This window comes from Protopterus annectens, chromosome 9.part0 (genome assembly GCF_019279795.1).
Source record: "Protopterus annectens isolate FY-2018-M chromosome 9.part0, PAN1.0, whole genome shotgun sequence".
Classification (NCBI taxonomy): Eukaryota; Metazoa; Chordata; order Ceratodontiformes; family Protopteridae; genus Protopterus; species Protopterus annectens.
This window is the reverse complement of record NC_056743.1, coordinates 1,233,538,953-1,233,611,041: the sequence shown is the minus strand read 5'-3', so window position 1 is coordinate 1,233,611,041 and position 72,089 is coordinate 1,233,538,953.

Sequence of the window (72,089 nt, the reverse complement as noted above, 5' to 3'; positions counted from 1 at the left end):
GTGGGCCCCCCAGGCATAATCTGATGCGTCTGTTAAGGCTTGGCTGGCAGGGGGTGGAGTGAAGGGCTGTCCCATGTTTTGGTGACTTTGCCCACACTCCTGTTGCAGGCAGGGAAATGAGAGGAATCATTGTTTCCAGACTGTGTGAATGTTGACTCCATAAACTTTTTAGGTACCACTGAAGTTTCCTCGTATGCAATCTTGCATATGTAATTAGTAGGATGCAGGATGCCAAGAAGCCCAGAGCCTGCAGAATTTGTCTTGCAGAAGACTGGGTTTTTGTTGCCATCGGTTTGAAGTAGGTAGTCAGTTGCCTTTGTTTGTCTGGCGTAAGGTAAGCCATCTGGGCAGTTGTATTCAAGGTTGCACCCAGGAATGTTATCTTTTGAGAGGGTACCAGTTGTGATTTCTTTTCGTTTACTGTGTACCTTAGGCATGTTAGAAGCCTTTCCACAAACGCCAGGTTTCAAAGAAGAGTGTCTTGTTCTCTGGTTGAATGAGACAACCGTCCAAGTAAGGATATATTTGCATACTACTTTGCCTGCAAAATGCAATTACTGGTGCCAGGCACTTTGTAAAGACCCTGGGCACAGAAGATAAGCCAAACGGCAGTGAAGAGAATTGGTAATGCATTAAGCCAGCCTTGAATCTGAGGTATCTTCTGCACGATTGTCTTACTGGGACATGCAGTTATGCCTCTTTTAGGTCCAACGTCACCAGCCAAGCATTCTTGCCCAGCATGGTCAGAAGCTGCTGCAAAGTCAGCATTTTGAATTTTGGAATGTCCCAAGTGTTCGAAATTGATAAACCCAGTATTGGCCACCAGGCCTTGTTCTTTCTGGGTACCAAGAACAGTCTTGAGTAAAAACCTTGTCCTTTTTCCTGTTCTGGTACAGGATGAAATGGCCCCCATATCCATGAGAGACATAACCTGTTTCTGTGCCTCTGCCCATTGATTTTTGGGCAGATCTGGCCAACCATTTGCCATTGGCAGAGTGTGGAAATGGAATCTGTATCCCTGTGATACTATGTTTAGTACCCACTTGTCCTGGGTTATTAACTGCCAATTTTGAGCAAAACGTGCTAATTTCCCCCCTAAGGGTGCTGTCAAAAGATAAGTGCTTGGTGTAGGCAGAGAGAAGTCATTGGGACTGTTTTCTGTAGGTTTGCGCTTTATCTCCCCCTGATTTGGAGGTAGATGCGCCCCATTGCTTTGACCTGTATGAATCTTGCGCCTGGTATCTGGAACCCTTTGGGTGTCTGGATTTGCCCCTTTAAGCTCTGTCTGACACAGGAAAGGACCAATGTTCTGTAGGCCAGAGTGTACTGAATCTTGGTGGCTGCACTTTTAAGAAGTCTAACAGCTTGCATAGACTTAGCTTTGTCTTCCATTTTCTTTAAAACCTCTTCTGCCTTAATACCAAACAGAGAATCATGCTGTAAAGGTGCATCTAGCAATTTAGCTTTAACATCATCAGGCAAATTTTGTTCCTTTAACCAGGCATGCCTCCTAATCACAGATCCAGTAACTGTGGCCCTGCAGGAGGCCTGTAAGGAATCAAAACCACATTGCAAAGTATGCTTTCCAACTTGTTCAGCTGCATGCAATAATTCCTGCAATTCTTTATTTTCTGTACATTCTGAAATCATTTTCTGTTTCAGCAATCCCATAACATGTTGTTGGTACTTAAGCATATGGAATTGACAATATAAACGATAAAAATGAAGAAATATATGCTAGGGCAACACGTTCCAACAAAAGTAGATAAGATAAAAATCAGTCCCATAAACGGAACGTGAGGGCTTGTACAGGACTTCTAAACGTCAATTCTAAAGCATCAAAGTCTCTGTTATATCACTAGCAAAGTATAAGTCCATAGCAGAGCAAAATCCACCTCACATAAACGACACCATGTCAAACAAATGTAACAGGAACGTTCTTTATTTACATGTAGTAAATTCAGTAAGCGCTTTCACCAAACACGGCTTCCTCAGACTGGACAGTCTATACTATATGTAAATAAAGAACGTTCCTGTTACATTCGTTTGACATGGTGTCGTTTATGTGAGGTGGATTTTGCTCTGCTATGGACTTACACTTTGCTAGTGATACAACGGAGACTTTGATGCTTTAGAATTGACGTTTAGAAGTCCTGTACAAGCCCTCACGTTCCGTTTATGGGACTGATATGAAATTGACAGTTTAAGGCCCTGACTGCCAAGGTTGCAGATTTATAAACCTTTTTCCCCATCTGTCAAGTGCCCTTGAATCTCTGTCAGAGGAGGTAGGATTTTTTTGCTGTTGAGGCCTTGACTCCCTTTGAATCCTGTGAAATATAATTTCAGGATCAGCAGCAGGGTTTCTAAATAAAAATTTAGAAGTCAGGGACCCTGTAATATCGGTCAGGCTTGTTGGGAGCCAGAGGTAAGGAGTCAGGGGGTCAAGCTCGACTCCAAAACACATCATCCACAATGTCTAAAACAGGGGGTATGGCTAAAGGCCTTGCTGCGGGAGGAGGAAATCCCTGAGCCTCTTGATTCTGAGAAATCTTGACTCTCCCAGTGAAAAAGCTCCCTCAAAGTATGCAAGGTTTCTACAAATGAATAATCCTCAGGAGGTGATGCAGATGGGATAGACTCCTCTGCATCAGAATAGTCACAGGGAGGTATAGATAATTCCTGATCAGAAGAGGAATCAGAAGAAATAGAAACCTGATCTGAAGTTTCATAATCAGTGTCTTGCCTAGGCCTCTTATCAGGAGGGGGTTGGGAAGCCCTGATCAAGGTAATAAGGTCTTCAGCCATTTTTGATCATCTGTTTTTTTTAGGCATAGCGGCCTGTGCACGTGGCTCATGCGGTTATTTAGCTTTAGAAGTTGCTTTTGTCTTTGGTTTTGCAGCTGTCGTCTGTTTGATATAAAAATGTTGAGGCCTGAATACACCCTCAGAAGCCGGTGCCTGCTCAGCAGCTCCAAACCCATCCGAGGGAGATACATCCATGGGTCCAATACTTTGAGTATCTTGCGGTGTGCCGGACTCCACATGGGTCTCGGTATGGGCCTGCGACTCGAAAGTAGCAGGCATCATGGGCTGCGAAAGCGCCCAAGTACTGACAAACCGCGACTGGCTTAGGAAAAGCTTAGTCATCGGTTTTAGACCTCGACTGTGTCTCTGTCCTTTTCTTTGCATTTTTTGTGTACTCAGGTAGTCGGATTGCTATCAGATGACATTTCTTGGTAGTTAAATCTGTTTCGAAAATACCTGGATGCAAAAATATACCGACGCTTAACAGTGCGTTGGTTAAATCTAGCACAAAACCGACAGCCAGGCACACTGATCAGGGCCTAGGCAAGGGATACAGTATAAATGGAAATCCTTATGAGGTATTTGCTTCCCACAAGTAATACAATTATTAACTTTTTCTGACATCGGAATGGAGCAAGAAAAAAGTTTCCCCAACAGGGTACTTAGCTTTAGTGAAGACTTCGGTTCTGAAACTCGAATATTTCAGGAGTCAGCCAAATGGCACTTGCAAAATGCTTCTGCTTCGGGCACCGCGCGGCAAGAAAGACTAAAGAAAACAAAGCATAAAGAAATATCCCCTTGCAAGAAAAAGAAAGGGCATCCACTTACCAAACCAGAGGACTTGGGACTCTGGCACACAGTACAGGAAGTTGTCTGGTCAGAAGGTAGGCAAAAAAAAATCCATTTCAGGAACACTCCACTGGTGGACAATGTCCAGAAACATCCCTGTGAAGCATCCATTTGTGACAATGAGTTATGGAGCTACTCAGTCTGTCACAATGTTTTGACCTGAAGGAATGTATACTGCCTGAAGAGTAACTTGAAACTGGATAGCTAGTTCCCACACTAGGAGTGCCAATTAGCAAAGATAAGACCTTGCTTCCCCCGGTTTGATGACAAATATCACTGAGGTATTGTTTATACACACGTTTACAGATCCTGGGAAGAAGAGAGGACAAAGGCTTCAATAGCCAATAGAGGAGCTCTCATCTCCTTGACGTTGATATGGTCTTTTTGTTGAAGAGGTGACCAGACTCCCTGCACCTTTAGGGAGCTAAAAAGCTGTCCCCCCACCCCACTTCTACGGCATCTGTGAACTCCTGAGTGGGAAGAGGTGGCTGAAAAGGGAGCCCTGGACTAAGTCAACTGCTGAATCTACCACTTAAGTTCCTACTTGAGACATGGAAGAGGAGGAATTAAAAAAACTAGAGGTGATGAGAATGCTAAAGCCAAACTGACTTTAGAAACCACTGAAGTTTTCTCCTGTGGAGTTTGGCAAAAAGGACCATATGAATAGTGGAAGCCATAAACCCCAGAGTTCTCAAATTCCCTTGCTGTTACTGAGGTCAGAGGAAGAAGGAACTGAAAAAAGGAAATGGGAGTTAGGGCCTTAGGAGGAGGCAGGGATGCCAGAATAGGAACAGTCTGGATCCTGTACTCCAGAAAAAAACATGATCCTGAGGAGTCAGAAATGACTCCCTGAAATTTATAGTCAACTCCATGCTCTACAGAAAGGACACTGCAAAGTTAAGATTTTGCAACAAGATCTCTGGAGAGGATGCCTGAAACAGGAGGTCATCCAAGAAGGGAAAGACTTGGACCCCCCCCCCTCCCCAGCCTGCAAAAAGTAATCAAGTGCAAGGCATTTGGTGAACACCCCTGGGGCAGTAGAAAGGGCAAAGCAGAGAACTGAAAATGCCAGGAAGCAACAGAGAAACAAACCTTCTGAAAAGGGGATGAATTGGAATATGGAGATAAGCATTCTTGAGTTCCAGAGATACCACATAAGCCTGAGGAAGCAAAAGAGAGAACAGTTTGAAGGGACAACATTTGGAGGGAACCTTCAGAAATGTATTTAGATGATAGAGGTCTAAAATTGGTCTCAAAGTACCCTCTTTCCTGGATACTAAAAACATTCTGAAATAAAACCCATCCCACTTTGGGAAACTGGCACCACTTGAAAGGTACCCTGAGTCAAGAGATCCTGAAGCACCCCCTGGAAAGGACAGCTATTCCAACGGCAAAGAGAAAGAATGCGGCTGGGAAGACTAGGATAGTCAGAAAGCACCTGGTTAATCAGGAAAAGGAGACTTTTGGGGCATAGGAATAGTACAGTTTTGTACCTACCATAAATGTAAATGATAGAGTGTTCACACTGCTGCAGTCATTACACTTGGGTTATCCTGCTGTCAGGCGATCCCACAGACGGCCAGAGTTCCAAAATCTTGGCCCGGCGTCAGTTGCCGTCGCTTCTTCCCTGACGTTAGTGCGCCAGGGGTATATAAGATGCATCCAACGCCATTTTCTTCAGTTTTTCTTGCCCCAGATATCAGGTGCCCCCAAGCAGGTAGGCAATACATATTGCTAATAAAAATTATACATATAAAATAAAAGCAGTACCTTCGGTTACAAGCAAATACACCACAAAGGTTGTATAGGATAGAAAGGTATAGATAAGTCCAGCTAGTTCAGAGGGGACGGAAGGAGGGTAACCTGGACTGCAGCAGTGTGAACACTCGAACATCTACATTTATGGTAGGTACAAAACTGTACTATGTTCATCGTGTTACACTGCTGCAGTCATTACACTTGGGTAGAATCCCAAAGCTAAGGTTGGGTGGCTGGACTATAAAGAGTTAGGATTGGCTATGAGGCCCTGCAGAACTGCAGTGGCAAATCCTGCTCTGGATTTAGAGTAGAGGCAGGTGGTAATGCTTGGTAAAAGTGTGCACTGAATTCCAAGTTGCAGCCTCCAAAATTTCCTTGGTAGGTACTCCTCTGAGAAAGGCTGTTGAAGTGGCTGTTGCCCTGGTGGAATGTGACCTAATGTTATTTGGGACTGATTATCCATGTTGTGTGTAGCAGTAACAAATAAGTGTCCTATCCATTTGGATATAGTCTGCTTCGAGATAGCCTTGCCCTGTGATCCTGCAGCATATGCTACAAACAGTTTCTCCGTTCTCTTGAAAGCTTTTGTTTTGTCCAAGTAGAAGCGTAGCTGCCTGTGTATGTCCAAAGAATGAAGTTTCTCCCCTTTATTCTGGGGGTATGGATAAAAGGTTGGCAAAATGGATGGTTTGGTTAAGAGCCACACTAGATACCACCTTTGGCATAAAAGTAGGGTTTGTCCTTAAAGAAACCCTGTCCTGATGAAAAATTATAAAAGGTTCCACTGCCATTAATGCCTGTAGCTCTGAGACTCTTCGTGCTGAAGTTACTGCCAGGAGCAGAGCTGTTTTCCATGATAAAAATTTTACATCGGCTGTATTGGCTAGCTCAAACAGTGGCAGGGTTAGTTTTTCCAAAACGAAATTGAGGTCCCAAGTTGGTGTTGGCACTCTCTGGGGTGGTCTTATGTTTTCAGCCCCTCTGAGGTACTGCTTTAGCAAGGGATGAGAGAATAAAGGAGGATCCGTGTTGTAATGTGCTGAAATGGCAGAGGCGTGCATCTTAATTGATGAGGATAGGCCTCTGTCCAGCATCTCAGTTAAGTATTGTAAAATCTGAGGAATGTTTGGAACAAGAGGGTCAAGGTTTTGGGCCTGGTTCCAGGCGCAGAATCTCTTCCATTTTTCTGAGTAAGCTTTCCTGGTGCTAGGCCTCCTGGTCTCCAAAATGACATCCATAACAGCTTTAGAGAGAGGTGTTGCCTGTTTGACTAATGAATCTGCCATGCAGCCAGGTTTAGGGTTTTGAGCTGACCGTGCAGGATCGGATTGTTTTGTTGAGTCAGAAGGTGTGGAATTGGAGGTAAAATCCATGGTGGGCCTTGAGCTACGTTCCTTAAGACAGGGTACCAGTGCTGGCGTGGCCAGTCTGGAGCAATCAGGATCATCTGTGTTTTTTCTTGTCTGGCTTTTAGGAGTACCTTTGAAAGAAGCAGCAGTGGCGGGAAGGCATAAACTTGTAGGTTTTTCCAGCTGAACAAGAGAGCATCCACTTTCCATGCTTGTCTGTGATAAGTCATTGTGCAGAATTTTTGTAGTTGGCAATTCAGTGGGGAGGCAAAAAGATCCATGTCTGGGCATCCCCATTTTTGCGTTACCATGCTGAATATTTGTGGATTCAATTTCCATTCATGAGGGTCCATGATATTTCTGCTTAGTCTGCCAGAGTATTTTTCTTTCCTGGCAGGAATTGCGCTTGTAGGTGAACTTGATATGTTAGAGCTGTATTCCACAAGGTCATGGCTTGCCTGCATAGGGGATAAGAATGAGTGCCCCCTTGCTTGTTTATGTACCACATTACTGTGGTGTTGTCTAATAATTATTGTCCTGGATGCAGAAGGCCCTTGAAAGCTGTTAGGGCATTTTGAACAGCCAACATCTTTTTGATTGACGTGAAGATACATCTGGTCTGTGGTCCACTTGCCCTGAAAGCATTTTCCTGCCATGTGTGCTCCCCAGGTGTAATCCGAAGCATCTGTTAAGTCTGCCTGGCTGTGGGTAGGGTGAAAGGCTGACCCTTGTTTAGGTGACATGCCTGTGCCCACCATCGAAACTCCTGTTGTAGGCAGGGAATCATTGGTATTACTGCTTTTAAACTGTGAGGGTGTTGAGTCCATTTTAATTTCCTCATATGCAGTCTGGCATATGGTATTTTTAGTATGCAGGATGCCATGAATCCCAGGGCCTGCAGAATTTTTCTTGCAGGGAGATGGGACTTTTTTTGCCAGTAATTGAAAATATTGAGTTAGCTGAACTCATGTGTCTGGCGTGAGGTAAGCCATCTGGGCCATTGTATTTAAACTGGCACCCAGGAATATAATCTGTTGTGAGGGCACTAGTTTTGACTTCTTTTCGTTTACTGTGTACCCTAGAGAAATTAACCTTTTTACGAACGCCAGATGTTGAAGAATGTCCTTTGTCTCTGCTTGAATGAGGCAGTCGTCCAGGTATGGATATATTTTAATTCCTTTTTGTCTGCAAATTGCAATTACTGGTGCCAGGCACTTTGTGAAGACCCTGGGCGCAGTAGATAAGCCAAAGGGCAGTGCAGAGAATTGTTGGTGCATTGTACCAGCTTTGAATCTGAGGTATCTTCTGCAATTTTGTCTAAGGACATGCAGGTATGCCTCTGAGGTCCAGAGTAACAAGCCAAGCCTTCTTGCCCAGCATAGGTAGAAGCTGCTGTAATTGTCAACATTTTGAATTTCGGAATATCCAGTTAAGTATTTAGAATTGAAAGGTCCAGTATGGGCCTCCAGGCCTTGTCCTTTCTGGGGACCAGGAAGAGTCTTGAGTAAAATCCTTGTCCTTGTTCCTGCTGTGGTACTTTTTGAATAGCTCTCATGTCCATGAGGGCTGAAATTTGTTTTTGTGCCTCTGCCCATTGATTTTGTGGCAGGTCTGGCATTCCTTTTAGCCTTGCTAAAGTATGAAAGTGGAACCTGTAACCTTGACACATAATATTCAGAACCCATTTGTCTTGGGTGATTGTTTGCCAGTTTTGAGAAAAAAAGTGCTAGTTTTCCCCCTAAGGGGGCTTCCAAAAGGAAAGTGCTTGGCGTATGAAGGGGAAAGTCATTGTGACTGTTTCCTGTAGGGTTGAGACTTGTCCTCAACCCCCTTTTGGGGTTGAGGTGCCCCACTGTCGTCTGTTTGAGCCTTGGGTTTGAGATCTGCCTCTTCAGCGTCTGTATCTGCCTCTCTGTGGCCTGTCTTGACACTGGAAAGGACCAATTCTTTGTTGGCCAATTTCTGCTAAAACGAGGTGGCTGTACCTGTAAGAAATCCTTGACTGTTTGCATAGACTTAGCTTTATCCTCCATTTTCTTTAACACCTCTTCTGTCTTAAAGTACAGTTTTGTACCTACCATAAATGTAGATGTTAGAGTGTTCACACTGTACCCTACAGAAATTAACCTTTTTACAAATGCCAGATGTTGTAGAAGAATGTCCTTTGTCTCTGCTTGAATAAGGCAGTTGTCCAGGTATGGATATATTTGAATTCCTCTTTGTCTGCAGTATGCAATTACTGGTGCCAGGCATTTTGTGAAGACCCTGGTTGCAGTAGATAAGCCAAAGGGCAGTGCAGAGAATTGGTAATGGGTTGAACCTGCTATAAATTGGAGGTATGTTCTGCAATTTTGTCTGATAGGGACATGCAGGTATGCCTCCTTGAGGTCCAACGTTACTAGCCAAGCCTTCTTGCCCATCATGGGAAGAAGTTGCTGTAGTGTTAGCATCTTGAATTTGGGTACTTCCAGATGTGTTTAGAATTGAGAGATCCAGAATGGGTCTCCAGGCTTTGTCCTTTCGGGGAACTAGAAAGTCTTGAGTAAAATCCTTGTCCTTGATCGTGTGTAGGAACCTGTTGAATGGCTCTCATGTCCATGAGAGCTGAAATTTGCTTTTGAGCCTCTGCCCATTGATTTGGTGGCAGGTTTGGCATTCCTTTTATCCTTGGTAAAGTGTGAAAGTGGAATCTGTAGCCTTCAGATACAATATTTAGGACCCATTTTTGTCTTTTGTGATGATGGGCCAGTTGTCTGCAAAAAGTGCTAGTTTTCCTCCCAAGGGAGCTGCCAAGAGGGATTTGCTTGGTAGGCTGAGGGGCAAGTCATTGTGTTTGTCTTCTGATAGTTTGAGACCTGTCCTCTCCTCCTTTTTGGGCTGTGGCACCCCATTGTCGAGGCTGGTAAGAGCCTTGTGACTGACCTCTGCCCCTTGGGCGTCTGTATTTGCCCCTCTGTCCCTTGGGCGTCTGTATTTGCCCCTCTGTGGTCTGGCAGAAGCTGGAAAGGACCAGTTTTTGGTTGGCCAATTTCTGCTGAAACGAGGGGGTTGAACCTGTAAAAAATCCTTGACAGTCTGCATAGATTTTGCCTTATCCTCAAACCTCTTCTGCTTTTACACCAAATAAAACATCCTGATGTAAAGGTGCATCCAATAACTTTGCTTTAACATGATCAGGTAAAGTTTGTTCTTTTAACCAAGCATGCCTACGTATGACAGACCCTGTCACTGCTGCTCTACAAAGAAGCTTCCAATGAATCAAATCCACATTGCAAAGTATGTTTTCCCACATGCAACAAATCTTGCATTTCCTTGTAATCGGGCTGTTCTGTATGTGTGATCATTTTTTGTTTTAATTGAGACATCAAATATTGTTGATATTTCAACATGTGAAACTGGCAATTTAAGGCCCTCATAGCTAGAGTAGCTGAGGTATATACTTTCTTTCCCCATCTGTCTAGTGCTCTAGAATCCCTTTCAAAGGGTACAGGATTTTTAGCAATAGAGGCCTTAACCCCCCTTTGGGACTCTGGAAAATGGTTTCTGGGTCAGCAACAGGGCTTTTATATAGGAATTTGAGAGAGTCAGGGACTCTGTAGTATCTGTCTGGTTTGGCTGGTGCAGGAGGTAGTGAATCTGAGTTAAGGCTAGATTCTGAATAAACATCATCCACAATGTCTAACACGGGTGGAATAGCAAGTTGTTTGTGCTGGGGTAGTAAAAGGAACTCTCGGAGCCTTTTCTTAGAATCAGGGTAATCCTGGCCTTCCCAGTGGAAATGTTCCTTCATGGTATGTAAAGTTTCCCCACAAAAGAGTAGTCTTCTGGGGGGAGATGCTGAAGGGATAGACTCTTCAGCATTAGAGTCTTCATAAGGGGGAAAGGAATATTCCTGTTCCTCAGAAGAATTTGAGGAAATTGAAGCCTGGTCAGAGGAAGCATAGTCCTCTCCTCCTGTCTTGGCCTTTTATCAGGAGGGAGTGGGAACCCCTGATTAGGGTAATTAAATCTTCAACCATCTTAAGCATCTGTTTCTTAGGCATGGGGCATTGTACTGGAGACTGCTGTACAGTCTTCTTTGTTTTTAAAGGGGTTTTCAGCTTTGCATAGGATTTAATAGCGAGTGTAGTCTGTCTGAAGACACCTTCTGCAACTGAAAGCGTTTCAACTGCACAGGAATCTCCTTCAGCCATGGAGTCGGAAGGGCCTAAAGGTAAAGGTTGTGGAGGCCTAGCAACCTCCGCTTGGGAATCTGATGCCGCCTGGGGTTCTTAATTAGCGGTAGTCAGGGGCTGCGTAGGCACCTCACTGAAAACCGGAGAACCAGCGACTGGCCTAGCAGAGGCCTTAGAGTCTGGTTTGGGTCTCGGCTGCCTGTCCTTATCTTTGCGTTTTTTATGCATTCTGGTCGTCGGTTGCTCCGACGGCATGGTATAATTAAATTTCCTACCAAAATAATGTCGGGCAAAATCAAACCAACGTTTAATAGTTCGTTTGTTAAACCTAGCACAAAACCGGCAACCTGTGACGTTGTGGTCTGGGCCTAGGCAAGGAATACAATAAGAATAAAAGTCCTTATGAGGTATTTGCTTCCCACAAGAAATGCAATTGTTAACTTTTTCTGACATCGGACTGAGGCAAGAAAAGGCTCCCCAATGGGGTACTTAGCTTTATTGAAGACTTTGGTCTGAAATTAGATTAGAAAATCTCAGGAGTCGGCCGACCGGCACTTGCGAACTGCTTCTGCTTCGGGCACTGCGCGGCAAGAAAGACTGGAGAAAATGGCGCTGGATGCCTCTTGTATACCCCTGGCACATTGACATCAGGGAAGAAGCGACAGCAACCGAAGCAGGACCAAGACTTTGGAACTCTGGCCGACTGCGGGACCGCCTGATGGCAGGATAACCTAAGTGTGACGACTGCAGCAGTGTAACACGAACATCACCAAAGAAGGTATCATGCTGTAAAGGAGCATCCAATAATTTTGCCTTAACATGATCAGGTAAACTCTGTTCTTTTAACCAAGCATGTCTTCGAATCACAGAACCTGTAACCGCGGCTCTACAAGAGGCCTCTAAAGAATCAAAACCACATTGCAGAGTATGTTTTCCCACCTGTTCAACTGCGTGCAATAAATCCTGCATTTCTTTACAATTAGGAGCTTCTGAGCTTGTAAGCATTTTCTGTTTTAACTGAGCCATTAAATATTGTTGGTACTTAAGCATGTGAAACTGGCAATTTAAAGCTCTTACTGCTAAAGTTGTAGAAGTGTATACTTTCTTCCCCCATCTATCCAAAGCTCTGGAATCTCTGTCAGAGGGTACTGGATTTTTTGCAATGGAAGCCTTAACCCCTTTTGGACCCTGGGAAATAGTTACTGGATCAGCAGAAGGGCTTTTATAAAGAACCTTGTGAGAGTCAGGGACTCTATACCACCTATCGGGCTTGGCTGGTGCAGGGGGCAAAGAATCAGGAGATAAGCTGGATTCAGAGAACACATCATCCACAATATCTAGCACAGGTGGAATAGCCAGGGGCCTGTGCTGAGGCAATAAAAGGAAATCCCTGAGCCTTTTCTTGGATTCTGAGTAATCCTGACTTTCCCAGTGGAAATGCTCCCTCATGGTATGTAAAGTTTCCCCAAAAGAATAATCCTCAGGAGGAGAGGCTGAAGGGATAGATTCTTCAGCATCAGAGTCCTCATGGGGGGTATAGAGTATCCCTGGTCTGAAGAGGAATCAGAGGAAATAGAAACCTTATCAGAGGAATCAGTCTGTATCCTGCCTAGACCTTTTCTCAGGAGGGAGATGGGAACCCTTGATTAGAGTAATGAGGTCTAAGGCCATTTTGAGCATCTGTTTCTTAGGCATGGAGGACTGTCCAGGAGAATGCTCTACTTGTTTCTTTGTCTTTAATGGTACTTTTGTCTTGGCTGTTGTTTTAATGGTAAGTTGTGAAAGTCTGAAAACACCCTCAGAAGCCGAAGCCTGCTCAGCGGTTCCGGACCCATCTGAGGGATTTGTTTCCGTAGGCCGAATGCCTTGCTTTTCCAGAGACTTGGTTGTCTCCACGTGAGAGACAGAGGTGGCCTGTGGCTTTGAGGTAGCGGGTGTCAGGGGCTGCAAAAGCACCTCACTGAGAACCGGCGACTAGCCTAGAAGAGGTTTCGGTTTTGGACCTCGGATGCCTGTCTTTATCCTTGTCCTTGCATTTTTTCGGTATTGCGGTCGTCAGTAGATCCAACGGCATAGTATAATTGAACCTTCGGCCAAAGTAGTGCAAAGCAAAATCAAAACGTCTTTTTATAGTGCATTTGTTAATCTAGCACAGAACAGACAACTAGCGACATCGTGATCAGGGCCTAGGCATGGAATACAGTAAGAGTGGAAGTCCTTATGAGGTATTTGCTTCCCCACAAGAAATACAATTAACTTTTCTGACATCGGTCTGAGGCAAAAAAAACTGCTTCTGCTTCGGGCACCGCGCGGCAAGAAAGACTGAAGAAAATGGCGTTGGATGCATCTTATATACCCCTTGCGCACTGACGTCAGGGAAGAAGCGGCAGCAACCGACGCCGGACTAAGACTTTGGAACTCTGGTAGACTGTGGGACCGCCTGACAGCAGGATAACCCAAGTGTAATGACTGTAGCAGTGTAACACGAACATCTGTGTAGCTTTAGCAAATGGAGCCCAATTCCCTCCTAACTTGCCCCTGACGGAGGGCGAGATAGCCTACGAACAAAGGCTGGTTTATTGGGGTAATTTCTCAGAAACTTGGGTACAGGAGAGACAAGTTCATGTAAAGCCCTGTCCTTATCCTGAAGGGACTTAAATCAGCAGCAGCTTCAACAAATAAGTGTTTATCATCCAGTGGAGCATCCATCAACTTAACCTTAATATAATCAGGCAAAGGCTGAAGCCAAAAGCAACAATATCTCATCACAAAGATAGTAGCTCTAGAGGAGGCATCTGCTGCATCATACACCTCATGGAATGAGGAGTCACCTGGAAGGAAGTCCCTAACACAGAAAAAGCAAAAGTCTTCCCTTCAGAGTCTGGAAGATCAGAAACTACCCGACAGGCCTGAGAAAGGAGACACCACATGTACAGACAATATGGTCTGGAAAGTGACAGCCCTAAAAGCTAAAGCAGCAGAGGTATAAATATTTTCCCTAAACTTTTCATGGTACTGTTCTGTTATCAGAAGGCAATAACTTAGTAGAAGGAAGCAAGTGAATTGACTTGTCAGAAGCCACTGACACCACTGAAAGGTCAAGTAGAAGGGCACTTAAAGAAATATACAGTCCTCAAGCACACTGTAAAACCTATCAGATTTCTTAGGAGCAGGGGGCTGGGAGTCAGGAGCCTCAGAAGCATTAGAAAAGGCATCCAACAATGCAGCCAGAACAGATGGTACAGCAGAAGGCCTGGAAAAGTCCATCTGCAGAAGCTTATAATACCTTTTCTGCTTTTCAGAAACCTGAGCACAATCCCATTTAAAAAAACTCCATCATCCTATAGAGTCTGTCCCCAAAATAAATTTTTATAAGTTTCAAGACTAGTAGGATTCCTACTTCTCAGACCTATAATCTAAAAAAGAGGGAATCTAAGGAGTAAGCAAGGGATTCCTCATCTGAATCTGCCTCCTCTTTAGCGGAAACCTGTTCCATGGGTCTTTAAAGTGGAGTAGAGGACAGCCCCCTTAATATAGAAGAGGTAACAAGAGATCTGGGGACCCAAGTAGATAGTAATCTCTCCTTTGACAATCATGTTGCCAAAGTAGTTAGGAAATCCTTCTATGTGACCCATCTAATTACTAAGGGGTTCGCATCTACAAATAGAGAGGTTATCGTGCCCCCTCTACTTGTCACTCATCAGACCCATCATAGAGTACAATGCCCCATTTGGGATGAACCTCACAAGATACTTCCAACAGCTGGAAAGACCATAAAAGCACCTCACCAAGAGGATTACTGGTTTCAAACATATGTCCTATGCAGACAGACTGAAAAAAACTTTGGCTGTACTCAGTGGCATATCGCTTACTCAGAGGTGATCTCTGCCTGACTTACAAAGCCATGTCCAACACAGAATTGATGGACATGCTCCACCTAAAGAAATCCAAGTCACTGCGAGCCACGCGCTCTAGTGAGTTTAACCTCGCCACAATAATAAAAAGAACATGCTGGAGGGATAGATTCCTGTCAGAGACTCCCCATGCTTTGGAACAAAATTCCTAACTACATTAGGCAGAGCCCCTCACTAACACTCAAGAGAAGCCTTGACGAGTGGATGGGCAACAGAAAATACACTCCTGGGATCACTTCATTGGCTCTGCTTGACAGAGGCTTGGTTAAACAATGGGGCGGCAAAAGACGACATACTGTGGCTAGGCTTAAAAATGCCCTCGGGCAGATAGCCTAGTACCTACCTATGAACCTATAAGGAGGAGCTGGAACAGAAACACCCTGAAGAGGTTTTAAAGCCATCAAAGCATTAAACCCACAAGTGAAATTTTGCCTTTCACTCTGTGGGTCCTTATGAGCTGGAGAAATGTTTGGTTTTCTGCTTTTTCTTTAAGGGGATGTTAGCCTTAATGTAAAAGGCTCCGACTCCGGATAGCACTCAATAGTAGTAGAAACTTCTTCCCTGACTAAAATTTGTCCACCACCCCTAGGCCCATCAGAAATCAGCCACAGTTCCCCGTGAATGTCTGATACAGACATCTGCAAGGCCCCCAAGGACATGCCTAAGGTCAGATCCCTGTTGGCCTCTAAACTGGTCGCAGCTACATAATCCAACAAAGTAACTAGGGGAACCTCCAGGCTTTCACTCGTCTCAGATGAGTCATCCAGCAGAGGCTGAACAGAAGAATCCAGCCTAGACTTTTTGGCCATCTTCACAGAATGGTGCCCCCTCAGAGCAAGAAGTTCCTTCCCTAGTGTCTTTAGCTAAAACCTTAAGACACTGGTTCACCAGATACAAAGCCAAAGAAACCCTACTACAAAGCTTGATGGATAAAACAGGACATACTGATGTGGTAAGTACCAAGGCAAAACAAGCACTGATCGAGACTGTCTTTATGGGGAATCTGTCTTCCACACTGACATTTACCCTTTCTGGGATGACATGAAACTCCACAAGCAACACAATATAAAAAGATAAGATACAATAAACCCTAACAGGGCACCTATCTGCAACAGCTTGGCGGACCAGCATCAGAACGGGCTTTCAGTTTGACTATCAAGTGATGGCATTCAGACCGGCAGCAAATTTCTGAGGATGGTATGTCCAGACATCACCTTTATGCCCCATGCTACACCAGGAGCATGCTGTGTGATGTACAGCATACCTTTAAGCAACCTAAATGTTTTGGTATACTGGCCAAACATCCGGCCAACCTTGGCAGGGGATCCCAATTGCAATGAATACTGCAACAGTGAAATGGAACATCATCTTGGCAACCCTCGGGCACCTTGTAGAACTTGCCAAGTTTCTTTACAATTGAAGGCTGAGGATTAAGGTGTCCAAAAGGGCTGCCAAAACAGGAGGAACAGACTGCTTAGGAGACTCCATTTGTAAAAGCTCATAATACCTCTTGAATGTCAAAGATCTGGGAGCAATCCCACTTGAAGTACTCCATCATACAAGCAATAGTATTCCCAAAGGATAATTCTTCCGGGGGGGGGGGGGGGGAGTCTGGGCTTAAAGAACTTGCTTTTTCTGAACCATAGTCTAGAGGGGAATGAATATGAGTGGAGTAATTAAGATGTTCTCCCCCAGAATCCAAATCCTCCATTAAGGAATCCAATTCCCTAGGCCTATTAACAGGGGTGAGAACAAAAGAGGGACAGGGACACTTCTTGAGGTTTTCAAGGCCATTACAGCACTGAACAGACCTCGAGTAAAATCCTGACATTCATGCTGGGGATCTTTAACAAGGGTAATAGGTTTAGTATTCTGCTTTTTCTTGAGTGGGACATCCACCCTAGGGACCCCTTGGAGGTTCAGATGTTTGATGATTATGTTGCTGTAGAATTCATTGCAACTTTGCTGCTGCTGCAGTTCTATGGGAAATGTAGTAGTTTTTCATGACTAAGGGATGTGTATGTACAATGTTCACTGGTCACTTTAAAAAGAGGGATGTATAGACAAATTTTGAAACAATTGTTTAGTATATTTAAGCTTTGGAATTTGATATGCTCATATCCCTTGAAGACAGAATGCCGAGGTACCAGGATTAAAGCCGTTTGGTACTCCAAATCTGTGTACGCCTTTTGTATTTATTAGGCAGGATTCAATACTCATAACAGAAATCTCTTCCCTCACTAAAATCTGAGGAATCCCCCTCAGTCCCTCAGAAATAATCAGCAGAGGCATCCAGAAGACAATGGAAAAGCCTCTAAGGATGTGAAAGAATTCAAATCTATGCTGGCCTCCACAATGGGGTTATGACAGAGGAATCCAAGGCAAGCACCAGACGTTTTTTCAAGGCTTTTCACTAGCTTTTACAGCAATGTTCAGGGAAGGCTGAACAGCAACTGGATTAGGCCTCGTCTTTGTGGTCCTGGCTGACAGCTGACCTTCGGGACAGGAGGATTATGACATAGCACCCTGAGCTAACATTTTAAGTCATTGGTTCTCAAGATATATGGATAAAGATATGCAACTATGAAAGGTCTCAGGGACAAATGCTTGAGAGAGACAGCACTGCATATAGTCATGGAAAGAGCCTATGCAAAAAAATAAAGACACCGGTTATGGTCTTTATAGGGAATCTGCCTCCCAAACATATTCCCTTCTTGGAGGACACAAACACAAATACAATACAAAACTGGAAAAAGAGGAGAAAAAACCCAAAAGAGCACTTATTTGAAGATGGCTTGATAACCAGCACAGCAGAAGGGCATTCAGACCGATAGATAATGGCATGAGGACTGTCGGCAAAGTAGTCTTGAGTGTTTGCACCAATACATCATATGTTTATGCCCTACACCTTTGCACTGGGAGCATAAATGTAACTTGCAGACCCTATCAGATCTAATGACTCTGGTATACTGTTCAGACGTTGGGCTAACCTTGGCAGGAAATTCTCTTCTGTAAAGAATACTGCAACAGTGATATGGAAGCACATCCTGTAATACCAGGAATAAAACAAAACTGTAGGGATTGTACTGGCTTGTTTCACGGGTTACCTTCACCACTCAATGAGGAGTATTGGAAGGGAAGGGCATACCATAAGCAGTGTCAGTACTGGAAGGAAACCCTCCAGAAGAGATCATGCAGTACAGTGAGAACTCAACTAGGGAAGCAAACTAGCCCACTTAAGGAAGTCCCCATTTGTCAAATGCCAAAAGGCCTTCTTGCTCAATCTTCACTCATGGTTCCCAGATTCCTTCTCAGGTCACTAACTAAAATGTTGTAGTGTGAGGGCAGATGTACTGCCCTAGAGACTTGGGCTGCCAACTCACACAGCCAATCATCACAGCACATACAGCATTATGCATCCCTTCTGTTTGTTCTTGTATCACATTAATGTGGTGTTATCATACTGACAAGTACCACATGGGTATCCACTGGCTCTTGAAGGGCTTGAGTATCAAGACTGCTAAACTTCCATCAGGATGATGTGCAGACCCCTTAACAGGGAGGACAAGACTCTTGACTGGGAAGGTTCCTATATGGTGCTGTGGTGCTCCATGCGAAATAGAAAGCATCTGTCAGAAAGAGTAAGCAATGAATGAGAACGGTCTCAGTCATTCCTGCACACGTGACCTCTCCACTACTGTAACTCACTAAATACAGAACACTGACTGGGAAATGTGTCCAGATGCTGAAAGTGCTTGCTCCAAGAGGCTTTCACGAATTAATGGACATTCTGCATGTGCTATCAGATTTGCAGACCATTGAGGCCATGCAGCCTAAGGCCTTCAAGTCATCTCCGGCTATAATATGGTCCCTGCTTACTTGCAACTGAAAGCAGAACTTCAGGGTTAGGGATTTCTCTCCAAGCAAGTAGACGTTGCACTCCTGACGGTTCAGGGTCACTGCTGGGAATGTCTTTGGGATGATGCTTGATTTTGGGAGGTTATCCACAATTCCTGGAAGTTGAAAACAAGTCTACATTCACGATGAGACTTCCAACAGTTGTCACTGTGATTAAGCCTGCAGAAAATAATTATCTAGACATGGGTAGATGATGACCCCACCTTTCCCATCTGAGGGAGCAAAGCACTGGGGGGTCAGAATATGGAACTTAAAATCTCCTGTGGTCTTTCTGAATGGATATATAATAGCAAACATATTTAAGGTCCGATGTGATCATGATCAAAAGGCCTGAAGGAGAAGTGGAAGCTAGAAATGCAGGATAAGCATCCTGAATTTGAGTACTTATAAGATGCAGAATCCAAACAGATTCAAAATCTCAGCCAGTCTTTTTCTGGAAGCCATACACAGGTGGCAGTAGAAGCAGCCTCTAAATTGTCCCTTGATACAACTGCTGAACATGAGGCCATGCAACATGGAGCTGATATTTTGTTACCAGGAGTAACCACATGATTAATGGTATGAAAAAGTACATTATATATGCTTCCCTCTTATGATTATGATGATGTGAGGTATTGCCAGTTACACCAAGAGAAGGGCAGTGGATGTGTAACATATGCCTGCAGAGCTAGCTGGAGTTTTGTAAAGAATTATATGTAATTTGTTTATCAAGCGGATTTATACAGGTGCTTATGTTGAAAATGCATTTGCAAAGCTGCTTGTGTTAAAAACGTACCAGCAGTAGGTCCTGCTGGACAGAAACAAAAATACACCTGTGTGTCAGACTGCACTGTAACTGTTGAAATGAATATAGTAACAGAGGACACTGGAAGAGAAGAGGTTAATCTCAGTCCAGAGAACGATTGTATCTTACAGTTCTGATTTCCTGAAAACCGGAACTAGTAATCCTACTGTATTATCCTTAGGGGTGAAGTAACTGCTACCCTGGAAGGGTAAGTTTTTGAAATGGTTTTATGGCTTCCAGATGCTGTAACACATCTTAGGAAAGCTGTGTGTGTGTGTGGTAACATATGTGCAAGATTCTGGCTCAGTTTCTAGTAAAGGGGGTAGTGTGGGAACCAGAAGTCAAGTGACCAGATGTATGTGATGTTATTCTGTAATCCAGCACTGAAATGATATTTTTAATATTACATGAGACAGAAGTCTCAGGGCAGCCAGTCTGTGAAACTTGACAAAGGAGGAACACTCCCACTTCATCTTGCCTTGCTCTAGTAAGTGAACTAGGGGACAGTAATTCTTTAGATCAATCAGGAAAATACAGTGATATTAGTTAAGCATAGTTTTTTCTGTATCGGTGGGAACCTTTCCATCTATTTTTAATATTTATTGTGACAAACTCTGGTGTTTATTGTAAATAAATATTACATGATTTCATGTTCTTTTATTTAAGTATATTTAAACTTTTCATTGTGGCTAGTCTTTTAGATAATATTTTAAACTTTGAGAGTACTACTATTTATTTGGTGACAATGTAGCCGCTCCTAAAAGCCTTGCTGCATTGTTCAAACACAAACATATGTATTAATTTTACTCAGTTTAATTGGGTACCCTTGTAAGAGTCTTAGAGTAGCTGGCGGAGTGTTCTGGTGGCAGTATCAACCTTACAGTTTGGGCAGAGGGGGCATAACTGGCAAATCTGCGCCAGCCTTTCAGGTAGGTAGGTGTGTGCGTGTCTGTGTGAAAAGCAAATCTCAGTGTGCGTCTGTCAGCTACTCGGAGCAGGGACACAGAGCACTGGCTTCACAGAGGGTGGTGGAGGCCTTGACCTAGAACACTCGGCTGAGGACTCAACTCTACAGCTGTGTCAGTGTGCAGTATTATTTGGGGTCTGGTGAGAGAGAAGGGAAACCCAGCCCCAGGACAGGAGCATGTTCCCTGTGTGCTCTTATGGGAAACAGCTTGTCAAAGCACTTCAAAACTGATTGTGAACATGAGCAATGTAAACAGTGAGAATATAGTTTCTACACAGGTTAGGGCGTATAAGAGTTGTACGACTGTTGCTCTGTTAGACTAAGTATTTGGGTCAAATAGCGGGCACGGTTCGGCTAATCCAGAGTACAGAATTAGTAGTGATATATTCATCAATAAGGAGCCATTATCTGTTTACCCACTAGGGACGACTTAGAGAATGAACATTCAGCTTTGAGCGACTTTGGTTCACTTTCATTTAATCATGGTTATTCTCAGTGAGGGTACTAACAATTTTAATGTTGCACCACCTGTTTCTTCTGAAGGTTTGGAGTTTATACAAGTACCAGTAAAGAGAGGGAAGGGGGATTCAAATGGAATATTGAATAAATCCTGTAATGAACATATTACGATAGGTTACAATGTGGACTCCACTGGGCTCCATTTAATTAATGACAAAGGGGAGCTGGGACCGTGTGATGTGGTGGACACTATCCAATATACCCATGTACCTGATAGTTTAGACCTAACAGTAGATACTTTTGTCTCAATCTTTGCAACACAACGGAATCGATTGACTGTTAATTTATTAACTAGTAATTTGTTAGGAGATGAAAATGAAGCTACAGAATACATTATTTTAGTGGAACCTCAAACATTGTTTACTCAAGACAGAATATTGGTATAGAGACCTCTGTGGAAGTTATTTTAGAAGACAAAGAACGAGTGCCCCCTTTAAATATTAAAAACCAGAGAGAAGATTTTTCTATCTATAATTTTACACCTTATGAGATTAACTCTTATGTTGTGGAACTGTTAGCAAAGGGTCTTTCCTTTGTGCCTTCTAGACCTATGAATATTCTCCACACAACTTTATATTTAAAACAATTTATTAGGAAATTGAACTTGCAAGTGTTGTTTAAGGGGGAGCAATCTGTGACATCGGAATATTATATTTCCAGTACTTTTAACCCCATTAGCCACCCATTAGTTTCCACATTTGAGAAAAACTGTGAAATAGATCTTAGGAGACTTCATGTGCAGAGACGTAATCAAGTGCCGAATGTGGCTAAGGAAGTTTGGGCAACCTTCTTAGACTTTTGCCATTTACTTATGAGAACATTTAAACCCGATAAGGGGGAGGACTGGTTGTAATGGAACAGGACTGGTATACTCAGAATGAGCTGTATGCTGAATACTGACGTACATTAGAGTGTCTCAAATTTAACGCAGCTTACAGGAAAATTACAGAACATTTAAACAACCTATTTATTGAACAACTTATAGATTTACATTTGTTAAACTATTTATCCGTGCCAGCTCCAAGGACACCGGTGTTCGGATTACTGAAAATACATAAATCCCTGACGGACCCACCTATGAGACCATTGGCTGAAGCCCGCCACAGTATTACATATGCTTTGGCAAAGGTGGTAGATAACCTCTTAAAGAAATATTTATTAGATGAGGAACAGATTTGTAAAGATTCGTGGGCTTGTCTAAGTAAATTAAATTCATCGGTGTTAGATGGTGTCTACAACTTCCTAACTATAAACTTCAGGGATTTATATACGTCCATACCTCATGAAGAAGGGATATATCATGTTTTACATTTCTTAAGCTTGAAAGGTGCTCCAGATAGAGACATTAGGTTAGTGACTATATTACTGGATATTGTCTTATCAAACTATTTTCTGTTTGAGGACCAGTTATTTTTTTACAAAAAACAGGAGTGGTGATGGGGTCCCCATGTGGGGCCAGTTTTGCAAACTCAGTGATGGCTCTTTGGGAAAGAAATATTTTTTCACAAACTCAATTAACAAGCCAAATTATTTTGTACACACCATTCCTTGATGACATGTTAATCTTGTATAAGGGGAGTGTGGATGAAGCTAAAAAGTATGTGGCCTACTTGAATCAAACCACTACCTTTTTGAGTTTCACATACACATTTAACACCGAAAGTATAGCATACATGGATATAGAAGTGTTTAAAGATCATTCTCAAAGGGGGTTAAGGTGCTAGGATCCATAGGAAAGATACATTTTCCAATACTTACACCAACAGTTCCCATCCTTTCCATCAGAAGAAATTGGTAATTAAAGGACAACTAGTCCTAGCGGCAAGGTTGGTAACTGTTGACAGTGAATTTAAAGTAGAATGTAGTACGACAGCAGATATGTTCCTTACCCGAGGTTATCCAAGCGAGCTTATCACAGAAATGATGGATGGAAGGTGCTACATAAAAGATCTAGTGGATTCTATTCACCCTTACTTCGAAGTTCGTCTCCATGTAAAGGGATGAACACATCCCAAAAGGCTAACAGGTCACCAGTGTCATTTATATTAACATTTAGTCCTGAATGTGGCCACAATTTCAGTTATAAAGAAAAACTGGAACCGGTTTAGCAGTAATATAGAACTACGCTCTGTGTTGGATCCTTCCCCTTCCTTTACATTTAAGAGAGGTCTGAACTTGAAAAATTTCTTAGAAATGGACCAACAAAGTTAAAGAATCCCGGGATGAGCACATGCGAACCCTGCAATTTTTGTAAACATATGAACATAGGTTATTTATTCAACATAAGGGATAAAAATTAAGACTTTAGCAGGTAAATACAACTGTAACACTAGCTATGTAGTTTACCTTGCCCAGTGTAATTTATGCTCTGCATTTTACATTGGAAAAACGGATCATACACAGAGCGAGTGTATGAGCACCTTTACTGCATCAGGAAAAGCAAGGTCGAAAATGCACTAGCTGCCCACATTAAAATGAAGCCTACCCATAGTTTTAATTTCAGAGTAATAGATCATGTAACAGCAGCCAAAAGGGGCGGCCCGAGATCTTTACTACTGGAAAAAAAAGAGAACTGATGTGGCAGATTGGCTTAGATGCTTGCCATTATCCGGGTATAAATGATAGGTGCTCCATTCAATGTTTATTGAAAAGTCTTATTATATAACTTATAATTCATATCTTTGTGTGTCTGTTCTGAGTAATTTGTCAGAATTACGTATAGTCATGGTCTTCTTACAACTAAATGTCATGATTAGTACAATAAACATGGTTGACCCCTTATGTACAGGTGTACCATCCCTATAAGGTAGTAAGGTTTATAGCAGTAAAACGATTGAACATAAGTTTTGAATTCTAAGTGCATTAAACATTGTGGGGCAGAGTATTTAACAATGTTTAATTTCTGATTCATTATTTAAGTATTTAGTATGATGTTTTACTTTTGTAGTCATTTCCATTTTAAATTTTACAGTTCTTTATGATTATAGATGTGTCTGTTGCTTTTAGTACTAGCAAGAACTAAATTAATTTTGTTTTAGTGTTTCAAGTTGTAATTCATGTATACGAGTAATTGCCTTTGTGTTGTATTGGTTAATTGTTTAATTAAGGGGTGGAGGGAGGAGTGTTCTTGTGAGGATATAAACCTGTTTTTGTGCCTGATGTTTTTTGTCTGAAGTTTTATCATTGCACCAGATGAAAAGTGCTTTACTTCATTTCCTCAGTGTGGCACTGCGTTTTGTTTTTCTATTAAAGGGCTGAAGATTCTTGAGTTTTGAAGTGCTCTGTCTTGCATTTTTGTTTTTCTACAGTTTGCGGCGTTAGCTTGACTTTTTACTTTGGTTGGTGTTGGTTTGACTTTAAACTGTGCTTGTTGCAGAGAGCTACATCTGGAAGTACTGTGTGTACCCATTTTGGTTCCAATTGAATGTCCCTCACCAGTGTCAGTGGTGGACTGAGGCTCCTTAATTACTGACCCAGAGGAGGGGAGTTACAATACCCAACATCAAGCTCTGACACTACCTTTGCCCATGTCTCTACAAACAGGTTCATTCTGCCTCCAAAACTGGTCAAGTGTGGGGAATGGGAAAGAGGAACAAATCTAAGTCGCAAGTGTTCTAAAAGAATATCTAAACCAATTTTGGTCAGTCTTCCTATTTAATTCTTTCTCTTGTGCCACCACATCAATAGATTTCACTGCCTTCATTTGATGCTCCTTAGGCTGGTGCTTGAAATAGCCAATGTGAAAGAATTTTGGCCGAGGAATTTTGAGGGTGGGGTAGAAAAGCTATTTTGCAGTCTTCTGTTTTGTTTGGGACCCCTTTGCCAGAAAAAGGTTTTCTGTACAAAGGAGGCATTCATAAGCTCTCCCCCGACATCCTGTAGTAATGCCTGGACCCTAGGACAAGCATGCATTCTGGTAATGGATGCGTTAGTAACCATTAGTATAGTTATGGTAGTGGACAACCTCTAAATCATATGCTTTCCAAGACTGACAGACCTAAAGCAGCTTCTGGGATTCATCTTTAAATTTCAACCGACAGGAGCCAGGTTCTTGACTAGCATTTAATGTGCATCTGGCTATTCACTGCCCTAAATGCCAAAGTGGCTGAAGTATAAACATTCTTACTGAATTAATTCAGGAGCTCACTTTTCATTTCATCTGGCAATGTGTTTGGGCCTGGCACTTCCTTACCACTTGTGTGTGCTGGCCAGGTCTGCTATTGGACTTCTGTAGAAATACTGGCAAGTCTGTTGCCCTCTATAGGACCTAACTATTCTCTTGGCTGCAGGTGGATAGAGTCCATCTGTAGCTAGGCTGGTAAGACAGCGCCTACAAAAACGTTGAATATATTTTTATTACATAATTTATATATATTTATATAAAAATGCTTTTTTAAGACTGTTTCTAACAATCCTGCTCCCCCACTCTGTCTCTGTAAGAAGCACAAATGGGAGAGTTATTCCAGCTGTGAAAGCATCACAGCCTGTGATCAGATGTCTACAGTTTTAAAAAATGTGAATGTAGCACATCTTCCTGGTGCTTGGCCTAGACAAAAGTGCTAGGAATTACCCGAATGTCTGGATCCAAAGGAGTTGGACAGAAGCTGATAAACAAGTGATTCCTACCAGCAGCTGGAAAATTGACTCTGATTTAGAAGCCTTTGGGTCTTTTAACTTTATTTTAGGGTCTTTCTTGAGACTGCATTCTTCCTCAATCTTCTTATGACAACTTCTTGGGGTGGGGAATAAACAACCCCACACAGGAAAATAACTGCTCCGATGTTTGCAGCACAGCATCTAATTTCTTCTGCATTTGCCATGCTCTCATTGTAAACCTTGCAGTATTAGGCACACAGACAAGCCCCTCCTAAACTAAAGAAATTCTAAATGCTAATCTTTACACCAGATTTGCAACAGGTTAAGACATAACGCATGCCCTGGGAAGTGCAACAGTTTCCAAAAATTTTACCAGTTAACTTACAGAACTTCAGAAGAGAAGCCAATAAAGCTACATCCCTCAGTGAACAATTATCTTCTGAATATTTTTTTTAATTTTCTGAATATTCTTAGCATTAGGTCTGGGGCTGTGAGCCTAAATAGACCACCACAAACGTAGATGCCAAGACGTGCACAACCCTGCATTAAAAAGGGGCTTTAATATGGTACGGGCCAATCTCATTAGACAGGATGCCAGAGTGCATGGGTGTGTGTGTGTTTCTGTGTGTCTGTGCCTTGATGCACACAACGCTTTCGGAGTCCATTCGATTGGGCAGGCATCAACCTACAGTTGACTCCTATATGTAATAAATGTTACTGCAAAGCGACCTTCAATGAACATCTCGTTATATTGGCTGACTTATGTTACAATACATTTCCCAAGGATTTGGTAAATGATGATTCAGTGTTCAATAACAAGCAGAGGACTGAAGACAGCTTGCAAAAAGTACAGTTGTGTACACTTACCATAAATGTAGATGCTCGCGTGTATTCACTGTTGCAGTCATCGCACTTGGGTTAGCTGCCTGCCGGTAGCCCTCAGTCTGCCTGAATACCAGAAACTTAGTATTTCTGCGTCGGTTGCTGTCACTCCAGGACTAATGTCAGGTCGTCAGGGGTATAAAAACAGGCAGGAGACACCATTACATCGTTTTTTCTTGTCTCAAATGTCAGAAGCCCCCCAATAGGGAAGCAAGTTATGGTGGGGGGAAACACCACCAGTAAAAAGTAAATGCCAATACCCCTGAAAGGGGGAGGGGGGAGGAGATCAGAGAGAGACCAGGGGGGGTTGGAGGGAGGGAAATCAGGACTGCAACAGTGAATACACTCGAACATCTACATTTATGGTTAAGTGTACACAACTGTACTAAGTTCTTCATGTTTCACTGTTGCAGCCTTCACACTTGGGTAGATTCCCAAAGCTGAAGGGTGGAGGCAGTCAAGAAGAGTTGGGGCTGGCTATAATGCCCTGGCAGGACTGCTGTTGCAAAACCTGCCCTGGATTTGGAGAAGATAGGCAAATGGTAGTGCTTGGTGAAAGTGTGTACAGAACTCCATGTGGCAGCTTCCAGGATGTCCCTGGTAGGGACTCCCTTGAGAAATGCTGCAGAGGTAGATGTTGAGTAACTGGTCCGATTTTCTGAAGGGCTTAGTCCTATCAAGGTACAATTTGAGCTGTCTGTGCACATCCAAAGAGTGCAGGATCCTTTCCCCTTTATTCTGAGGATTAGGGAAGAAGGTTGGCAAATGTATGGATTGGTGAGAGCCACACTGGACACCACTTTAGGCATAAAGGAAGGGCTTGTCCTGAGGGAGACCCTTGTCAGCATGGAAAATAATGAAGGGTTCCACAGCCATAAGTGCTTGAAGCTCACTAACTCTTCTAGCTGAAGTGATGGGCCAGAAGCAATGCTCGTTTTCGAAGAGAAATTTTTAAGTCTGCAGGCTCAAAGGGTGGAAGTGTGAGCTTTTCCAGTACAAAGTTAAGGTCCCAAGCAGGGGTGGGTGCTCGCCTTGGTGGCCTTAAGTTACTTGTCCCTCTCAGGAACAGTTTGATAAGAGGGTGCGAGAAGAGAGGCGGCTCAGTGTTGTAATGAGCCAAAATGAAGACAGGCCTTTGTGGAGTAGATCTGCTAAGTAATCCAGGATTAGAGGCAGGGAGGGCATAGTGGTGTCCTCTCCTTTAGATAGACTCCAGGAGCAGTACCTTTTCCACATCCGCATATAATTTTCTTGTACTGGGTCTTCTGGCTTCAAGAATGACATCCAGCACTTGCTTGCTTAGGGTTGCTGGAGGAGGAGTCAAAGGATAAGCCAGGCTGCAAAATTTAGGGTTTGCAGCTGCGGATGCAAAATCTCCCCATCCTGCTGTGAGAGCAGGGTAGGGTACTGGTGTAGGTGCCAGGGTGGCACTGATGCTTCAGGATTATTCAATTCGTAAACAAAAACTCAGGTAGTGGCCTACTGGCACTTGCGAACTGCTTCTGCTTCAGGCTTCTCGGCAAGAAAGACTGATGTAATGGCGTCAGCTGCCTGTTTTTATACCCCTGATGTCAATCTTGGAGCAACAGCAACAGACGCAGAAATATTAAGTCTCTGGTATTCAGGCTGACTGAGGCAGGCAGATAACCCAAGTGTGATGACTGCAACAGTGAAACACGAAGAACATCTGCGTTTGTGGTTCTGTCCACTATTCACTCATCAGATAAGGAAACCCTCCAGTACATAATTCAGACTGAGATATCCACATTTCTGGCCAGTTTACCATTTTTAAAAGGTGAACTCCGCCCACTTAAACAGGCTTTGATTACCTGCTTAACATTCACCTTACAGTACATACACCAAACTGCAAACATGTAAAGTTGGCAGTATAGCAGCACCAGACAATGTTCTCCAAACCAGGACAATGTGCTCCACCAAAAAATTACATCATGGGGTAGGACACTGATCCACATGAACCTTTTTTTCAAGCTCAGTTTGGGAGCACTGTATGGTGACAGTGACTCGGAGTGTAACTCAGAGTTTCACAGTAAGCAAATGCAGGCTGTGGAAATTAAACCCCTGACTGTTGTATGGTACAGGTATAACAACCTCTTAACCAAAATACCAGACATACGAGTTATAATATACAGAAACTGAGGACCAAGTACAAAGTCACAGCTTCACTTATCTCTTGCATAAGGTCATTAAATACTGCTATAGTAGCAGCACCTTTAGCAGAAGCATCATACAACTTGTTAGTCACCTACTAATGGCTTGTTTCGCTAATGCTCTGCCCTGTTTACACAGAACAAGCTTTTGTTAAGCCTTGCAGATATCCTTCGTCATTAATGTGAACCCAAACTTGTCACAGGGCATGCAAATAGTAGCAAAAGCCTCTTTACTGCTCTGTAGAATTAAGGAAAAAGAGTAGATTCAATTTTTGCTAAGTGCAACTAAACACAATTACAGGCATATGAGTATCCGACGTTAAGACAACCTCAACACAAAAATGTAAAAAGTCTCTTTACATAAACACCTTTAAGACATTTCTGGCAGACTTCTCCTGTTAATGTAAACTGAAAGTTTGCTCAAAGGGCGCCTTGGATAAAGCTTCAGGTGGAAAATCCAATATCAATTAAAAAAAAAAAAACTCAATGTGCAGGTGGGACAGAGTGTAGGCAAAAAAGGGTATCAAGTGAAAACCAACTCTGGTAAAGTTTTTAGTTGAATCTAAAGCAGATGCTGTTGTAAAAAAGGGAATTAGTACGGCACATGAAATTACTGCACAATTATACAGATCGATCAGAGGTTATAAAAGATGGGAAGAGACTGGAAAAGAAATTTACAACAGAATAATGGGAGGATATATGCATGGCTCCCAAGTATGGAACAAAGTACAGAAGGTTTAAGATCTTTGCTTGACGTGTTTTGCATAGGTATTTTTATACCTCAATCAGACTTCAAATAATTTTTCTTTAGGTACAACTGCAAATCTCGCAGGGTGCAATGAAGAAAGAGGTAAGTGGGAACATATGTTTTGGCAGATTTTATAAATTCTCTACAGAGTCCTCAGTCAGAGATATTGGGACAGCAAATGGCTGTAACTAAGGAAATTATTCTTTTGGCCCGAGACACAGGATCTAAATTGCCTAGACATAGTAAAGCTTTATTGACTAATTGTTTTGGCTACCAAAAACAATTACTAGAAAATGGAAATCAAAGTGTAAAAGCAACTGTACTTGAAGTACTGAATGCCATAAAAGGTAAGAACTGAAAAGGTATCTTTACAAAATTGAAGGAAAGAATTACATTTTAATAAATGGAAATTGGGGAAACGATACATGCACAAAGTTCAGGAGGAGAGAGTGAGGTTTGAGAGAAGGCAGGATTTCAGACATTTACATAATGTTATCATGACTTTTACAAAAAAAAGACGCAATGAATAATGTATGTAAATGAAAAGAATGTTAAAACGATTTTTCTTTTCTGTTAGTGTATGTTTGCCCATGTCTTGTGTGATGTCTAATGTGAAGAACTCCCTTCAAAAATAGCTTCAAATCAACATGGGAAGATTAACTATATATTCGTTGAAGGTTGTGCGTCAGGCCTGGCAAGCCGGTATGTAAAAATCAACTGCCAATCATTAGCGGACCGGAGTTCTGCTGTGATAACCCCTAACCGGGGAAAGCCGAAAGACACAAATACCATAAAAAAGTGAAGAAAATGCATACTAAAACACCATAACAGGCAAAATGTGAACAGGCAAAAAAACAAGTTATGTACTTACCCATAATGTTTAGTGTTCTCCATTTTCATTGTGCATCTGATGGATTCAGATCCAATCCCTCGTATCTAACTTGGCAGTTGCTAAAACTGCTGGCAACCAAAATGTCTTGAGTTTCTCCCTTACCTATACTACACCAACCCCAGTACCTCAAATTTTGTTTGCTGATTTTACTAGAAAGGAAATATTTGTAATCAAATAGGAAGAAAGCTATATCTGGAGCTCAATATAAAGGACATTGATCTTCTCTACTCATTCTTCAGGAGTTTTCAAAGGCTGAGAGCTGAAGAACGAAAATGGACAACACAGATGTTGCATTACTGTGAGTACACAACTTCTTTACCTAATATTGTCAATTTTCATTCTAGCCTCAAATGATGGCAACCAGAGAGGTTGGCATAATGGTTAAGATATCTGCTTTACAGACACAAAGTGCAGGGTTTGAGTCTCACATGCGTCAACTGGCTAGGCTTAAAATGGCCCACAAGGGCAGTTAGCCTAGTAATAATCTATGAACCTATGAATCAGAGTTCCAGCCACCTAAGATCCCAGGTGGACTCAGGGAAGGACATTCCTGAGCACAGATGAACCAAATGATGCTCCATCTCTGGAGACCAGCCTAATTTGCAATGAGTAACAAAGGTATGGGGAGTAGCCCAAGTTGCTGCAGCTTATACGTCATCCATGGACATTCTAGATTGAAATAGTAAATAAGTTGCCATGGATCTAGTCCAAAGAGGTCCATAACTGTTCTGGTAAGGTAATGCCCAATTTATCAATAAATGAATCAGCCACCTGATTAAAGTTGCTTTGGCAACAGACTTTCCCAATTTTACTTCTGCAAATTAAACAATTTTTTTTTCCTGATGTCTTTCGTTCTACATAGGTAAAAACACAATTGTGAACATCCAATAAATGTTAACATGTATTTGCCCATGTTAGCAAATTTAGGAAAGAATACTGGCAAATTAATGGACTGATCGATATTAGATTCAAACACCACCTCAGGAAGCAAGGATGCATTAGTTTGTAATGCAACTCTATCCTTGTGAAAAATCATGTTTTTTTTTTGGGGGGGGGGGTTAAGGACAAGACTTGAACCTCAGAAATTCATCTGGCAGAAGAAAAATGGTCTTCCAATAAAGGTATTTAAGGTCACACAGCTGCTGGTTCTAAGGGGGAATGAAAAACAGCTTGCAGTACCAGATTCAGGTCCTATGGGGAAGTTTGGTCTTTAAAAGAAGGACTTAGAAGAGTGCCCTGCAAAAAAGATTTGCAGAGCTTATGAGAAGTGACAGAGAAACCCTCCAATCCAATGTGAAAATCTGATAATGCTGCTAACTGAACCTTAATTGCTGAGGAACTAGCTCTTTCCTTAAAAAGCAGGAACAAAAATTCAAGGATGTTGCATATGGGAGCTGAAAAAGGCTCAACGTTATTTTGATAAGCCCAGTAAACAAAATTGTTTTCATTTACTGGAGTACAGTTTTTGTGTAGTGTTTTTATGGGAAGATAAAAGTATACATCGGACAGGTGGAGAGCATAGGTTGTCTGGCTATTAATGGAGAAGCCAGGGCGTCAGCCTGAGATTTGATGTCTGGATGAAACAGGCCTATCAGGTGAGACAGAAGGTCTGCAGCTGGATCCAGAAATCCAAGATTGGTGAAATGAGTGAGGCCAAAGGAAGGGGAAGCAAATTTGGTGAGGCCAGTTAGGAGCAATGAGGATGACTTTGCTCTTCAACATGACAGCTGTCTCTAGGAATTTCAGAATTACCAGAATTGGTGAACAAGGGTAAAGACTGGGTGGGGAATCGTGAAGAAAAGCATCCCTCAATGATTTCCCCTGGGGGGATTAAGTAGCTGGTCCATTTGTTTAGGGAAGATGCAAAAATCTCAGCAAGGCTGGCCTCACTGACGGAAAATCATTTTCATTATGTTCTTGTTGATGGACCACTTGTGAGGTAGAAAAAGTACAGTTGTGTACTATGTTCTTCGTGTTTCACTGTTGTAGTAATCACATTTGAGTAGATTCCCAAAGCTAAGGATGGAAGGAGGTAATTAGATAGCATAAGGGCCAGCTATAAGGCCCTGCAAGACTGCAGTGGCAAATCCAGCTCTGGATTTAGAAAAAATTAACAAGTGGTAATGCTTAGTGAAGGTACACTCCAGGTAGCAGCTTCTATGATGTCACTAGTAGGGACACCTGAGAAAGGCTGTAGAGGTAGATGCAGCCCTGGTTGAATGTGATCTTACCCCCTGTGGGGTAGGTTTTCCATGGTGCTTATAGCAGAAATGAATGCAATGGCCTATCCACTTAGAAATGGTTTGCTCTGAAATAGATTCCTCTCTGCCCCTGCCGCAAATGCAACCAGCAGCTGTTCAGATTTCCTGAGTCTTAGTCCTGTCGAAGTAAAATCTAAGTAGTCTGTGCAAGTCCAAGGAGTGCAGTATTTGTTCCCCCTTGTTCTGTAGATTAGAAAAGGTTGGAAAATGAATGGACTGATTAAGGGCCACACTGAATACCACCTTGGGCATGAAGGAATTGGTCCTGAGGGACACCATGTCAGCATGAAAGATAAAAGGCTCCACTGCCATGAGGGCCTATAAATCAGACACCCTTCTTGCTGAAGTGATGGCTAGAAGGAAGGCTGTTTTCCAAGAAAGGAATTTCAACTCTGCGTTTGCAGCTGGCTCAAAGGGAGGTAGAGTGAGCTTTTCCAATACAAAGTTAAGGTCCCAGGCTGGAGTAAGGGCTCTCCTGGGTGGTCTTAAGTTTTTGGCCACTCTGAAGAATTGCTTCAGCAGTGGATGAGAGAAGAGTGGTTCTATTTTGTAATGAGCTGAAATGGCTGAGGCATGAATTTAGATGGAGGAAAAGGAAGGCCCTTGTGAAGCATCTCCGTTACGTACTGAGAAATATAGGGTATATTGGGCATTGCTGTGCCCATCCCCCGAGTCCGGCTCCAGGAACAGAATCTTTTCCATTTTTCAGCATAGGATTTTCTAGTACTAGGCCTCCTTGCCTCCAGAATGACATCCATCACTTGCTTACTGGGGGATGGTAATGGAGAGATCAGGTAATTAGCCAGGCTCAGGGTTTAAAGCTGTGGGTGCAGAATCTGGCCCTCCTGTTGGGACAGCAGGGCAGGGGGGTCTGAGGCAGGTGCCAGCAGTGGCACTGCGCAAGAGGGGTACCAATGTTGGTGTAGCCAGTCTGGTGCAATCTGTACTGTCCTTGGTTTGTCCTGTTTGATCTTTAGCAGTACCTTGAAGAGGAGAGGCAGAGAGGGAAAGGCGAAGGACTTGGCATCTACTTTCCAAGCTTGTTTGTGGGGAATCCTTGTGCAGAATTTGTCCAATTGGTAGTTCTGGGGGGGGGGGGGAAGGCAAACAGGTCTATCTCTGGGCTCCCCTATTTGTTTCTCAACATGTTGAATATCTTTGGTTCCAATTTCCACTTGTGTGCGTCCATGAGATTTCTGCTTAGGTCATCTGCCAGTGTACTTGGCTTTCCTGGCAGGAATTGAGCCTGCAGATGCACTTGTTAGCTCAAGGCTGTGTTCCACAGAGCCATGGCTAGTCTGCACAGAGGGCATGAGTGGGTTCTCCCCTGCTTATGTACCACATAACAGTGGTGTTGTCAGTCTTTACCAATAATTGTCCTGGAAGAATGTGGTCCTTGAAGGCTGTCAGAGCATTCTGTACAGCTAACATTTCTTTTTGACTGATATGCAGGTGCATTTGATTTGGATTCCATTTGCCCTGAATGCACTGCCCTGCCAAGTGAGCCCCCCCATGCATAGTCTGATGTGTCTGTTAGGGTTTGGGCGGCAGGGGGTAGAGTGAATGGCAGTCCCTTGTTTTGGTGGCAGGCCTCTGCCCACCGAAGGAACTACCTGTAGACAAGGTATGATAGGAATCATTGATTCTAGATCCTGAGAAAGTTGACACTGTAGGCTTTTTAGATACCATTGTAGTTTCCTCATATGCAGTCTTGCATATGGAATTAGTAGAATGCAAGAGGCCATGAACCCCAGGGCTTCAATATTTTTCCTTGCAGATAGCTGGATCTTTGTGGCCAGTAGTTTGAAGTAGACTGTCAAATGAACTTGTTTCGCTGGCGTGAGGTAGGCCATCTGGGAAGTTGCATTCATGCTTGCTCCCAGGAATACAATTTGTTGGCTGGGTACAAGATGTGATTTATTTTTGTTTATGGTGTACCCCAGAGACGTTAGCAATTTCTTTACAAATGCCAGATGATTTAATATTATGTCCTGGCTTTCTGCCTGAATTAGACAATCGTCCAGGTATGGGTATATATGCATATTTATTTGCCTGCAAAATGCAATGACTGGAGCTAAGCACTTTGTGAATATCTTGGGCGCAGTAGATAAGCCAAAGGGCAGTGCAGAGAACTGATAGTGCATGTAGCCTGCTCTGAAGCGTAGGTATGTTCGGCAAGATTCCCTTATTGGGATTTGCAGGTAGGCTTCCTTTAAATCCAGTGCTGCCATCTAGGCATCTTTGCCTAGCATGGGAAGCTATGCTGATGAAGAGTTAGCATCTTGAATTTTGGGATTACCAAAAATGTGTTTAGGATAGATGGGTCCAGCATAGGACACCAGGAATTGTCTTTTCTGGGTACCAGGAAAAGTCTTGAGTAGAACCCTTGCCCCCATTCTTCTTCTGGGACAGGTTGAGTAGCCCTGGTGCTTGAGAGAACTTGCTTTTGAGCCTCTGCCCACTGATTTGGGGGTAGGTCTGGCCAACCGTTTGGGGTTGGTAAGGAGGGGAAGTGGAATCTCTATCCTTGGGAAGCTATATTTAAAAACCCATTTGTCCTGGGTAATGAGTTCCCAATTTTTTGCATGCAGGGCAATACTTCCCCCGAAAGGAACAGTCAGTTTTGAGCAGGGCTTGGAAGATTTAAAGTCATTGAGACAGTTTACCATAGGGGGGAGTCGAACTACTCCCGGCTTTGGAAGTGGGAGCCCCCCCCACTGCTTAGGCCTGTGAGTACCTTGGGACTGAAGCCTGGATGCTCTGATGGTTCTGGGTTTGGACTGAGAAGGCCTGGAAGAGGCAGGAAAGAACAAATTCTTAGAGGGCCAATGCCTACTAAATCTGGGAGGCTATACTTATAGGAAATCTTTAACAGATTGCATAGATTTAGCTTTTTCCTCCATCTTTTTAAGTACTTCTGCTTTGCTGCCAAACAAGCAGTCTTGGTTTAAGGGAGCATCCAGTAATTTAGCTTTAACATGATCTGGCTAAGATTGCTCCTTAAGCCAAATGTGCCTTCTAAGTACAGACCCAGTGACAACAGCCCTGCAAGATGCCTCTAATGAATCAAACCCACATTGCAAAGTAGGTTTTCCAACTTGTTCAGCAGAATGCATAAAATCCTGTAAATCTTTATTTTCAGCAGAGTCAGGAATCAACAATTTTCTGTTTAAGCAATCCAATAATATGCTGCTGATACTTTAACATATGAAACTGGCAGTTTAGAGCCCTAATTGCCAAGGTTGCCGAAGTGTATAACTTCTGACCCCATCTATCCAGCGCCCTGGAATCTCTATCAGAGGGGGTAGGATTTTTGGCAGTAGTAGCCTTAATGCCCTTGGGTCCCTGTGAAATGGTCTCAGGATTAGCAGTAGGATTTTTAAAGAGGAACTTCTGAGAGTCCGGTACCCTGCAATACCCATCAGGTTTTCTGGGAGCAGGGGGTAGAGAGACAAGGGCCAGGCTGGATTCAGAGAAGGCATCATCTACAATGTCCAGTACGGGAGGGATAGCTAAAGGCCTGTGTTGAGACAGGAGTAAGAATTCCCTAAGCCTCTTTTTGGAGTCAGAGTAATCCTGGCTTTCCCAGTGAAAATGCTCCCTAAGAGTATGCAAACGTTTCACCAAAAGAGAAATCCTCTGTAGGGGAAGCAGAGGGAATGGAGTCCTCTGCATCAGAATTCTTATAGGTAGATAAGGGCAAATCCTGCTCAGAGAAAACAGAAATTTCAGAATCCTGATCAGTAGGAAAAAATCAGTCCTAGGTCTCTTACAGGGGGAAGGATGGCTTCCCTGGATTAGAGTAATACAGTCTTCAGCCATTATTTGCTTTTGTGGTGGTCTGGGCGTCAGTTTTCTAGGCATGGATAGAGTTTTAGGCCTTGAAGATGGCGGTTTAATATGCAAGTCCATAGGCATGAATACACCATCATAAGCCGGTGCCTGCACAGCGGCTCCAGACCCATCCAAGGTAGAAACATCTGCAGGTTCCACGGTTGAATTAGCATCTCGCTGCATACTGCACTCCGAATAGGTCTCAGTAGAGGCCTGCGAATCTGAAGTAGCGGGTTTCAGACGCTTAGGAGAAGTGTTGTCGGCAGCTTTGGACCCAAGCTGTCTGTATCTTAGCGTTTTTTCGGAATGTCGGTAGTCAGACGGTTTACCAAAGCCATTTCTGGATAATTGAACAAAGTACCAAAATATTTAGATGCGTAAATGAACAGGCGATGAATAGTACGAGGTCTGAATAAGGCACAAAACAGACAGCGAGGTACGCTGTGGTCTAGGCCTAAGCAAGGAATGCAGTACAAATGAAAATCTTTCAGGTATTTGCTTTCCACAAGAAATACAATTGTTAACTTTTACTGACATCAGTTTAGAGCAAGAAAAAGGATCACCAATGGGGTACTTAGCTTAGTTGAAGACTTCAGATCTGAAATGCGAAAACGAAAATTTCAGGAGTCGGTCGACCGGCACTTGCAAAAGTACAGTTTTGTACCTACCATAAATGTAGATGTTAGAGTGTAAACACTGCTGCAGTCATTACACTTGGGTTATCCTGCCATCAGGCGCCAGTGTGCCTGAGTTCCAAAGTCTTGGTCCGGCGTCGGGTGCTGTCTCCTCCTCCCTGACGTCAGTGCGACAGGGGTATACAAGATGCAGCAGACACCATTTTCTTCAGTTTTTCTTACCCCAGATGTTAGGTACCCCCAAATAGGTAGGCAATTCAAATTGCTAGTAAAATATACAAAAGAAAAGCAAACAACCATTTTTAGTTACCAGCAAATACTCCCCATAGGTAATAAAGGGTAGATGACCTAGGTAAGTACCAGAAAGTAAGAGGGAAGGAGGGAGGGTAACCTGGACTGCAGCAGTGTTTACACTCGAACATCTACATTTATGGTAGGTACAAAACTGTACTATGTTCGTGTTACACTGCTGCAGTCATTACACTTGGGTGGAATCCCAAAGCTGAGGTAGGGAGGCTGGATCTATAAGGCATTAGGGGTGGCTATAAGGCCCTGCAGTACAGTAGTGGCAAAGCCAGCTCTGGATTTGGAGTATAAAGGCAAATGGTAATGTTTGGTGGAGGTATGCACAGAACTCCATGTTGCTGCTTCCAAAATATCCTAGTTAGGTACTCCTCTGAGGTAGGCAGTTGAAGTGGCTGTTGCCCTGGTGGAGTGAGATCTAATGCTGCTAGCTACAGGTTTCCCATGATGGGTATAGCAGAAACGTATACAGTGTCCTATCCATTTTGAAATAGTCTGCTTTGAAATGGCTTTTTCCTGTGCTCCTGCAGCGTATGCTACCGATAATTGCTCAGATTTTCTGAAAGCTTTGGTTTTGTCCAAGTAGAAGCGTAACTGCCTGTGAATGTCCAAAGAATGTAGTAGTCTCGCCCCTTTGTTCTGTGGTTTTGGATAAAAAGTTGGCAAGTGAACAGTTTGGTTTAGAGCCACACTTGATACCACCTTTGGCATAAATGTAGGGTTAGTTCTTAAAAACACCCTGTCTTGGTGGAAGATGAGGAAGGGTTCCACTGCCATTAGTGCCTGTAATTCTGAAACTCTTCGTGCTGATGTTATTGTCAGTAGCAGAGCAGTTTTCCAAGAGATGTATTTTAATTCTGCTGTGTTAGCTGGCTCAAAAGGAGGTAAAGTTAATTTTTCCAAAACAAAGTTGAGGTCCCAAGTTGGTGTAGGTGCTCTATGGGACGGTCTTATGTTTTTAGCCCCTCTGAGGTAGTTTGAGCAAAGGATTAGAAAAAATTGGTGGATCCGTGTTGTAATGAGCAGAAATAGCTGAGGCATGGATCTTGATGGATGAAAATGAGAGGCCCTTGTCCAGCATCTCAGTTAAGTATTGAAGTATCTGAGGAATGTTTGGGACAAGAGGGTCAAGGCTGTGCGCTTGGTTCCAGGCACAGAATCTCTTCCATTTATCAGAGTAGGCTTTCCTGGTGCTAGGCCCTCTGGCCTCCAGAATGACATCCATAACAGCTTTGGAGAGAGGCGTTGCTTGCTTGACTAAGGAATTTTCCATGCAGCTAGATTTAAGGTCTTTAGCTGGCTGTGAAGTATCGGATTGTTGTGCTGTCAACAACTGTGGGATTTGAGGCAAAATCCATGGTGGTTCTTGTGCTAAGTTCTTTAAGATTGGGTACCAGTGTTGGCGTGGCCAGTCTGGTGCAATCAGGATCATCTTTGGCTCTTTCTGCCTGGCTTTTATGAGTAGCTTTGGAAGGAGAGGTAAAGGAGGGAATGCGTATACTTGTAGTTTTTTCCAGCTGAATGAGAGGGCATCCACTTTCCATGCTTGTGGATGGTAGCTCCTTGTGCAGAATTTCTGTAATTGGCAGTTCATTGGGGATGCAAACAAATCTATGTCCAGGCTCCACCATTTTTGTGTTACCATTCTGAATATTTGTGGGTTCGATTCCCATTCGTGGGGGTCCATGATGTTTCTGCTGAGGTAGTCTGCCAGTGTGTTTTTCTCTCCTGGCAGGAATTGTGCTTGCAGATGAACTTGGTAGTTCAGAGCTGTGTTCCACAAGGCCATGGCTTGTCTGCAGAGGGGGGAAGAAGTATGTGCCCCCTTGCTTGTTTAAGTATCACATAACTGTGGTGTGTGTTGTCTTGTCTTTAGTAGTAATTGTCCTGGATGCAGCAGGTCCTTGAAAGCTATAATTGCATTCTGTACAGCTAGCATCTCTTTTTGATTGATGTGGAGATGTCTTTGCTCTGTAGGCCACTCGCCCTGGATACATTTTCCTGCCATTTGTGCTCCTCAGGCGTAATCCGATGCATCTGTTGTCAGTGTTTGCCTGGCAGTGGGTTGAATGAAAGGCTGTCCCTTGTTGAGGTGACAAGCTTGAGCCCACCATCGAAACTCCTGTTGCATGCAAGGAATTAGTGGTATAACTGTTTCCAAACTTTGACAGTGTTGAGACCATACACTCTTTAGGTACCCATTGTAGTTTCCTCATATGCAGTCTGGCATATAGAATTAGTAGTATGCAAGATGCCATGTAGCCCAAGGCCTGCAGAATTTTTCTTGCAGGGAGTTGGGTCTTTGTTGCCATTAAATGAAAACAGAGTCAGTTGTCCTTGCTTGTCTGGCGTGAGATAAGCCATCTGGGCCGTTGTGTTCAAGCTGGCACTCAGGAATATTATCTGTTGTGAGGGCACTAGTTTTAATTTCTTTTCGTTTACTGTGTACACCCCAGGCAACTTAACTTTTTTATGTACGCCAAATGCTTTAGTAGAATGTCCCTGCTCTCTGCTTGAATCAGGCAGTCGTCCAGGTATGGATAAAATCTGAATTCCTTTTTGCCTGCAAAATGCAATTACTGGTGCCAGGCACTTTGGCTTATCTACTGCGCCCAGAGTCTTCACAAAGGGCAGTGCAGGGAATTGATAGTGCATTGAGCCAGCTAGAAATCTGCGGTATCTTCAGTTTTGTCTGATAGGAACATGCAGGTTAGGCCTCTGAGGTCCAAAGTCACGAGCCAAGCTTTCTTGCCCAGCATGGGAAGAGACTGCTGTAGTGTCAACATTTTGAATTTCGGAACATCCAGGTAAGTGTTTAGTGAAGAAAGGTCCAGAATGGGTCTCCAGGCTTTGTCCTTTCTGGAAACCAGAAAGAGTCTCGAGTAAAATCCTTGTCCTTGTTCCTGTGGTGGTACCTTTTGAATAGCTCTCATGTCCAGGAGTGCTGTAATTTGTTTTTGAGCCTCTGCCCATTGATTTGGTGGCAGATTTGGCGTTCCTTTTAACCTTGGCAGAGTGTGAAAGTGGAACCTGTAACCTTGAGATACAATGTTGAGAACCCATTTGTCTTTGGTGGTGCAATGCCAATTGTGATAGAAAAGTGCAATTTTTCCTCCTAAGGGGGCAGCCAAGAGCTGTTTGGCAGCTGCAGTGGAAAGTCATTGAGGCTGCATTTTATAAGGTTGAGGCCGGTCTTCCCCTTCTTTCTGGCCTGGTGTACCCCATTGTCGAGGCCTGTAAGGGCCCTGTGCCTGACCTTTATCTCTTGGACGTCTGTCTGTATCTGCCTCTGAGGTCTATCTGTGACTGGAGAGGACCAATTCTTTGTTGGCCAATTTCTGCTAAAACGAGGAGGCTAAACCTGTAAGAAATCTTTCATCGTTCGCATAGATTTTGCCTTATCCTCCATCTTCTTTAATACCTCCTCTGCCTCAACTCCAAACAGCACATCCCGCTGCAAAGGTGCATCCAATAATTTGACCATAACATGATCGGGTAACATATGTTCTTTTAACCAAGCATGCCTTCTAATGACAGAGCCTGTAACTGCTGCTCTACAGGAGGCCTCTAAGGAATAAAACCCACATTGCAAAGTATGTTTTCCCAGTTCAGCTGCATGCAATAAATCCTGCATTTCTTTAAAATTAGGAGGATCTGAATCTGGAAGCATCTTTTGTTTCAACTGAGACATCAAAAATTGCTGATATTTTAGCATGTGAAAATGGCAATTCAAGGCTCTCATTGCTAAAGTTGCAGACGTATATACCTTCTTTCCCCATCTGTCTAATGCTCTGGAATCTGTCAGAGGGAACTGGGTTTTTTGCTGATGAGGCCTTAATCCCTTTGGGTCCCTGAGAAATAGTTTCAGGGTCAGCAACAGGGCTTTTGTACAGAAATTTGAGAGAGTCAGGGACTCTAATATCTATCAGGTTTAACTGGGGCTGGGGGTAAGGAGTCAGGGTTTAAGCTGGATTCAGTGTACACATCATCCAGAATATCTAAAACTGGCGGGATCGCAAGGGGTCTGTGTTGAGGCAATAAAAGGAAGTCTCTGAGCCTTTTCTTGGATTCTGAGTAATCCTGGCCCTCCCAATGGAAATGTTCCCTCATGGTATGTAAAGTCTCTCCAAAGGAGTAGTCCTTAGGCGGGGAGGCTGATGGAATTGATTCCTCAGCATCATAACCCTCATAAGGGGGTAAAGAATATCCTAGGTCTGAGGAAGAGTGAGGAAATGGACACCTGGTCGGAAGATTCATAGTCTGCATCCTGTCTGGGCCTTTTATCAGGAGGGGGATGGGACCCCCTGATCAGGGTGATTAGGTCTTCAGCCATTTTTAGCATTTGTTTCTTAGGCATGGAAGCCTGTCCTGGAGAGAGTTGCATCTGTCTCTCTGCTTTTAAGGGGGGCTTAGACTTAGCAGAGGATTTAATGGTTAACTGGGTAGGTCTGAAAACACCCTCTGTAGCTGTGAATTGCTCAGCTACTTCGGTTCCCTCTACAGGGTTAGGATCGGAAAGCTGAAAACCTAGTGCGTCCGAAGGCCCAGCTCCACGTGGGAGTCTGAGGCGGTCTGTGGAAGTGGTAGTCAGGGGTTGCGTAGGCGCCTCGCTGAAAACCAGAGGACCGGCAACCAGCCTAGAAGAGGCCTCATCGTCAGTTTTGGGCCTCTGATGCCTGTCCTTGTCTTTGCACTTTTTATGCATTGCGGTAGTCGTAAGTTCCGACGGCATGGTGTAATTGAATTTTCTGCCAAAATAATGTCGGGCAGAATCAAACTGACGTTTAATAGTGCGCTTGTTAAACCTAGCACAAATCCGACAACCGGTGACGTTGTGGTCAGGGCCTAGGCATGGAATACAATAGGAGTGGAAGTCCTTTATGAGGTATTTGCTTCCCACAAGAAATACAGTTATTAACTTTAACTGACATCAGTCTGAGGCAAGAAAAAGTTTCCTCAATGGGGTACTTAGCTTTTTTAGCAGACTTCGGTTCTGGATTCGGAATGAAAATCTCAGGAGTCGACCGGCACTTGCGAACTGCTTCTGCTTCAGGCACCGCGCGGCAAGAAAGACTGAAGAAAATGGCGTTGGCTGCATCTTATATACCCCTGTCGCACTGTCAGGGAGGAGGCAACAGCAACAGACGCCGAACCAAGACTTTGGAACTCAGGCCGACTGGGGAACCGCCTGACGGCAGGATAACCCAAGTGTAATGACTGTAGCAGTGTAACACGAACATCTGCTTCTGCTTCGGGCACCACACGGCAAGAGTCTGATGTAATGGTGTTGGCTGCATGCTTTATAGCCCTGACTACCTGACATCATGGAAGATGAGACAGCAACCGACGCAGGACCCAAGACTTTGATAATCAGGCCAACTGAGGGCTAATGCAAGCAGATAACTCTAATGTGATGACTGCAACAGTGAAACAAGAACACTGTGCATCTCCTCAGCTTGTCTGCTATCACACTGAATTTCTCAGGAATGTGCACTGCTACGAGAAAACGGTTGAATGAGATCTCCCACTGCCACAATGAGCACTTCTCAAAACAAGGGATATGATCCGGTTCCTCCTTGTTTGTTGATGTAATAGACTACTGACATTGTCCGTTTGAACTGCTATCGTCCCCAAAGAGAGCATTCTGAAGGGATTGCAACACTAAAAGCACTGCTCATCTGTAGGACACTGATATGCAAGTTGGCCCCTTTGGGGGACCAACTGCCTTGGACTGTTTCCCCAGAAAATGACCCCACCCTAACTGGGAAGCATCTGTGGTTACTATGGCCTTGGGCTGACGGGGAATGAACGGATGGCCTTGTAGAACCTGGTCTGATTGAATCCACCACTGGAGATCCCTATTGCATGTGTTGGTTACATGCACTGAAACCTGACATGGGTTGGTCAAGAATCCATTACTATGCTGATGGCATCCAGTTTAGAATCCTCACGTAAAATCTGGCTAAAGGTACTAGTGTTATTGTTGCAGACACTGAGCCTAGAGCTTTAAGGACCCAAGTGAACTGAACTCTTGGTACTGCAGATTATTTTTCTGTCCTGTGATCTTATACTCTGAACCCTTGACAGAGGCAATGAGGCTATCATAGACGTTGTGTTGAATACAGTGCTCCTCTAAATTCCAAGTTTTCAGCTGGTTCCAGTTGTGACACTTCATAGTTTATGGTTATCCCCAGATGAGAACATGTCTGGGGAACCAGATCTCTTGCCTTTATTAATTGATGATTGGTTGGGGCAGTAATGAGCCTGCTGTATGGATAAGGAAACACCTCGAATCCATGCAGTCTCAAGTGAGCCATTACTGCCATACATTCGGTAAACACCCTGGGGGCTGTAGTGACACCAAAGGGCAGCAATCTGAATTGCTAACAATTGGCTCCCAAGGCAGAAGCACAAAAACCTTCTGGACTGCATGTTCATCTTTCTGTGATGGTACGCATTCTGAAGATCTATCGAGCACATCCAGTGCCCTTGCCCAGAAAGGGTAGAATGTACTGAACTGTGATCATCCAGAACTTGGTGCATCAAACTGCCTTAAGTTGCTGAGATCCAGAAAGTCTCCAGTCCCAGTTTTCTTTGGCACTAAAAAGAATCTTTAGCAAGTTCCGGATCCTAACTGGTCTGGGGGGACCTCTTCGGATATTGAAGTGCTGCTTGTTCCCTCTGACTGGGTGGAACATCAGGGATTTTTCTTGAAACGGGAGGAGGAAGGGAAAATAGTATTATATAACTTCTGGAAATGATCTTCTGCACCCATGTATCTGTTATTTCTAGCCAGGTTCTCTGGTATAGGGACAGTCAACCCCAGACTGCCTCCAGAGGAGGGCAATCAGGCCTCCTTTCAGAACACTGGAAAGGTCCAGAGAATCTCTGGACCCCTGGTTTTGCGGGCCAGGGCCACTTCTGCCACAGGGGCTACATCTACCATTAGAATTCCCCTCTACCCCTGGGGGAACTTCGTGTGTCCTGGAAAGGTCCCTGGGATTTCTTGAACCACATATTTCAACTGTCTCACTGATTCCTAGAGAAGGAAAAACATATGCCCATGGCAGACAGGGTCTTTACATCCTTCTCACATCTGGACAATGTGTCCCACACTTTGGGGCCAAACAGACACGCTGTCAAAAGGAGCATTGACAGACTTGAAAGGCTTCGCAAAATCAGCACATCCAGGCATGCCTCCTCATAGAAATACATGAACCCACTGCCCTTGAGGTTCCTTTGGCTACATACGAAATAAGCCTCATAGAAGAAATGGAAATAGATTGCAGGGTAGCCAAGTCATCAGGACTGTACATCTTCAGAAACGGATCTTGAGAGGGTATTTGAGAACTCCTTAATCAAATCCCTTTGTATCCTTGGCAAAGTTAGCTGAAGCACAGACATGCTTCCCAAATCTGTCCATCACCCACAATTTCCTACTGGGAGCATGAACAGTGGAACTCTCCTCGGCAAGTTCCTTTTAGTGGCGCCCACCAACCATGGCATAAACAGGCACCCCTTTTTCCCAAAACTGTCTGTCCACAGACGGTTCCATAATTTTATCTGGTCTCCAAGGTATTGGTTAAATAGTGTTGGGATCCTTTCATGCCTGCCGAGAAATCAACTCAGAGCTCATTGGTGAGCAGAGTCCCCCAGGAGGTAGACAGGTCAGTACCAAAGGTCTCCAGGAGTACAGACTCCTCGGACAAATGGCTGCTGGACATCCACCTGACCAGTTTTAAAATTTGAAGGATGTCCTGTGGGGACCCTACGCCTACCTTCAAAGTCTGTATCTTCTGTGATAGATTCCTCTGGGGAGTCCAAGTACTTCCTCTTGCATATCTTCTTAGGGACCTCCTCAGTGGGATGCTCTGGTAAGCCATCAGAAGAAGTCGGGATACCCTGTTGAGAAGCCTGGTGTACCAGTACTGCCTGTCCCTGTGGAAAGGAGGGAGGAGACTCCAATCACAGAGACGTCAAGGCTGCAGACCGAGGATACGAGGTGGTAGGAATGGTCTGTGTTGCTGAGCTAGACAATGCTCTCTCCATAGCCTCAAAGGCAGACCTCCCCAGAGAGGGAGAGTATCTTGGATCTGAAAAGGCAAGCTTTTGAACCATTGTCCGTCCCTGCTCTGAAGATAATCTCCCTGATGCAGAAGCCGGAGCAGAGCTAACCTGTTCTGAGGCACAAATAAAAGCTCTGATAACTTCAGAGTCAACTCCAACACCTCGGCTCCGACATGGAAACCTCTGCTCTGACAGGTCTCTGGATCCGACTGAACCAAAGTGCTTTGAGAAAACTTCAGATCACAGGATAAAGGTATCCATGGATCAGTCAGATGGAGCCAGGTGGCTCAGGATCCAAGGACTCAGACAGGAGTCAGAGAAGGAAAGTACAGTTGTGTACACTTACAATAAATGTAGATGTTAGAGTGTATTCACTGTTGCAGTCATTACATTTGGGTTATCTGCTTGCAGTAGCCCTCAGTCAGCCTGATTAACAAAGTCTTGGGTCCTACGCCGGTTGCTCTCTTCTTCCGTGACGTCAGGTCGCCAGGGGTATAAAACAGGCAGCAGACGTCATTACATCAGTTTTTCTTGCCACAGATGTCAGGTGCCCCCTAATGGGAAGCAATTAAATCTATAAGTATACAAGGTTATACCTCAAACAAAAAAGCAAATACACCAAAAAGCTTTTAAGCATTGAAAAGGAGAGAAGAGGTATAGCCAAACGAAGTCAGGGGGCTGGAGGGAGGGTAACAATGACTGCAGCAGTGAATACACTCGAACATCTACATTTATGGCAAGTGTACACAACTGTACTATGTTCTTTGTGTTACACTGTTGCAGTCATTACATTTGCGTAGATTCCCAAAGCCAAGGATGGGAGGAGGAATTTAGATAGCATTAATGACCAGCTATAAGGCCCTGTAAAACTGCAGTGGCAAAGCCAGCTCTGGATTTAGAGAAAATTGGAAAATGGTAATGCTTGGTGAAAGTATGTACCGACCTCCAGGTAACAGCTTCTAAGGATGTCCCTGGTAGATACGCCTCTGAGAAAGGCTGCAGAGGTACATGCAGCCCTGGATGAGTGGGATCCGATCCCCTGTGGGATAGGTTTTCGGTGGTGCTTATAGCGGAAATGAATGCAATTGCCTATTTGGAGATGGTTTGCTTTGAAATAGCCTTCCCCTCTGTCCCTGCAGCAAATGCCACCAGCAGTTCAGATTTCCTTTGAGGTTTAGACCTGTCCAAGTAGAATCTAAGTTGTCTGTGCACATCTAAGGAGTGCAGTATCCATTCTCCTTTGTTCTGTGGATTAGGAAAGGTAGGCAAATGAATGGACTGATTAAGAGCTACACTGGATACCACCTTGGGCATGAAAGAGGGATTGGTCCTGAGGGACACCCTGTCCACATGAAAGATGATGAAAGGCTCCACTGCCATAAAGGCCTCTAATTCAGATACCCTTCTAGCTGAAGTGATGGCTAAAAGGGAAGCTGTTTTCCAAGAAAGGAATTTTAAATCTGCAGTAGCAGCTGGCTCGAAAGGAGTAAGGGTGAGCTTCTCCAATACAAAGTTAAGCTCCCAGGCTGGAGCTGGAGCTCTCCGTGGCGGTCTTAAATTTTTGGCCCCTCTGAGGAATTGCTTGAGCAGTGGGAGAGAGAAGAGGGGAGGTTCTGTGTTATAATGAGCTGAAATGGCTGAGGCGTGAATTTTTATTAAGGAAAGACAGGCCCTTGTGAAGGATCTCAGTTAAGTATTGTAAAATCTGAGGTAAATTGGGCACTGCTGTGCTCATCCCTTGAGATTGGCTCCAGGCACAGAATCTTTTCCAATTTTCAGCACAAGACTTTCTAGTACTAGGCCTCCTTGCCTCTAAAATGACATCCATCACTGGTTTACGGAGGGATGGTAAAGGAGAGCTTAGGTAATTAGCCAGGCTGCTAGGTTCAGTGTTTGAAGCTGAGGGTGCAGAATCTGGTTCTCCTGCTGAGACAGCAGGGTAGGAGTCTGAGGCAGGTGCCATGGGACCAAAAGTGACCCACTGCACAGGAGGGGGTACCAGTGTTGGCGTGGCCAGGCTGGTGCAATCAAAATCATCCTTGGTTTGTCTTGTTTGACCTTTAGTAGTACTTTGGAGAGCAGAGGAGGAAAGGCATAAACTGATAGTTTTTTTCCAGCTGAAGGACAGAGCATCCACTTTCCAAGCTTGTCTGTGGGGAGTCCTTGTAAAACATTTTCCCAATTGATAGTTCTGGGGGAGGCAAACAGATCTATATCTGGCCTCCTCCATTTGCTTGTCAACATGTTGAAAATCCTTGGTTCCAGTTGCCATTTGTGTGGGTACATGAGGTTTTGGCTTAGTCCAGCTGCCAGTGTACTCAATTTTTTTTGGCAGGAATTGAGCTTGCAGATGCACTTGGTAGCTCAAGGCGGTGTTCCAAAATGCCATGGCTAGTCTGCAGAGGGGATAAGAATGTGTACCCCCCATGCTTATTTATGTACCACATAACAGTGGTGTTTGTCCGTCTTTACCATTAATTTGCCCTGGAAGAATGTGGTCCTTGAAGGCTGTCAGAGCATTCTGTACAGCTAACATTTCTTTAGGACTGATGTGAACGTGCATTTGAATTGGGTTCCATTTGCCCTGAATGCACTTCCCTGCCAGGTGCACCCCCCCCCCCCCATGTATAGTCTGATGGGTCTGTTAGAATTTGGGCGGCAGGGGGTAATGTGAATGGTAGTCCCTTGTTTTGGTGGCAGGCCTCTGCCCACCAAAGGAACTCTATGCGTAGACAATGAATAATAGGAATCATTGCTTTTAGAGCCTGAGAATGTTGACACCATAGGCTTTTTAGATACAGTACAGTTTTGTACCTACCATAAATGTAGATGTCCGAGGTATGCATCTGCAGTCCTAACAAATGGGTTGTCCTGCCTCAGGCAGCCCTTCGGTCGGCCGGATTCCAAAGTCTGGGTCTGGCCTCGGCTGATGTCGCACTTCACCCGACGTCATAGCTGCTGTGAATTGTGTATAAAGGCATCAGCAGACGCCATTTTCCTCAGTGTTTCTTGCCCCAGATGCCAGGTGCCCTCTAGGAAGGCTAAATTTGGATAAATGTAAATGATTCCAAATAGTAGAGAAACAAAAATAAACATGTATATACATATATACAAACAAATACACCATAATAGATTCCCCCAGCTAGCTACAAGATGGGCAAATACCCTAGGAGTACCACAGAGGGGAAGGAGGGTGGGTAATCCTGACTGCAGATGCATACCTCTCGGACATCTACATTTATGGTAGGTACAAAACTGTACTATGTCCTTCAAGGATGCATCTGCAGTCCTAACAAATGGGTAGAATACCATAGCCAAACTGGGGGAGGAGGCACTAAGATGATTATGGTGTAGTTAAGATTACTTGCAACAGCAGTTGCAAAACCTGCTCGGGATCTGGAGTATAAAGGTAGATTATAATGCTTGGCAAATGCATGCACGGAGCTCCAAGTTGCAGCTTCTAAAATGTCTTTGGTAGCCACTCCTCGTAAGAAAGCTGTAGTAGTGGCTGTAGCCCTTGTGGAGTGAGGTCTGATGTCTTTTGGAGTTGTCTTTCCATGAAAAGAGTAACAAAATCTAATGCAATTCCCTATCCATTTTGAGATTGTCTGTTTTGAAATTGTTTTTCCTTCCATTCCTGTTGCATATGCTACCAGAAGCTGGTCAGTTTTTCTATTGTTCTTGGTTCTGTCCAGATAGTAGCGCAATTGCCTGTGCACATCCAAGGTATGTAGTAGTCTTTCCCCCCTGTTCTGTGGGTTGGGGAAGAATGTTGGTAGGTGGATTGCTTGGTTCAATGATACCCTGGAGACCACTTTTGGCATAAAAGTAGGGTTAGTTCTCAAGGACACTATCCTGATGGAAGATAAGGAAGGGCTGTACTGCCATTAATGCCTTAATTCAGAAACCCTTCTTGCTGAAGTGATTGCAAGCATGAAAGCAGTTTTCCAAGATAAGTACTGTAATTCTGCTGTTGCTGCTGGTTCGAAAGGGGGAAGTGTTAACTTTTCCAGCACAAAGTTAAGGTCCCATGTAGGCAAAGGTGGCTTCCTTGGAGGCTTTACGTTTTTAATTCCTCTCAGAAACTGCCTGAGTAGAGGATGAGAGAAGACTGGAGGATCCATGTTGTATTCTGCTGAAATTGCTGATGCATGAATCTTAATGGAGTAGTAAGACAGGCCATTGTGGAAATGTTCTGCTAAATATTCCAGGATGTTAGCTATGTTTGCTAATGATACATTTTCTCCTTTTGCTGTACTCCAAATGAGGTATCTTTTCCATTTGGCTGAATAAGTCCTCCTTGTGGAGGGTCTGCGAGCCTCCAGGATAATGTCTTTAACCCTCTGAGATAAATCTGGGTTATTCTGTTTTATGTAATATTCCAAGCAGCTAGCTGCAGTGTTTTCAAGTTTGGATGTAGGAACTTGAAGTTGTTCTGTGTTAGCAGTAAAGGAACTACAGGTAGAGGCCATGCGTGTGTCCGAGACATACTCCTCAGTAGCGGGTACCAATGCTGCCTCGGCCAGTCTGGAGCTATCAGGATGATCTTTGGGTGATCTTCTTTGATCTTCAGTAGCACTTTGTGCATCAAAGGAAGAGGTGGGAATGCATATGCTGTCAGGTTTTCCCAACTGAAGGAGAGGGAGTCCACCTTCCAAGCAAGTGGGTGGTATGTCCTTGTGCAGAATTTCCTCAGTTGGTGGTTGTGTGGGGATGCGAACAGGTCTATTTCTGGTAGTCCCCATTTCTTTGTAATGGATTTGAAGATGTCTGGATGCAGCATCCATTCGTGGGCATCCGTGGTAGTTCTGCTTAAGGTGTCTGCTAGTATATTTTCTTTTCCTGGCACAAATATGGCCTGGAGCTGAATGTTGAGGTTCAGGGCCACATTCCACAGGTCCATTACCATCCGGCATAGAGGATACGAGTGTGTGCCTCCTTGTTTGTTGATATACCACATGACTGTGGTGTTGTCCGTCCTTATCAGCAAATGACCCTGTTGAAGAAACGGTCTGAATGTCTGAATTGCCTGTTTCACTGCCAGCATCTCTTTTTGATTTATGTGAAGGTTCAGCTGGTCTTGTGTCCATAGGCCTTGTATACACTTGTCCACCATGTGGGCCCCCCAACCGAGGTCTGAGGCGTCTGTGGTGATAGTCTGGCTTGGGAGAGGCTTGTGGAAAGGCAGTCCTCTGTTCAACTGACAGGCCTGAACCCACCACAGGAATTCTTGCTTCAGGCATGGAATTATTGGAATCTGGGCTTCTAGACTGTGCTTGTGTTGAGACCATAAATTCCTTAGGTACCATTGCAACTTCCTCATATGGAATTGATTCCTGGCATGTGGAATCAATATTATACAGGATGCCATGTAACCCAGGGCTTGCAGGACTTTCCTTGCTGTAAGCTGGTTCTGTGTTGTTAATGCCATGAAATAGAGTGGTAGTTGCTTTTGCTTTTCTGCTGTGAGAAATGCCATCTGATTTGAAGTGTCCAGTTCTGCACCCAAGAATGTTATACTTTGGGATGGTACCAGCCTTGACTTTTTCATGTTGACTGTGTATCCCAGGGCTTGCAGTAATTGTATAACCTTTCCCAAATCTTTTGTTAATTTGGTCTTGTTGTCCGCTTGTATTAGGCAGTCGTCCAGGTATGGATAAATCTGAATTCCCTGAAGCCTGCAATGAGCAATTACTGATGCCAGGCATTTCGTGAAGACTCTGGGCGCAGTAGATAAGCCAAAAGGCAATGCTGAGAATTGATAATGCTCTGATCCTGCAAGAAATCTGAGGTATCTTCTGCAATCTGGTCGTATAGGGACGTGCAGGTATGCCTCCTTGAGATCTAGAGTCACCAGCCAAGATTCCTTGCCCAGCATGGGAAGAAGTTGCTGTAGGGTCAGCATTTTGAATTTTGGAACAATAAGATATGTGTTCAGAGCGGACAGGTCGAGAATAGGTCTCCATTGGTTTTCTTTCCTTGGTACCAGGAAAAGTCTGGAGTAAAATCCTTGTCCTTGTTCCATAGACTGTACCTTTTCTATAGCTCTCATCCTTAGTAAGTGGTTGATTTGTCCTAGAGCGTTTGTTTTTTGGTTTGGTGGTAGGTTTGGCATTCCTCTCTTTTTTGGTAGAGTGTGGAAGTGAAACCTGTAGCCTTTGTCTATTGTCTGTAAAATCCATTTGTCTCCTGTAATATAATGCCAGTTTACGGAAAATAAGGCTAGCTTTCTAAGGGTGCTTCCAGTTGTTCCCTGGTAGGCGGTATCAGAGTCAAGTCATTGTGTCTGTCCTGTGGAAGTGGTAGTAGCTGGATCTGTGGCAGTACTTCTCTGGTTGTTAGGCTGCCACTGGCGTCCCTGTAGGCACCTCTGGATTGGCCTCTGCCTCTTGGGCCTATTTCTGCCCCTCTGTGCTCTGGAGGTGTCTGGAAAGGACCAATTCTTCGAAGGCCAATTTCTACTAAACCTCGGAGGCTGGACCTGTAAGAAATCCTTGACTGTTTGGACAGATTTTGCTTTTCTTCCACCTTCTTTAGCACTTGCTGTGCAGGGGAGCCAAACAAACTTTGTTTCTCCATGGGAGCATCTAGGAGCTTTGACTTTACATGGTCTGGTAAGGATTGCTCTTTTAACCATGCATGTCTTCTGATCACTGTACCAGTCATAGCTGATCTAAAGGAAGCCTCCAGTGCATCATAGCCGCATTTTAAGGAATGATTACTGACCTGCTGAGTGTTATGTACCAAATCCTGAAGGGACTTACGGTCTATAGGTTCAGGAGAGGACAGTTTTTTATTTAGCTGGTCTAACAAAAATTCCTGATACTGAATCATGTGGAATTGACAGTTTAAGGCCCTAGCCGAAAGAGTAGCAGAAGTATAAACTTTTTTACCCAATCTCTAATGCCCTAGATTCTCTTTCAGAGGGGAGGGGTTTTTTGGCAGAGGCAGCTGCTACAGCTTTGGGGCCCTGTGAAATAGTTTCAGGATCTGCAATAGGAGCCTTATACAAGTGAAAGTGTGTGTCCGGGACCCTATAATATCTGTCGGGCTTAGTAGGGGCCGGGGGTAGAGAGTCAGGGGCAGTACAAGCATCATTAAATGCATCATCCACAACTGTTAGTACTGGAGGAATGGCTAAAGGCCTGTGCTGTGGTAAATGTAAAAAGGTCCTTAGCCTTTTCCTTGAATCTGAAAAGTCCTGGCCCTGCCATTAAAATTGCTCTCATAGCATGCAGGGTTTCCCCAAAAGAAAATTCCTCAGGAGGAGAGGCAGAAGGAATGGAGTCTTCTGCATCAGAGTCCTCATATGGAGAATAAGGGCCTTCTGGAGGATTTGAGTTTTCTGAATCATCCGAGGAATAATCAGTTGAAACTGGCTCAGGGGGCTCTGCTCTAGGCCTCTTCTCTGAAGGGGGTTGAGAGGCCCTGTCAGGGTGAGGTTGGGATCCCCTGATCAAGGAAATGAGATCCTCAGCCAGGCTGAGCATTTGGGAACTAGAGGTAGGCCTATGTGAGGGGGTTTTAGCAGGCAAGGCCTTAGAAGTTTTAGCTGCTTTAGCCCTGGAAAAAGCCTTGATAGACATAGATGCAGGGGGCCTAGCAGCTCCATGTGCAGGAGTAGATACGTCTAAAGGAATAGTATCTGATAAATCCTGGGAACCTGCTACAGCAGGGGAAATTTCAGTAGCAGATTCAGCCATGCTGTGTGAGGCCTCGGCTATAGGAGGTATGCTTCGGAAGGAAGAACCGTGGACTCTGTTTCAGCCGAAACAGAGACACTCGCGGTTGGCTTAACCGTGGTTTCGGCCGAAACCGCAGACCGCGAGTGTCGGTCCTTTTCCTTACGCTTTTTAGCTAATTGTGAAGTCAGAGTCTCCGACGGCATTTTGTAAGCAAAAGCGGGGCCGAAAAACTCCTCTGCAAACTTCGACCGACGTCTAAGTGTCCGTCAGTTGAAGGAAGCACAGGCTAGACAAGCTGCTACGTTGTGGTCTGGGCCTAAGCAAGGAAGGCAGTAAGAGTGGAAATCCTTATGAGGTATTTGTTTCCCACAAGTTAAACAGTTATTTACTTTTTCTGACATCGGCTGAGGCAAGAAAGAGTCCCCACGGGTACTTAGCTTTTTAGAAGTCTTCGGTAGTAGTAATCTCTGGATCTGACCGACCGGCACTTGCGAACAGCTTCTGCTTCGGGCACCGCGTGGCAAGAAAGACTGAGGAAAATGGCGTCGGCTGATGCCTTTATACCCAATTCACAGCAGCTATGACGTCGGGTGAAGTGCGACATCAGCCGAGGCCAGACCCAGACTTTGGAATCCGGCCGACCGAAGGGCTGCCTGAGGCAGGACAACCCATTTGTTAGGACTGCAGATGCATCCTTGAAGGACATCATTGTAGTTTCCTCATATGCAGTCTTGCATATGGAAGTAGAAGAATGCAGGAGGCTATGAACCCCAAGGTTTTTAGTACTTGCCTTGCAGATAGCAGGGTTTTTGTGACCACTTGTTTGAAGTAGGTTGTCAAGTGAATTTGTTTCTCTTGTGTGAGGAAAGCCATCTGGGAAGTTGTATTCAACTTGCTCCCAGGAATATAATTTGTTGACAGGATACCAGGTGTGACTTCTTTTCATTTATGGTGTACCCCAGACAAGTTAGCACCCTCTGTACAAAAGCCAGATGATTCAAAAGTATATCCTAGTTTTCTGCCAGAATTAGACAATCGGCCAGGTATTGGTATATTTGAATATTTCTTTGCCTGCAAAATGCAATGACTGGAGCTAGGCACTTTGTGAATACCCTGGGCGCAGTAGATAAGCCAAAGGGCAGTGCAGAGAACTGATAGTGCGTGTAGCCTGCTTTGAAGCATAGGTATCTTCTGCAAGATTCCCCGATTGGGATGCGCAGGTATCCTTACTTTAAATTTAGTGTTGCCAACCAGGCATCTTTGCTTAGCAGAGGAAGCAACTGGCAAAGAGTCAGCATCTTGAATTTTTGAATCACCAAAAAGGTGTTTAGAGTAGGCAGGTCCAGGATAGGATGCCATAAATGGTCTTTTCTGGGTACCAGGAAAAATCTCGAGTAGAAAACCTTGTCCCTTTTTCTCCTAGTACCAACTGAATAGCCCCCTATGCTTATAAGAGTACTTGCTTTTGGTCCTTTGCCCACTGCATTGGAGGTAGATCCAGCCAACCGCTTGGAGTTGGTGACGTGTGGTAGTGAAATCTGTATCCTTGGGGCACTGTTTAAAACCCATTTGTTCTGGGTAATGAGTCCCCAGTTCTTTGCTTGAAGCGCAATCTTTCCTCCCAAACGGGCAATCAGTTGAAAAGTGCTTGGAAGTTTCAAAAAGAAGTCATTCAGACAGTTTACCATAGGGGGGAGGGTTTTATTACTCCAAAATTTGGAAGTGGAGGCCTCTCCCACTGCTTAGTCCTGTGCGTCCCCTGGGACTGAAGCCTGGGTACTCTGCTGGATCTGGGTTTGGACTGTGAAAGTCTGGAAGAGGCAGGAAAGGACCAATTCTTAGAAGGCCAATGCCTACTAAATCTTGGCAGTTGTACTTATAAAAAGTCTAACAGTTTGCATAGATTTAGCTTTTTTCTCCATCTTTTTAAGAACTTCTGCCTTGTTGCCAAACAGGTGGCCCTGATTTAAGGGAGCATCCAGTAATTCCACTTTAACACCATCTGGCAAGGATTGTTCCTTAAGCCAAGCATGCCTTCTAAGTTACCGCAGCCCTGCAAGATGCCTCTAGTGAATCAAAACCACATTACAATGTATGCTTACTAACTTGTTCAGCACAATACATAGAATCCTGTAAATCCTTATTTTCAGCACAATTGGGAATCATTTTCTGTTTAAGCAATCCAATAATATGCAGCTGATACTTTAACATATGAAACTGGCAATTCAAGGCCCTAATCGCCCTGGAGTCTCTATCAGAGGGGGTAGGATTTTTGGCAGTAGTAGCTTTAATGCCTTGGGTCCCTGTGAAATGGTTTCAAGATCCGCAGTAGGATTTTTGAAAAGGAACTTGCGAGAGTCAGGAACCCTGTAACCTTGTTACAGAAAAGACTTAGTTTTATTCCTACAGCTGCTGATGACATTGTAACTGCTCTTACATAGGTTCATAGGTTTATACTAGGCTATCTGCCCCTAAGGCATTTATAAGCCTAGCCCAAATTTTTGTGGCTTGCGCCACCCCTTATATGAAAAAATACTGTGCCCATTAGTTTGTTGTGCCTCTGTCCAGCAGTGACAGAGATGATTCCCGGGGTAAACCTACGATCTCCCATCTACAGGTCAAGATTTCTCTTGAACAGAGCCAGCGAGGTGCTCTGCCTCACATGGACCGGGATTTTATTCCACAGCATAGGGAGTCTGAGTGATAAATCTATCCCTCCAGCACGTCCTATTTATATCCCTGCTAAGGTTTAAGTCGCTTGCTCTAGTGGTTTTGGTGGATTTGGATTTTTTGAGGTGGAGCATGTCCATTAATTCCGGGTTGGACATGGCCTTGTAGGTCAGGCACGTCACCTCTGAGCAGATGGTATGCGACTGAATAGAGCTGGAGTTTCTTCAATCTGGCAGCATATGACAGATTTTGGAGTCCCTTTATCCTTTTGGTGAGGAACTTTTGGGGTCTCTCCAATTGCTGCAGATGTCAGGTGAGATACATCCCGAATGGGGCATTGTACTCGATCATTGGTCTGATAAGTGAAGAGTACAGGGGAACAATGACCTCACTAGATCTGGATGTGAATCCATTCATGATCAGGTGGGCAATGTAGAAGGTCTTTCTAACCACTTTAGCAACATGAGTGTCAAAAGAAAGGCCACTGTCAACCTGGGTCCCCAGGTCCCTGATAACCTCTTCTGTGCTTAGTGGATTGCTACCTATATGGTAGCTTGGGGTTACCTTGTATTTCCCAAAGGGTATGACTATACATTTTTTGGCGTTTAACTTCAGGCCATGGCTCTGGCACCAGCTATCTGTTTTCGTGCGTCCCTTCTGAAGGATATCCGTGCCCGATGCACTTTCCACTATGGCGCCCAGTTTGCAGTCGTCTGCAAACTTTGTCAGCCAAAGTCCTCCCATGTTGGCCTGTACTTCTGAGAAGTAGATGCCGAACAATAGGGGGCCAAGGACCGAGCCCTGTGGGACACCACTTGTGACCGGCTTGGAGTCTGACATAGCGCCAGCAACTCTAACCCTGTGGGTTCTGTCCTTAAGCCAGTTTGCAACCCATCTTGTGACATATGGGTTTACATTTAAGCTGGTAAGTTTTTCTACAATACCGAGTGGGGTATTGTGTCAAAGCCTTTGCAAGGTCAAGGTAGGCTGTATGGACTGCCTTTCCCTCATCAATGGCCTTGGTGACTGTTTCGAAGAAGTCGACCAAGTTCAAAAGGCATGATCTTCCCTTGAAGCCAAACTGGGTCGGGTCCAATGTCTGCAAGTCCCCTATATCTTTGTTTATGAGCTCCATTATGATCCTCTCCATAGCTTTGCAGACTAGACTTGTTAAGCTTATGGGGTGGTAATTACCAGGGTCCATAGAGGCACCGCCTTTGTGGAGTGGGACCACAGTTGCCGTACGCCACTCCTTGGGCACGTATCCTGTGGTAAGGCTGAGATTAAACAGCTGCCTTATGTGCGGGTTTAATTCCTCATTTAGCTCGTGTAGCACACAGCCAGGGACACCATCCGGTCCCATTGATGCTGTGTTTTTAACTTTAGAGAGAGCAGCTTTCACCTGCGCATTTGAGATGTCTGGGAGGCTACACTCTGCTGGGATAGTTATCTCTCCTTTAGGGGGGGAGAGGGGGATGAAGTTTGCACTGAACCTGTCTGCCAGTATGTTGGCAATGTCTGTGGGTGCAGTGATTTTTGTACCATTTTGGACTAATTCTGAGCATATCTGGGAGTTTCCACCCAGGTTCCTAACATAGCTGAAAAAGGCCTTATGATTGTCCTTTGAATCCATGGCAATTTTTCTCTCAAAATTGGCCTTAGTTGATTTTATGAGTGCTCGTATTTTTTTTACTAATAATGATCAGGGGAGACTTCCCTTTTATGGATTTTGTTCTATCATGTAATAGCTTTCTCCTCTTATTGTAAAGTTTGTTAATGGCTGGGGTCCACCAGACTGGACGTTTGCCCTTTGTGGAAAGAGTCTTGGTTTTATTTGGGATTGCCTGATCCATGCAGTCCTGGAGGTGTTCATAGAAGGCATTCGTAAGGGCTTCCACAGCTTGGGTTGTGGTTTCCACTGGCTCAGGGGCCTTGAAGGATACCACACCAGTCTTGAGTAGTGTGAAGTTTGCTTTAGAGAAGTTCTTCACTGTGGTCTTTTTTGTTTGGGGTGGGGACGGGATGTGGATTTCCAGTGAGATTAGTTTACGATCAGATCTCACCAATGAGGGATATACTTCCGGTGTGGAGCATTTTGGCCCCATGTTTAGGATAATGAGATCTAGTATATTTTCTCCTCTCGTGGGAACAGTGACTAGCTGTTCCATGGCATTTGAATTTATGAACTCCAGGAACCGTTGGGCTAGAAAGTTAGGGCTTGAGTAATGTTCCCAGTCTATATTCGGGTAGTTGAAGTCACCCAATATGATGGTGTTTGGAGATACATTTATACCCTCCAGTGTCTTCAGGAAGGCTGTGTGGGGTTCCTGAGTTTGAGAGGGTGGCCTGTAGCATGCTACAATTTGTAGAGCAGTTTTGCCTATGGTTAGTTGCACCTGGATGGTTTCCGAAGCTTCGTGCGTTGCCACCAACCTGGAGGTGTGGGTATTCTTTATGAATATGGATACACCCCCTCCTTTTGTGGTGTGGTCCGGGTTTTGGGGCCGGAACGCATGATATGAGGTAAAACCTAAGTGCCGGGTGCTCTCAGGAGCCTTGAACAAGGTTTCAGTTACAGCACAGACATCGATGTTCTCCATACTGAGAAGGGCCTCGAGTGCGTGCATTTTGAGATTTAGACTTCTGGCATTGAGCAGCATTACCCTCAGTTTCTTCCCATTTTTGTTTTCTAGGGTGGTAGGTTTAGAATTTGAGCCTTGCCTAAAAAAGGCACTGTGGGTGGCAAGAGCCTTAGCCAATATCCGGAATCCCAGGGGTGACAGGTGCAAGCCGTCCCTTGCGAAGCAGCGTGGCTTGTCAAGCATGTCATCCCAGGCAGACAGACACTGGATCCCCTTTGAATGACACGACATTAAGCCAATTGTTAAAGCTGATCATCTTGTCTCTATATTGTGGCATCATTCTTGGTGAAGGAATGATACTGCTCAGGGTCAGGGTCATACCTGCCTGGGCTACATAATCAGAGAACTCCTCTGTCTCTTTTCATGTAGTCCAGGGAGGTACATCTCAGGTCGTTCACACCAGCATGGACAATGACTGTCATATTTGTACTTGCCGTGGAGTGGCCCGAGTGCTTGTGTTATGTGGCGGATTCTAGTGCCAGATAGGCAGCTTACTGTGACCCTCCTTGTTCAGCCTGGTGAGTGGGACGTCTGCTGTTTAGGTAAATTTTTACTCAGAGCCTCAGAGTATGTCTTTGTGTGTTTATGTGTTTGATTCAGTGGTGTGGTAGCATTATGTGAGGCTGGTTTTGTGGTGTGTGTATAGTTGCCTTCTCCTCCTGTCTGGTCTTGCCAGTCCTGAGTTGAGAGAGCTCAGCCTCCAGTTTGGCTAAATAGCTGCATCTCTTGCAAGTATTTGGGTTATGTGGGAGGAGGAGAGGGTTGTCTGTGTACATGAGGCAGTTATAACATTGCCTCAAGATTCCCAGATTCACCAGCTGGACCGGAGAGGAGATTGACAACTGACCTTTGGACATGCTAGAATAATATTGGGAATTCCTTAATAATTGAAAACAAGGGCCAGTGGGGAGTGAGGGTGTAGTGCTTTTAATTTTTAGTGCTGACTTATATAATTGCTTTAGTGAGCAAGTGCCAGGTAACTTGAGTGCAATGTGTTACAAGTAACTAAATGCAAAAACGACAAACAGTAACTTTCTTTCAAGTGAAACAAGGAAATAAGTACAGTAAGCAATGCAGATATCGCTAGTGATCCACAGAAGCGCTGAGAAGCCGCGTATTAGGTGGAATTAGCTTCCAGGGAAACAAGCATATAAACAAAGCTAGATTCAGCAGGCCTGGATCTAGTCTATGCTAGAGCAAACAAGGTGTACCAATTTCAGTAAGATGCAGTTCAAATATTCAGGCACCATAAACCTTTAACCAGAAATTCCCAGCTCAGAAGGGCTGAGTCCAGCCTCTTCTCCCACAAGAGTGCAGACCACGAACCTTCTTAATGTAAAATAACTGGCCTGAAGCCCAAGTGCCTAAACCAGAACTAATACACTTGGACACTGGGCTCTCAATCAGCAGTTCCCAACTTAGAAGGATGAAAGCTACCTGTCCTGCCACCACAGTGCTTGCCACAAACCTTCCTAATGTAAAACAACTGGTCTGAAGCCCAAGTGCTTAATCCAAAAGACTTAGAATGATAGCTACACTTTTATCAAGTTACAACCAAGCAGTAATAAATACAATTGAATACTTTAGAGAATGTCTGGATTAGTGCTCAAGTTGCACAAACAAAGCTAGATCCAGCAGGCCCGAATCCAGTCTATGCCACAGCAAACAAGGCGCACCAACTTCAGTAAGAAGCAGTTCAGATATGCATGCACTATAAGCCTTTAACCAGAAATTCCCAGCTCAGAAGGGCAGAGTCCAGCCTCTCCTCCCACAAGAGTGCAGACCACGAACCCTCTTAATGTAAAATAACTGGCCTGAAAGCCCAAGTGCTTAAACCAGAATTAATAAACTTTTAGAACAGACACTGAGCCCTCACAATCAGCAGTTCCCAACCTAGAAGGATGTAAGCTACCTGTTCTGCCACAACAGTGCAGACCACAAACCCTCTCAGTGCAAAACAACTGGTCAGAAGCCCAAGTGTTTAAACCAAAAGGCTTAGAGATTTGAAGCAGTTTGTCAGAAGTGTTAACTTAAAAATATTATTTAAAGATTCTACTTCACATCAATCTATTTACTGTAAGAGGAAAAGTACTTTCATACCTATCAGTTTGCCTGTTCTCACGGCTTTTCATGACCTTTGTGAAGTTGAACTTAGAAATTTATATTCCAATGTTAAAAAAAGAAAATGTTTTAATCTTAGTTATGAGTTCTTAGCTCTTAAATCTTTAGAGATGGATACCACCATTGTTATAAAGCAGGCCGATAAAGGGGGCTCTGTGGTTCTAATGAATCGTATGGAATATCTGAAAGCTATGTATCTACTTGCTTGATCATGGGAACGCTTTTAAGTGCATCTCTTTTTTAGACATCAAGAAGTGTATTAGTAAGGTTATGTTTATATATGACCTTCAGGTCAATGGAAACATTGATCTTGATCTTTTTCACTTCTTTACTGTACCTTGCCCAGTTGTTCCACAACTTTATGGGCTGCCTAAGATACAAAAGTCCTTGCACAATCCCCCTATGCGACCAATCGTATCTGGCAATGGTTGGTTGACAGAACCAATTTCCATCTACTTAGAGAAGCAATTACATCCTTTTTTGTTAGACTGTGAGAATGTGTTAAAAGATGCGACAGATTTTATACTGAAATTTAGGAAACAGTACAATAGTCTGTGTTACTGCGTTATCTCAGGGTGAATATTTGTTACCCTTGACATTTCATCTTTGTTCACAGTTATTCCTTACGATTTTGGAATTGAGGCTATTGGAGAATTTTTGACTGGCACGGCCAGTATGCCTGCCAGACAAATAGAGAATATTTGTTCCTTATTAGACTTGCTTCTCACTACGAATGCTTTTTGTTTGATCAGTATTTCTTGCAACTCACTGGTGTAGCAATGGGTACATCTGTGGCTAATACTTACGCCAATTTGGTTCTTCATCAGTGGGGAAACCAAATATGTATGTAGTGATGCTAATTTGTTAAACTACGTCTGCTTTTATCAGCATTTTGTTGATTGCTTCCTTGTTTGGAAGGGATCATTTAGTGATTTATGTACCTATTCAGATTATTTGAATGGTACAACTACTTTTTTGAAGTTTAAAATTATATATTCTGAAACCAGTATTACTTCTTTGGATTTATGTATAGAGTTGAAAGAGGGCTTGATATGTACGAGTATACACAAGAAAGAAGTACATGCTGGTAGACACCTTCATAAGAACAGCATGCATGCTCCCCATATCTTTAAAGGGATAGTAACTGCGCAATTTAGTAGAGCCAGTCGGCTCAATACAGATGGCGTCTTTCTAACACAGCTTGAGGACATGAAGACGGACTTTTTGCACAGTGGTTACGACTCAACACTAATTTTGTGACTTAGTGGATAAAACTAAGAGACAGGATTGTGTCACAAACCAATTTTTAGTATGATAAATGAATCTGATAAACATGTGCATAGGGAAATTGACATGAGGAGCTCAACTAGAGTTATGTATGTGACAACGTTTAATATTAATACCCAGGCGGTTAAGCATATTATTGAGAATTGGGTAATTTTTATGGCATCGCCTGATGTTAGGTATGTGCTAGATTCTAAACCCTGTTTTTCCTATAGGAATATGAGAAACCTGAGAAATAAATTATGTTACAAAGATTTTAGTTGTAAACGTACCCTCCAATTAAGTACATGGGTGGGCACATTTTGTTGTATGGACCGCACTTGTGTTGATATTTTAGGTAAAGGTAGTGACATTTATATTCACCCTGTCACTGGACGTGTCTAAGCTATTTGCTAACTGCACTAGCACTAATGTGGTTTATCTAGCTACTTGTCTTCAATGTGCTTCATTTTATGTGGGGAAGACCATGAGAAGATTAAAAGATCGCATCACTGAACACAAGTCTGAGATTAGGAGGAACAATGATAAGAACGCACTTTGTAAACACATTTTGCTTTGTGGTAGTGCTAAGTTTATGTTTAGGGTTACAGACACGATCCATATGTCCTTGAGAGGTGGTGACATCAATAATCTTTTAGAAGTTAAAGAATGAGTTGCTTTTGAGGCTAGTTGCTGATCATCCACCTGGTCCTGTCACTTTAAAGCCTGTATTAGTGAAGATACAGCAGAATAAATTGATTTTATATATATATTTTTTTTTTTTTTTTTTTTTTTTTTTACTTTTTTTACTTATTTTTCACGTTTTTGTACATGGTTTTATATATATTGTTTATTCATTTTATGACTTTTTTGTGATTTTATATATTGCTTTTGTCATCTGATCAGCTGGTTGCGATCATGTGACCTTCTTTGGCTCCTATTTAAATCTGATTGTTGTGACTTTGAATTTGTATTTAGCATTGAGGAAGGATGTAGACCCAAAAGCTTTGCTGTTTTTTGCATTAAAAGTTTCTCAACGTTGGAGTTTCCTGTTGTTGCTTTGTTTCCAGTTTTACAGTGGGTACTTGCTTTGGACCCTGTAATATCTATCAGGTTTTCTGGAAGCAGGAGGTAAAGCGTCAGGTGCTGGGCAGGAGTAAGAAATCCCTAAGCCTCTTTTCAGAATCAGAGAAATCCTGACTTTACCAACGAAAAAGCTCCCTGAGAGTATGCAAGGTTTCACCAAAAGAGAAATCCCTCTGGGGGGGCAGAGGGAATACAGTCCTCAGCATCAGAATCCTCATAGGTAGATGAGGGTAAATCCTGGTCATCAGAGGAAACCGAAATATCAGAATCCTGGTCAGAAGTATCATAAGCAAACTCTGTCCTAGGTCTCAGAGGGGGAAGGTTGGCTTCCCCCGATTAAAGTAATAAGGTCTTCAGCCATTTTTATCATTTGTTCTTTAGGCATAAAAGCCTGACAATGCGGTCTGGGTGTCTGTTTTCTAAGCATGGTTCGAGTTTTAGGCCTCAAAGAAGAAGATGGCACCGGTTTAATATGCAAGTTGTTGTTGTGTCTTTCGGCTTTTCCCGGTTAGGGGTCGCCACAGCGGAACTCCGGTCCGCTAATGATTGGCAGTAGATTTTTACGTGCCGAGTTGCCAGCCCTGACGCACAACCTTCAACGAAGGTACACCCATTCACTCATGTCTCCACACAGAAGACGCTCTAGCTGAGAATCGAACAGGACTACGTCTTACTATGAGGCGACAACGCTACCGCAGCACCACCACCGCAGTACACTGGTTTAATATGCAAGTCAGTAGGCCTAAATATATCCTCAGAAGCCGGTGCCTGCATAGAGCCTCCGGACCCCATCCAAGAGAGTGACATCCACAGGTTCCACAGTTGAAGCATCTCGCAGCATACCGGACTCAGAATGGGTCTCAGTATTGGCCTGCGAATCTAAAGTAGCGAGTATCAGGGGCTGCGAAAGCACTTCACTGAGTAATGGAGAACTGCGAGGCCTGTTTCTGTCTATCTTTGCATTTTTTTGGAATGTTGGTAGTCGGATGGCTTACCGAAGATATCAGGATAATTGAACAGGGCACCAGAAAATTTAGAAGTGCAAATATACAGATGGGTAGTTTGTGGTTTAAATAAGGCACAAAACAGACAGCGAGGTACATCATGGTCAGGGCCCAGGCAAGGAATACAGTACAAATGAAAATCTCTATGAGAGTATTTGCTTTCCACAAGAAATGCAATTTACTTTTACTGACACCTGTTTAGAGCAAGAAAAAGTTTCCTCAATGGGGTAACTTGGCTTTTAGTTGACGACTTCGATTCTGAAACTCGAAAACGAAAATTTCAGGAGTCGGCCAACCGGCACTTGCAAACTGCTTATGCTTCGGGCACCACACGGCAAGAAAGACGGATGTAATGACTTCCGCTGCATGTTTTATACCCCTGACGTCATGGAAAAAGAGACAACAGATGTAGGACCCAAGACTTTCTTAATCAGGCTGACTGAAAGCTACTGCAAGCAGATAACCCAAATTTAATGACTGCAACAGTGAAACACGAAGAAAAAAGTTATGCACTCACCATAAAGTACAGTTTTGTACCTACCATAAATGTAGATGTTCGAAGATCCACATTGCTGCAGTCCTTACATATGGGTAGTCCGCTGTCCTCGGTCGGCCCGAATACCAAAGTATTAGGCTGACGTCGGTCAAGGCGCTTAAAACTGACATCAGGACGTCAGGGTACAAAAGCGCATGACCGACGTCATTTCCTCAGTCTTTTCTTGCCCCAGATGTCAGAAGGCCCTAACAAGAAAGGCCAAAGCCAAAAACAAGCAAAACCTAACCAACCACCCGTGCACTAACCATATTTACAATATGTACAACACAAACCACACCACCACCTTCAACAACAGAGGGAAGGAGGGAGGGTATTGGACTGCAGCAATGTGGATCTTGAACATCTACATTTATGGTAGGTACAAAACTGTACTATGTTCTTCATCTCACATTGCTGCAGTCCTTACATATGGGTAGAATCCCAAAGCAGAGGTAAGGGAGGATGGCAAAACTATAAAGCATTAGGAGCTGCCAACATGCCTTGTAAAATTGCAGTTGCAAATCCAGCCCTAGATTTCGAGTAAAGTGGAAGGTGGTAATGCTTAGAGAAAGTATGCACTGAACTCCAAGTAGCTGCTTCCAAAATATCTTTAGTAGCCACCCCCCTTAAAAAAGCTGTAGAAGTGGCAGTAGCCCTAGTGGAATGAGGCCTAATCCCAGCTGGAATCTCCTTACCATGATGGGAATAACACAAAGCAATACAAAAACCAATCCACTTAGAAATAGTTTGTTTTGAAACAGGTTTGCCCTGAGAACCCAAAGCAAAAGAAACAAACTGCTGCTGAGACTGCCTGAACCCTTTAGTTCTGCTCAAATAATATCGCAACTGTCTGTGTATATCCAAAGTGTGCAAAATCCTTTCCCCTTTATTTTGGGGTTTGCATAAAAGTAGGCAAATGAATAGTTTGGTTTAAAGCCACACTAGAAACCACTTTAGGCATAAAAGAAGGGTTAGTACGCAAAGACACCCTATCCTTGTGGAAAATTAAGAAAGGCTCAACTGCCATAAGGGCCTGTAATTCAGAAACCCTTCTCGCAGAGGTAATGGCCAACAAAAAAGCAGTCTTCCAAGATAAATATTTCAACTCTGCCGATGCTGCAGGCTCAAAAGGTTGTAGAGTGAGTTTCTCCAACACAAAATTGAGATCCCAAGCAGGAGTAGGAGCTCTACGTGGGGGTCTTATATTCTTTGCCCCTCTAAGGAATTGCTTAAACAAAGGCTGAGAAAATAATGGTGGGTCACAGTCATAGTGAGCAGAAATTGCTGCAGCATGAACCTTTATAGAGGAGAAGGACAAACCTTTGTCCAATAACTCAGTAAGGTATTGAAAGCAACACTTAAATTAGGTTTAGAAACATCAAAGTCCTTTGCTGTACTCCAAAATAAAAATCTCCTCCATTTATCTGCGTAAACTTTCCTTGTACTAGGCCTTCTGGCCTCCAAAATAACATTCAAAACTTGTTGTGGAAGCTGAGACCCTCCAGGGTTTAAAACAGAATATGCCAGGCTGTCAGATGTAGAGAATGAAGATTGACATTGAGTAAATGACTGTTCTCTTGAGAGAGCAGGTGAGGAATCGAAGGCAAAGGCCATGGAGGCTCCTGTACCAGACTTCTCAGTAATGGGTACCAGTGCTGTCGAGGCCAATCTGGAGCTATTAAAATCATGTTTGGCTTGTCCTGTCTGACCTTCAGCAGTACCTTTGGGAGGAGAGGCAGAGGTGGAAAGGCATACACGTGAAGATTGCTCCAATTGAATGAGAGAGCATCCACTTTCCAAGCTGAGGGATGAAACCTTTTTGTGCAAAACCTTGGCAGCTGGTAATTTAGTGGAGAAGCGAACAGATCTATGTCTGGAGTTCCCCATAACACTGTCAATCTCTGGAATACATGAGGATCCAATTTCCACTCGTGGGGATCCATAATTTGTCTGCTCAACACATCTGCTAAGGAGTTCTGTGCTCCTGGCAGAAACCTTGCCTGAAGATTTAGCTGTAAACTGAGAGCAGTCTCCCACAAAATCATTGCTTGTCTGCATAGAGGATAAGAATGCGTTCCCCCTTGCTTGTTGATGTACCACATGACAGTTGTGTTGTCTGTTTGAATCAACACCTGCCCTGGAAGATGTAAATCCTTGAAAGCTATCAATGCAAATTGGACTGCTAACATCTCCTTCAAGTTGATATGTAGATGTTGGTCTGGCAGGCCATGTGTCTTGTACCCATTTTCCATTTAGATGAGCTCCCCAAGCTTTGTCTGAGGCATCTGTCGTTAAAATCTGACTCGCCTCTGGCCGGGTCACAGAGAGTCCCTTGTTTAGGTGACATTCCTGAGCCCACCACAAAAATTCCTTTTGAATGCAAGGTATTATTTGAATGACAGTGTCCAAATCTTGGCAGTGTTGTGTCCATACATTCTTGAGATACCATTGTAGCTTCCTCATATGCAGTTTGGCATTGGGAAGTACCAGAATACAAGATGCCATGAACCCCAAGGCTTGAAGGACTGTCCTTGCAGTCAGCCTGGACTGAAGAGACAACTGGTGGAAGTAAAGAGAAAGATTCTTTTGTTTGTCCGGGGTCAAAAAGGCCGTCTGGGATGCTGTATTCAGTCTCACACCCAGAAAGCACATGTCCTGAGAGGGTACTAGACTGGACTTTATTTCGTTCACAGAATACCCTAGGCATCTTAACACTGCCATCACATACTGTAAATGATGAAGAAGTTTGTCCTTTTCTTGGGCCAGTATCAGGCAATCGTCCAAATAAGGATAGATCTGTATTCCTCTTAGCCTGAAGAAAGCTACCACTGGAGCCAGAACCTTCGTGAACACTCTGGGCAGTAGATAAGCCAAAGGGCAATGCAGAGAACTGATAATGTGAAGTCCCAGCCCAGCAGATACTTCCTGCAACTGGGCCTGATAGGAACATGAAGGTAAGCCTCCTTGAGATCCAGAGTCACCATCCAGTGATCTTTGCCCAGCAGAGGTAAAAGCTGTTGTAACGTTAACATTTTGAACTTGGGAATGTCCAGATATGTGTTGAGGATGGATAAATCCAAAATTGGTCTCCACATGTTTCCTTTCTTTGGTACTAGAAACAGGCGAGAATAAAATCCTAGGCCCACTTCTGGCAGAGGGACCGGTTGTATGGCCCCTATGTGAAGTAGTAGAGAAATTTGTTTGCGAGCCTCTAGTCTTTGCTGAGGAGGAACGTCTGGCATGCCTTTGAAAGGAGGCAAGGTATGGAAATAAAACTTGTAACCCTGGTGTATGATATCCAATACCCATTTGTCTTGGGTAATCAACATCCAATTTTCCTTGAAGAGTGCTAACCTTCCTCCCAAAGGTGCTGCCAGGCAAGAAGGATCTGGCAGCTGAAAAAGTAGGTCATTGGGCCTGTTTACGAAAGGACTGGCCCTGCCCTCACCAAGATTGTGCAGGTGAACTCCTGTTCTAGGCCTGAAAGAACTCTGAGCTCTGCCCCTACCACGTCTAGATCTACCCCTAGACTGAGAATCATAAGAAGGATCGTCCACCCCTTAGCAGGCCAATTCCTACTAAACTTCGGAGGCTGAACTTGCAAAAAATCTTTAACAGCCTGCATAGACTTAGCCTTGTCTTCCATTTTCTTCAAGACTGACTCCACAGGTGAACCAAACAACACATCCGACTGCAAAGGAGCATCCAAAATCCTTGTCTTAACATGGTCAGATAAATTCTGATCCTTCAACCAGGCGTGCCTGCGAAGAACAGAGCCAGTGGCAGCCACCCTAGACGAGGCCTGCACAGCATCAAAACCACACTGTAATGAATGCTTACCCACCTGTTCAGAGACATGCACCAAATCTTGCAATTCTTTACACTCAATGCCTTCCGCCAGAGCATCCACCTTAGACTTCAATTGAGAAAGAAAGTTTTGATATTTCAACATATGAAACTGGCAATTCAAAGCCCTCATAGCTAAGGTAGAAGATGTATAGACCTTCTTTCCCCATCTATCCAAAGCTCTGGCTTCTTTATCTAGAGGAACCGGATTTTTTACAACTGAGGCCTTGACACCCTTAGGTCCCTGACTAATAGTTTCTGGGTCCGCCCTAGGACTCAAAGATATTTATGAGCCTCAGGCACCCTGTAATACCTATCCGGTTTAACAGGAGCAGGAGGCAGAGAATCAGGATTAAGTGAAGCCTCTGCAAACACATCTTCCACAACATCCAGAACAGGGGGTATAGCCAAGGGCCTATGCTGGGGTAACAGCAAAAACTCCCTAAGCCTTTTCCTAGAATCAGAGAAGTCCTGACCTTCCCACTTAAAATGTTCCCTCATAGAATGAAGTGTCTCTGAAAAAGAAAAATCCTCTGGAGGAGAAGCAGGAGGAGTGGAATCATCTGCATCAGAATCAGAATAAGGAGAGTACTCCTGCAAGTCTTCAGCTGAAGACTCTGAAACATCAGAAGCCTGCTCAAAACTTCCCAACTCTGGCTCCACCCTAGGCCTCTTATCAGAAGGGGGCATAGAACCTCTAATCAGAGTAATTAAATCTTCTGCCATTTTAAGCATGTGCTTCTTAGGCACAGACTCTGCTGAACTAGGAGTGACACCAACAGAAGCTAAAACTGGCCTGCCTCTGGGAGAAGCCTTGGAAACAGAAGGAGAAGGCCTAACCACCCTAGGAAGGGAGGGGAGTACAGTAACTTGAGAAGCCCCTTCAGCCTGACCTGCCTCCTGAGAGACCACCTCCTGCAAAATCAAAGTCTCCCCCTGAGACTCCAGAGAAGTCTCCGTCGGAACCACCGGTTCCACTGAAGCCTCTAAAGAACCGGCGTCCGGAACGGACGACTCATCTTGCCTGGGTTTAACTGCTTTGTCTTTGCGCTTCTTAGAAGCGGCCGGAGAATCCGGCGGCATATTATAATTGCACCGCTTCCCAAAGACCAGCCTAGCACAATCTAACCTTCGCAATAGTGCGTTTATTGAACCTAGCACAAAGCGACACCCAACAACGTCGTGCTCAGGCCCCAAACAAGGAATACACAAAGAATGATAATCCCTATGCGGTATCTGTTTCCCACAAGAAATACAGTTATTCACTTTTTCTGACATCCGGTAAAACACTGAGGCAAGAAAAAACCAGAATATTCACCAGCGTGGTACTTAGCCAACTTGGATTCGGTCGGAAACTCCGAATTCGAAAAATTTCAGAACGCCGAACGGCACTTGCAACGCTGCTTCTGCATCGGACCATGCGGCAAAAAAGACTGAGGAAATGACGTCGGTCATGCGCTTTTGTACCCTGACGTCCTGATGTCAGTTTTAAGCACCTTGACCGACGTCAGCCTAATACTTTGGAATTCGGGCCGACCGAGGACAGCGGACTACCCATATGTAAGGACTGCAGCAATGTGAGATGAAGAACATCTTTCCATCTGAGTAGGTAACTTCATTTGTCTGCAACCTGTGGGTATCGGATCAGATTCGGATCTGAGCCGGCAGCTTTCCAAGCTTACAGATCCAAGCTCCAATCTCCTCCCCCTTACCCATAATACCCTGCTACCTCCTTGTAACCCTCAGATTGAGTTTTCCAGAGAAGGCAATAGAAAGTTTCTATAACCTAGTAACCCTTATCACTTTACAATGGTGATGACTGAACAAGGTATACACAGGCTCGTAACTAGCAAACCATAGGTCCGGGGGAAGGAGGGAGGGTCGGTTGCAGACAAGTTACCTACTCAGATGGAAAGTTATGGTGAGTACATAACTTCTTTATCTGAAGGAGTTAACTTAATTTGGTCTACAACCTGTGGGACAGAGTCCCCAGCTACCAGTAACTTGGGAGGCCCTTATGGAAGGATATTCTGGAGCACTGCAGTGCCAAAAGAAGTGCGTCCTCTGGATACGAGATCCAATTTATAGTGTGAAATGAAGGCATGTGAAGAAGCCCTGTTGCTGCACAAATGTCATCTAACAAGACCCTTGACCAAAATGCCACAGAGGTAGCCATAGATTGTGTAGAGTGGGCTCGCACGTGTAGGGGCTCAGGACGACCAGAACTTTTGTAGGCGAGAATACATTGGGAGATCCACCTCACTAATGTAACTTTAGTGACTGGCTTCCCAAAAAGTGATTTTGCAAAGGACAAAAAGTTGACCAGATTTTCTGATATCTGCTGTTCTGTTGAGGTAGAAACGTAGTTGTCTGTGAACATATAAACAATGGAGTCTGTACACTCCTTTATTCTGAAAATTTGGAAAGAAGACCGGTAGATTGATAGACTGATTGATATTGGCCTCTGAGGATACTTTGGGCAGGAAGGTGGGATTGGTCCTGAGGGAGACCCTGTCCTTATGAAAAATGATGATGTAGGGAGGTTTACAGTCAGAGCGTGAAGCTCCGAAACTCTCCTGGCAGAAGTAATGGCAATCAAGAAGATTGTCTTCCAAGACACATACTTTAATTCCACTGTGGCTGCCGGTTCAAATGGGGGCCCAGTTAAAGCTTGAAGAACTATGGTAAGATCCCATGGAAGTACTTTATCTCTGATCGGGGGTCGTAACAAGAAGGCTCCTTTCATGAATGATTTACAGATCTTGGGTGACGCCAGGGGTCCCGAGTCGTTACCTATGTGATAGTGGGAGATAGCTGCCAGTTGGACTTTAACTCATTAACCCAGAGTACCTTCTCATGGCGCCTCTGTGCTCAACACCGAGCGCGCCATGAGAAGATAGGAATTGCATTATGTTAACCCAGAGTGCCTTCTCCCAGCACAGTTAACTTTCTAGTCTGATAGAAACTCCAATGTTGAAAATTAAGTTGAAAAAGTAACTGAACCCTGTCAGTTACCTTGTCAGCTTAATTTTCAGCATAGAGTTACGTGGTGGTTATATTCGAGTTTTCGGAGAAAATCGGCTTGCAAGTCACTCTGTACTTTCTTTTCAAAGCAGGCCGATTTTCTATACAAGCAAGCCATTCTGTCCAATCACAGTCCACATAACTCCTCCACTCCCTGACCTAAAATCCTTTGTTCTGTGTTTATAATATATAATACGCGCATACAATAAAGGTTACTTTAGTATGTTGTCTTCATGTCAGCTGCGAAGTAAAAGTCCACTGAAGGTGACCGAGACAAGTAATATTCCAATGTTTTGTAAGGAGCTGACATTTAATAAAGTTAAAGTTATAAAACATACACAAATCCGCTTCTGTCAGCTGAAGCTGTTAAAAGTAATAACGTAGTGTATGCGTGTGTCTTGTTACAGCATTCCAAAGGCCAATCTCCGTATGCATTTAGAAACTATGACCGTTAAACTTCAGCAGTTTCAAGTGTTTGAATGATAGTGTTTTTACCTTCTTAATGATCAGATTGCACAGTGAAGCTGTTGGTGCCCCAAGTACACTTCATATTAAAAGAGTCATAAATTCTGAAATTGTATGCGGTTCCGTGTCCACGTCTGTATTTCTGGATGAATGTAAGGATTGCATTTTTTTTTTCTTGCTTGCCAGCAGTGTTTGCAATGAACGGTATCGATGCTTTGGTGAAGCTCGGACCTTTGCAGCACTTTTGAAACACGAGGTATGACTTAGATTTTGAATATGCCATCGTTTTAGTTTAAACTTAAACTGTTTGCTGCTGCTGTGTTA